Below are 72,089 nucleotides of genomic sequence, written 5' to 3' on the forward strand. Positions count from 1 at the left end.
AATAGTCAAGACATAATGTTGGTTTTTCAATGTTGGAGAAATCAAGTCCCTTCCTTGAGTAGGGGCTTCCCTAAAGCATACCCACCTTTTCAAGCATGCTTTCAATTCTCCTAGAAATAATGTAGTTGGATATCTTTGAAAAAAGTCACAATAGGTATTTTTTTTTCTTAATGCAACTTAGAATTTGAGGTGGAACTCTCTATGCCATAATTGTTCCACAAGTTTTTTGGGCTACCTTACGTTGCTTAGTCTAGTTGTCATTTCTAGACAAAAACATTTCTTAGAGGAATGTTTGAATTACTCGTCAAATGAAAGCAAGCTTATGAGCATTGGGGTTGGCAGTGTCAAGTTTTATCATAAATTTATTGAATCTAACAAGCACCAATCTACCCCTTACAAGTTTTGATATGGGCTAGAGATGGATTCTAATAAGTTCAATAAGTAGAAATGTCAAAAAACAAAAAAATGTTGCACATAGTTTGTGAGTGAAAAAACAAACATGGAATCTTAAGAGATGATCAAACATAATATGTGTAAACCTTTTGAAGCTCTATTCTTTTCCCCTTGACGTGCTTCAAATCATTCAGCTTCTTCAATCTCTTTTCTAGGTTCACAAACTCTCATAGCTTGATCTCCTTGGCCCCATAAAACCATCCTTTTCAATGTACAATTGTTACAAAACAACCCTCCACATTTACGAAAATGATGCTAAACCAAGACAAATAATCATCTAAATAAATAATAATTCTAGTATGATAACTATCACATCAACACGAAACATTTTCCCCAAAAGGCCTAATTTTGTAGCAACAACACAAATGGCGATTAAAAATTTGATGTCATATGTTAGTGTTTGAAAGGCCTAGTTTTGCAGCAATTGTGCAAATGGCCATTAAAAAATTAATGTCATATGTTAGTGTTTGAAATAGATGGTTTCCATGTTAAGCCTAGAAATTTCACACAAACTTGGCAACTGAATGTGCCTACCATAACAAATGTGTCCCTGATAAGATGAAAACTCTTGCAGGAAACTACAAATCTTTGTAGTTGTCCCTTACTAATAGGTAAATAGAGTTGGTTAAATTACCAACTAATTCATAAAATCATCATTTTTGAAGACTAACCTATTGATATTGTATTGAAAAAAGTTTGTCTAAATTATCAGTTGATTCATAAAATTATCCCTTTTGAAGAACAACCTATTGTGATTGTATTAACAAGATTTACTAAATTGGGTTGAAATTTTCCTAACTGGGTATATCTATTCTACTCAAATATGTTAATAAATTTTTTATGAAAGGATCACCTTGCTCTCACTGTTAAAGAGAGAAAAATACTCTTTTTCGAGATAAATCAGATTAAGTTCCCTGAAATGGGTGATGACGTACTTTAGAAACTTTTGTTAGGGTTTAATAATATCATATTCTTTGTATTCCAATGAAAAAAATCAGCTCACATTTTAGGGCTACTAAGTAGAACATTCAACAAGTTTTATCTACAATCCCAACCCATCTCATAAAACTATCCCTACAGAGAAGAAGATGACTTTGTTGGTGCTCTTTTTGGTGCTAGCCTAACCTTTCCAAAGAATGTGAGTATATGAGAAAGGGCGATAATAGTCCTAGTTACTAGAGACAACAGATCAAAAGTGCATTTCTAGGTGAAACCCATTAAAAATCTCGTTCCTAGTTGTGTTTCTTATTTTTTTTACTGGTGACATTTTTTTATTGACCTTGCTTGTGCCATCGTCACCAAAAAAAAATGTTATTGAAAAAATTCTTGGTTTCTTGTAAGATAAAAAGAAATTATGCATTTCCTTTACATTTCATAAAATATGGTATCCATAACTTGAAGAGTCATCATATTCTCATATTTGAGCACTATTAGTATACTAAAATAGAATAAATGGTGAGATTCAAGTGAGTTGACAGTCCATATATGAGCTTTTATTAATACTAACATAAAGGAAAAGGCTCAAGTTCTCAAACAACCTAGATATATCTACTTAGGCCACTTCTTCAAGAATACAAAACATCACTACATTTAACCCGGTGAACTGGAACATAATCAAATAATTTGTCTTTGTTGGTTTGAACTTGTCACTTACATATAAATTAGAAATCATATAGATTTGTTCTATTTGTAAAAGCAACAACATATGTCCAAATACTTAAAATCAATTTTGTTGTATCACCTAATGCACCTAATCTTCAGTCTGCATACTCTATTGCGAACTAGATCTTAGAAAATAATCAACAAAAATATCCAGAGAAGTATTCATATATTTACTAGTTAGCATTATACTATTTTTTCTCCTTCTACAGACATTTGAATGCTATATACAAATGGGTGATATTCAGGAAGCGAACAAGGCCAACACAATTAAATTGTCAAAGAATCAATGTATTATTATTGATATCACACTAAGCAAGGACAAAACTTACCACACTCCAGAAAATAACTACATCTCCGTTTTTTGGTTTCACACAAATTCCCATCACCCTCTTTCCTCCACAACTACAGTCTGCATCTACAACTTGAAGATTTATATGAATATAGTTACATTACATAGAAAAATAATTTAATGCAGATATTATAATAACACCAGAGTATGTAGGAAAACAAAGCAGTAATCACCAATGTATTCCACCTACATATGTTGCCTCACTACTATATCTTCAAATAGAATATAGTGTACCATATGAGACATAGTGAGAACTAAACATGATGGACCATAATTATGATTCCTTGAAAAACAAAAATGACTAAGAGAATTCTATTTTTCCAATAAAATGTACAAATGTGATTAGTTTGAATACAAGAGAAACCTAGAAAATAATTGAAATGGAACTTACCTAGGAAGAACCTATATACATATATACGTACCTCATTAAAATTTGTTTTCCAATTATTTCCATAGGTCCATTGTTTCAAAGCAGAATCTATAGAAATACAAAATCGTAAATAAGAAATTTTCCTTAAAATGCAATAATTGGAACTAATTCTTCTAACTAGATTAATTATGCAGTTGTTGTTGCTTTGATCAACACCCTAAAAAATTCTTCCTACATGTGAATTTTGGAGCCTACTGAGGATCTAATGATCTGTCATTCAATATCTTCTTCATGATCAATTAATGTTATTCTAAGTGTTTAAGTCTTCTTCTCAGTTTCTAACTATCAAAGTCACTTCCTCACGCATGTTCAGTCCATAACAAGTTCATGAGCACATTATTTTATGCAAGCTTAAAAATACATAGCACATTCCATCAAGATGGTGCCTATGAAATTTTCAACCAATGTTGATAGTCAATGTGCACTTTCATTAACAGTATCTAACTTTTGGTTGTGATTGTAATTCTATTTCAGTGAGTTTTCCCAATTGTCGCGTTTGCGCACCTTCACTTTCACAAGTGCTTCTTTCATGTTTATGACTATCACTTTTACTCATTTTCACTTTAATGAGTTTCTTTTTCATTCTATCTTCACTCCAGCATGTGTTTCTTTCAATGTCATTCACATTTGCAAGTGTCATTTACGCCTTTCTCTTACTGTTGCAAGTGTCATCTTTTGGCATGGGAAGTGTCACAGATGGTAAAAGCTGAGTTGTGGTTCAATGTGAGAGGAAAATTTGGTACTAGTTGGCCCTATTTATCATGTATACATGTACTAGACCTATTCCGAAAGTTGTTTTCATTATCGTACTAGTTTCGTCACTATCGTCATAAAGTGTATCTTATGTGTCACACCTAGTTAAAGGTAGTCAATTGTACATTCTTAAAGGGAAGTTTTAATGCATTCTCTTGCACTATTGTGTCCTATTCATCATAAAGAAATACACAAGATATATTCCCCAAGTATTGAGCATTGTCACACAAGTGTCATCACTGTCATCGCAAAGTGTACCCTAAGTGTCGCACTTAGAGGAGGTTGTTGTATTGTTGTCACATTAAGGGGATCATGACTTTTCTTGTGTACTCAGTGCTCAATGTTATGTTTTCAATTGTTCTGAGTGTGTGTGATCATTCATAAATTCTAAAACTGGTTTCACTTCTATCTCATTGATCCAACACTTAGTCAAATTCTGGAAAATCTTTGCCCAGCCAACCTCAACCTCACTCAACCTCCTTGAATTGTACATTTCATAGTAGCAAGCCACAAGTTGATCCCATGCCTCATCAAATTGTGTAATGTGTTGATCCTGCCTCTATAGACTACACTTTGCACAATCATAGTTCTCAAGGATTTCCTCCCTACCCTCATAAAATTCACAAGCCTACCCCCAAGCCAGTTTCTTGTTATGCATTGCGAAATATCAGTCATCTAGCTACCTCCTTGAGTCCTTAAACTGTGCAACTACATAATCCACTAGCTAGTCTCCCTTCAAAAATATGCATTATGTAGTCTTAGTGCTCAACCTTAGCCCCTTGACCTCCAAAATTTCACATTTCATCCTCCTAGTCAACATCCTTCCATGCATTGCGTAGTGGCATGCCCCAAGGTGTAATCTTGCATCCTTGAGTTATGAAATTGTGCAATTCCTAGGCCTCTCTCTCTCTTGTATTGGGCATTGGGCAACTTCAAGGCTCAATACTACCTCATTGAGCTCCCCATTTGCGTAGTCATATTTCCTAGGCCTCCAGAACTATGCATTGCACAGTCTCAATCATCAATCCATCACTCCTGGCCCCCAGAACTGTGCATTGGAAAATCCCTGAGTCTTCCTCCTTGTCCAGTTCCCACTCCCAACTAAGTCAGTCATTTTCATGAAGCAAACTAGACTAGGATATTTACGAACTGATATCATCTTATCATGAGTTTGTTCCATTTGTAGGTATTACATATTGACATGACAAGATGATGCTCAAAGAGGAAGAGAAGGAGATCATATGAGAAGACACTTGATAATATGGAACCATGAAGAATTAATCGAGCAAGAAGATGAAGGGACACTAGATTACTATAGAAGATCAAATACATAGATCAAAAGAAGACTCCAAATCAGTGATCCCCTTGGAGGATTAATATCAAACACGTGTAAGATCCATCATGAAAATGCAAAGCATGCAGTAAAAGGAGCATCTTGGAAATGCCACATCATCATGAAGTTCCATGTCATCACTTCCAATAGTCATCTTAAGGAGTTACATGTGTCAAAGTGTCTTTCCACATCATTTGTGGAATTTAATTATGTAATTCTCTAAAATTAGAAAATTTAAATATGTTAAAGACCAAGGGTCCTACATGGAATATGAAGAGTTACTACTAAGTTCTAAAGTCATATAGAAAGTCAAAGGTCATGTAAGAACTCAAAAAGTTATGATAGAAGCTCTAGAGTCATGAGGGAGGTTCAGAGTCACATGGGAGGTGGAGATTACCTCATTTGTTATAAGTACACCCTCATAAATCAAGAAAACGGAATTCTGGGGACTTGAACTTTCACTTTGTCTTCTTTAGCTTGGCATAGGAGAGAATATATTTATTTGGAGGAGAAAGCAGTAACTTAATGTTCCATTATTGGGGCTAGTGTGGCAGCATTGTACTTGTATACTTTGGCACTTCCACTTAATATATGAATCTCAATGAGCCAGCACATTTTCATGCATGTATCATGAATATCGTAGGAATATTCTTTAGATGTTTTCGGTATATGTTTCATTCATATGTACTAAGGGAATTGAACCATTTTGGTGGCTTTGGTACTTATCTTGTTCAAGGTGTGTTGTATTTGGCTTTATGATTGTGGTTGTCTTATGAACCATTTTGTAGGTTAACTAATGATCCTTTTGTGCTCTTGTGTGTCTCTTTTAGAATCGTACTATTACTTTTCTTCTAGAGGCTAACTGCCTTTCTCCTTGTTGTGAAAGTACCTTATATACATTGCAATTTTATGCCTCATAGTGTTAGCTTACTTGCTTGTTTCAAAGAATGTTGTATAATATCTTATGTTAATAATGAAAGCCAAGGAAAATCCCTAAGGATATTAGAAACTGACCTTATTTATGGTTGGGGCTCCTACTCCAAATGGTGTGAGATCTAATTGGGACTTCACATTAGAGAGACCCCCTTGGTTGATGGATTTCTAGCACCGTCAACAGTTGGCACTAGAAGTAGCGCCAAATGACATGCTATGCTCATTGAGTTAGTTTTAAATCTCTTATCTCAAATGGCTCTTTCCCATATCATAATCCCATAGTGATTTTCTAACCTTTCCCCTAGTAAATTTTCCATCTTTGAGGAATGGTTTAAGGGCTTGTCTCAATTCAGGTTTGATAGCGATGGTGGTACATTCATAAACAAACATATCTATTTGATTTTCTTGGTTTTTGTAAATATAATGAAATTGATGATGAATATGTTGTTTTTGTATTATTCACCATCACTCTTGAAGGTCAAGTTAAGAAGTGGTGTCAGACCTTACCATCCACTTCCATTCATTCATTTGATCAATTCCTTAAGGAGCTTCATCAAGCCTTTGACAGGTGTGATTATTAAGTGTATGTAATAGGATTGATCTGCTCATATTGAAATAGGATAAATCCATAGAGGATTTTCTTAATCAGTTTCTTCACCTTTTCTATGAATTTCTCAATGGAGTGATTGATTCATATTTTATCATGGACAAATATTAGAGTTTCATTCTACTTAACTTGAAATATTTTGAATCTAAACCCCCATGTGATTCTTCTCTCCCAACTTATGTTGATTATGAGACATCCCAAATTTGTGAGGAGGAACCTATTATTCCATTTGTTCCTTGTCCTCCTCTTATTGCAGTACTAATTTTGGTGCCTCCTGGTGATGTTGTGGAATTTTGGAAATATGAAAATTGAATTGTTGATCTGTCCATTCAACCTTCATCCCATTCTCATTCTTTAGATCCTATTGGGGAGAACTTGGAACGGTTCAGTAATTGCATAGAGCCTGAAATCAAAGTTGATCCCTTAGCTCTTCAAGATCATATTAGTGCACATAAGTCCAAACTTGAATCTGATCCAAATGAAAAATTGACTGCCTCAATGGATACTTTTCAACCTCTACCATCTACATCACATGATTCCTTGTTTCATGATATGTTTGATAAAGCTACTTCAACATTTAATTATGTTCATCTTGTTGTTTTAAGAAAGTAATCAAGAACAAGGTAGTTTCATTGCACATGTAGAGGATAAAGGTGGTGAAGATATGTTTCATCTTTTTTCCCTCTTTCGAGATGACAATCTTGCATTCTAGTTGATAATCGATCTTTCAATATTAATAATATGTTGAATGATTCCATATCCATCATTCAAGGTGAGACTTTGGAAAACCATCACCACGACATCCATGTTTCCATTAATAGTTGTGGTGATGGATATCCAATTACATTGAATGATATATTTCCTTCTTCTGAGGGCTTGGATTTGTACGGTATTGGTTTGCAAGCTAGTTCTCATAGTTTACAATTTCTATTCCTGCAATAGGAGTCTCTTTCAATTCAAATGATTGAAATTTTTGTGATTCATGCATCTTCATATGTCAAATTTGAATAAACAAATTTCTAGGATTTTGAATCTTTGGTATACCCTGTTGAGGAAAAAAAGATCAATCTGAATGTTACATTGGTATGTCAATCTTCGATCATTATGATGATGAAAATAATCTCATGCAACATATCATGCATGTTGATGCATTTTTCTTACAAGATTAATATGACTTAGTTACAACTGGTGTTTCTCCTCCTAAGTCTTTTCATCTTTCCTCACCTCTAGCACATTATTCATTGTACCCGAATGTTTTCGATGGTTTTCTTAGACCAACAACTCATCTAAATTATTTGGATCCTTTTCCTACTGGTTTTTTTTATAATCAAACGGGATGGTGTGGTCTTATGATTAGAAGATGAAAAACTCTAATCTATTATCCATAATCTGTTCAATTGTAAATATTTCATATGTCAGGAGGAAGATGTTACAACTTGAAATGATCAAGGGAGTTTTCCAATTGATGTATCTCAATTCTCTATCCATCAAGAATCTGATATGTTTAATCTTAAGTCTGATCAAACTAGTGGCATTAATAGTGTTTTCATTGATACATCTGATGATAGTGGTACATATTTGCCTACTGATTTTTTTAAGCCACCATAATTCGATGATCCTCCATCAAAAAGTTCAAAGAATGATCCCGAAGTGGAAGCACTTCAGCCCCTACAACCATGTTAATATCTCTGAACTAGGTTGGATCCATGTTTTCATGCATAACTCTTTCCTCAACAGTTTTCCACTGGTTGTGAGTTCACTCTTAAAGGACTTTCAATATTTTAAATTTGATTTTTATGTTCTTCAAGATAATATTTCTAATAATATGAAAGGTTCATGTTCAATTAATTGTTCATCATGCAAACCCCTTGCACCACACCCAGGCTTAGAGAGCACATATTTTGTGAATCTACATAGTTTCAAAGCCTGTCATTTTGATTATCAAGACGAAGGTCATTTCAGGTCAAAGGATTTCTCTTTGTCAAACACTTCTAAGATCAATCACCTTCTTTTCCCTCTTGTGTATGTCATGAGGTTAATCATGATTTTGGCACAATCTCTCTTCTTGAATGATAGAAATTGATTTATTCATTCATTGAATCAAAACCTTTATGTTGATATGAATACTTGGTTTGATTTAACCTTTGTTTCCAATCTTTCACCAGTCGGGTATCTTGATTGGTTTCCTAAGTTTTCAATGTCAATGATTGTTTTAAAATCCATAATCTTTCATATTGTTGGCATAGTGTCTAATAAAATACAAAGTGAGCCAATGGAGAATCGAGGATCTTATAGTCACCAATATGGTCATAGTCATTTTACATTGATTGATTTTGTTGAATCCAGTAATCTTCATGGTTTATCATTTCATGATTCATATGTTTGTTAGATAGCTGAGGCACTTCAGCATGAGCTAATGATTATGTCATGTTCTCACCATCTTGATAAGGTTTCTAAACAATATCATAATAAATTCCCCTCATGAGATTTTATCTGTGATTTGAATGCGTTAATTAAAATATCATTTTCTCAAGAGTATCCAGGTTTTCAAATATGTTATCTTGAATATTGAGATCCAATCCCTTAATGGTTAGAGTAGTCTTATTTGGAAAGATACATCACAAATAATAAGTTTTGATCTTTCTTGATGTTTTAAAAAACTGAAAACACGAATGAATGCACTTCCACAAGTAGCCTTCAAGGTTTGTATGCATTTCAAGCAACAAGGTGAAGCTCAAAACTAGTTAAATCTAGTTAGTATGGCACATCTTTCTGTTGATAAGAAATACCTTTGATTCATTATGCAAGTTTGTCAGGTTGTTTTCATTACTCTTGCATAATGCTTTATATTGATTTTAATTGCTTGTATCTTTGTGATTGCATGTCGAGAGCAATTACAGTGGCTACACTGGAAATTCCATTACACTTAGCCCTGACCTTCTAGCTCGTTAGGTTAGGAGTAGGTTTAGCTACATTTAAGATCTCTAGTCCCATTATATGACCCTACATTTCACCCTGCACTAATCCTTGCATTTGGTGTGCTTTTTTTTTTGTCTCCCATGCTTCTTTTCAATTAAGGTCTACTTCTTCTCTATTTTTTCTTTTGTCTTCTCGTTATGTCTTGTCTTATATTTCTTGTTTTTTCTTAATAAGAATTTGCATGAAAGATGTTTCTTGTTGGTTATTAGGTCCCTATAATACTAGTGTATTCCATCATTGTTATTGTTAGTGTAGCCCCCTTATTTTTATTGTTTTTCCCATGTAATCCCCATATTATTATTATTGTGCCCCATAGAAGCCCACTATTGTTATTGTTGTGCCCTTACATTATTATTGTTATGTCGGATCTGATTTAATTGTGACCCCTCAAACTCCTATATATAGAAAGGAGGTTTTGTCATTTGAATCATCCAATAATTGTTCATTTGTGTAATGTAAAGGAGGTTTCTCCCTCAAAAAAGGCTAATTTTGAAGTCGTTGATCTATCTCTTCTTGTATTTTGTGAGTTGGTTGCATAACATTTGGTATCAGAACTTTGGATTCTAAAGTTTCACTTCTTCAAACCGGTCATCTTAGCCTTTTCACTATAATTTGTTTTCTACGAGACTTCAAAAGATCAAATGTTTACCATGTGGAGCTGAAATCTTAGAAAACTTCGTGTAAAAATTTTAGATCTTGGGTCACCATATTTTCATATGTATGCTCTAAGTTAGGGTTTTTTGTGAGCTCCAGAATTCTGTCTCAAATAGGTGACCTAGGAAAAATCATCATAACATTTTTTTCTACGAGTCTTCAAAAGCTAAATTTTTTACCACATGGAGCTAAAACCACATATAACTTCGTGTAAAAAATAGATCTTGGTTCTCTATATTTTCGGAGATATGCTATGAGGAAGTTAGGATTTTTGGGGGCACCAGAATTCTGTCTCAAACAGGTGACCTAGGAAAACTCATCATAACCTTCTTTTCATGCATCGAATTTGAATTCCATGGAAATTGGCTCAAATTTAACAGACTATAGTTTTCTGTGTAGAAATTTCAAGGCTGAAGGTTGAAGCAATGAAACATGGCATCCCATACAACTTCACTCTACTAAACTAGTCCATAATCCTATCATCATTGGATATTTGGCATAACCCTTCTTGAAGTATCCAATCTCAACCAGACTTGTGGGGTTGGAAAGAGGAATCAGAGAGCTACCATAAGAAGAAATTTTGGAACTTGAAGATCCGAAATTACATATTCACAATTGTTTCAAGATCGAATTCCTAAAAGAAATAAAAAGGTGTGTATTTTTTTGTAAAAATTGCATAACTTTTGTTTGAAAATCAGTTTGAAGTTATTCAAAGGGCATAGTGAAGTATAGATATCATTTTTTGATTTCAAAATTCCTCGAAACAAGAAAATGGAAACACCTAGTAAGCAACTAGAAAGGTCTACTATGACGCATGAAGAAGAGGAAGAAATGCAACAAGATATATCAAAATTACAAGACCAAGTACAACAAATTTATCTCTCGCAAAAAGTAACCAAAAATGAAATGGAAGCTAAGATGGATGGTTTTAAGAATGGTTTAAAATCATACATGGAAGTTTTGAAGGATGGAATAAAAGTATACATGGAAGGTGTGAAGGATGGTTTAAAATCAAACATGGAAGGTTTGAAGGAAGGTTTGACAAAGTTGCTACAAGAAATGCTTCCTAATGGTGAAAGGATATTAGATGAAACTCATGATGAGAACAAAATAAATGTTAATCATGATTCATAGAATCTAAAATTGGATTGAAGACCCACCATATTCCAAAGATTGATATGAGGAAGTTTGATGGAAAGGATCTGGTAACATGGATACTACAGATGGAGCAATATTTTGATCTCCATAATGTGCAATGCACACAAAAGGTATGCATTGCAATTTTATATTTAGAACCCAATTAGTTTGTATGGTATTGATGGCTTTGTTCCCATAAACAACTTGTCACTTGGTCAATTTTTATGGATAAAATGATAGCACATTATGAGGATACAAAGAGCAACACCTTCTTTAGCCAATTGATAAATATCAAACAAAAGGGTTCAATGGTAGAGCAAAATGAGGACTTTCAAAAATTGAATATAAGGGTAAATGATATTCTAGAGGAACATAGGATTTATGTCTTCTTAGGGACTTTAAAGGATAAAATCCAACATGAATTTTGCCTTTGGGAAATGGAGAAGGCATTCAGGTTGCCAATAAAAATTGAAAGCAAAATTATGGAAAAAAAGGAAGCCTAGCACTCACAACTATAAATATGGAAGTGTTTTTGCCCCTAGCCTTCCACAACCTACAAGGTTGACACCACAAAAATTGGAAGAAAAAAGAGGAAAAGGGCTTTGTTACAGTTGTGATAGAAAATACACTGAAGGTCATAAGTGTGCTTAGAGGAAATTAATTTACATAGATTGTGAAGAGGAGGAAGAAAAGGAACAAGAAACATCAAAGGAAGAGGATATACACCAAGAACCAACCCCAAAGAAAGAAGAAATGAATCTAACCATACCTTGTAATGCATTGGCATGAATTACCACTCCTCAAACTCTCAAGATAGAAGGACATATCAAGAAGAAAAGGGTAATAGTGTTGATTGATTCAGGTAGTACCCATGATTTGATTCAATGTAAGATAGCCAATGATCCAAAATGGATCTTGGATAAACCTCCAAGTCTAAGAGACTTCATAAAAGAGGTAAACGGTGCTAAATGGCACAAATCCTTTGTAAATCCGAGTCGAACAAAGAAAAGGGTCAAAGGCAGAGTTCTATGTAAATGTCGCATCGGAAAGGGTTCAAAGGGAGGACTTAGACCAAAGGCTTTAAGGACCCCTGATTACGATCTCTGACATATCGCATCAGAGGTAGGATACCATGCGATATTGGAACTCGAGCGAGCCGATAGAGCAATTGCAATTGGCGAATTGGCGATCGGCACAGTCAAAGGGAAGACCCCCGGGCTGTTGTGATAGCGATATGCGATGCGTCGATATCGGCGATCGGCGATAGGTGGATCGCAAAAATATAAAGGGTCGTCACATATGCGATAGACTAACTTGTGATAGCGCTGATAAAGCGATTGCAATATGCCAATAAAGCGATCGATGATAGTTGATCACATTGCAAAAAGGCATGGGGGATGGACCATGACTCTTGGGCAGCGTGATTGTGATTAGCGATCAAGGCATGAACCCGATAAATATTATAAATGCGATTGAATAATATTTGAAATCCGGATTTACGGGATTTCTTTGTATTTCCATGTATTTGTCAAATTCTTGGGTTTTAAGCATCTGCCTGCACGATTGCGATTTACGATGACAGGACGGACCTGAGAGGGATATAGATGCGATTTAAGGCCATTTGAAGTCTGGGCTTAAGGCCCATGACGGGTTTTTCTATGTATTCCTTTGTATTTCCGTTCCAAATGAAGAATGTGTTATTTCGTGGATTTCGTTCTGGAAAGAGGCCACCGGTTCATTTCCATTTGGAAACAGCCATCACACTTGTGCCACACTATGAGCGGGTGTTTCTGTAACAAGGATGCATTATGAAGCATGCAAAGCTGAAGAGCCGCAAGGGAATGATTCCTCATTATTGGGGATAGAGGAACGGATGGAAGCCATAGAGTTGAAGGGTTCCTCAAAGGCTAGAGAGCTAAGTGAAGAAGCTAGTTTTTCCCTTCAGAGAGCTGATAGAGGCAAAGCCACCAGAGGTTGGAGGTAGAGTCGCAGTTCCCGAGAAAGACATGGAAGCCACCAGAGGTTGGGGGCGATGGAAAAGGGGTGATTCCTCAGAGAGTTGAGCGTAGCAGAGTTGTAGAGCCAGAGAGCTGAACGCAATAGAGTTGTAAAGCCTGAGCGCCTGAGAGATAGAGGGCAGACAAATCCAAAGAACAACAAAGAGATCAAATGATCAAGCTATTGTTGATGTCTGATGTGTGCTGAAGACAGAAGAAGGAATTCCAAAGACAGTTAAAAAAACTCTGAGGGAGTTGGTGTAAGCTAGAGCTCAAGATAGCTCAGAGCGTTGATTGAAGGAGTCTAGTCCAGAGAAGCCTAGATCTGTCTGCAGAGTATGGATAGCCAAGGATAAGATGGTATTCTAAACCCATAGGTTCTATTGTAAACCAACAGACTTGAGTGTGGAACTTGTAAAAGAAAGATTACCATAATCCCAGAGAGCCTAGTCGAGTTGATTAGAGCTCAAGGAGACGTAGCCCAAGATATCAAGGTGAACTCCATATTATATTGTTGTCTCATGTGTTTGCTTATTTGTTGTTTCTTAGTTACTATTATGTGTGTTTAAATCAGCAAAAGCAAATGTACATAAGCACTTAATAGTTAAAGGCAAACAAAGACATACACCTACTTCAAGTTCTTTTAATTCTAAAAATTATCAATCATAAGCTAGATCTTGGGAATACAAAAGCTTTGGAGTGGGAGAGGTTCTTGTAACCACGATAAGAAGCCTTTAGTGCCCTATTTTATATCAAGTGGTATCAGAGTTGGTTATATCAAATCCCAAGTTATACCAGAGCAGGTGGTATCATCATGCTTGATTGACAAAGCAATCTATTTGCTTGCTTAACTTGAAAGGTGTTCAAACAGTAGAAAGAATTTAGTTGTTTGATTGGTTGTAAACTGACGGTTGTTTGAGTTTGCAGAGCTGAAAGCTATTGATAGCTAAGTCGAGGAGAGGACAAGAAGGAAGAAGGGTTTAAGGCATTCTTCTTATCCCAAAGGACCTCAAAGCAATCCTTGAATCACAAGAGGTTTGTTGCAAAAGGTTTGCTTGAATAAGCTCTTTTTCAATCTTGTTTGAAGTTCTTTTTTTCATTTGATAATGACTACCTCTACAAGTGAGTCCTCAAATTCTCCTTTCTTCACAAGATTCTTTGATGAAGACATGAAGCAAGACTTGTTCACCATGATGGATATGGTGAGAGAAATGTATGAGGATGGAAGGAAGAGCATCATACTTATAGAGCAGTTGAATTCCATGAAGGAAGAGAAGCAGTTTCTTTCTGACCAATTACAGGAAATGGAGAGGCAACTTCATATTGCAAATATGAACCTGGAAAGGATGCATGAGTTGGAGACACAGCTCTTTGTTGCAAAGGAAGCCTTAGTCAAGTATCAGCTTGAAGAAGAGGTAAATAATTCCAATTTGTCTTCAATTTCCTCTAAGAATGTTTATATTGGTTCTTTTGAAAAACATACCAGAGGCATAGGTTCCAAGTTAATGTCCAAGATGGGCTATGAAGGAAAAGGCTTGTGCAAACATGCACAGAGTATTGTTGAGCCAATAATAGTTGAGGAAAGGTCTAAGTATTTGGGTCTTTGCTATGGACAAGCTTATGGAGAGAGTTCCAAAGGTGCCATGAAGGCCATTGAAACAGTTCCAAGAAGGAGTTTCATTTTAGGTCTTTTACCTCAAGAGTGTAAAGATTGTATTCTTGGGGAATGCAATAGCTTGAAACATCATTTTCAGGAAGAAGGTGTTCATAAGCATACACTTGAACCAGAGAGTTGTGGAAACTCTGAAACCATTGAAGAGGTTGATGGTGTTCCAAAGGGAGCTACTTCTTCATTTGATTCACCTCCTCATGAAGGTAATAAAGGTGAAAAAGAAAGGTATAAATCTAGTTCTAATCATATTCCTTTTGACTATGTTAAGCATGATAAATTTCCATATAAGCATTGGAAAAGCATTGCATATTCCTTTTGTGGTTTGGCTAACCATAATGTTTCTAGATGTTGGAAGAGAATGACCACATATAGGAAACTTTTGAAGGAAAGGTAGCAAGAAGCCAAAGGTCCATTGGACAAGGAAAATCATGCTGTCAAGAGGATGGACATGTGTTGCACTTACTGCCATAAGCAAGGACATATTGATGCAAAACGTTGGACTCTGAATCCAACAATGCTTCCACGAAACTTGAAGAAGGTGGAAAGAGAAAATGGCAAGAATGGAAAGAAAGATTCCATGATTGATGTGTTTCAGGATGATTCATATGTTGATGCTGATGTGCAGACAAAGGAAGGACCTTTGAAATGGATTGGTAAGAAATCGTTAGAGTTCTTATCCAATTAAGATTGCATGTCTATTGATATAATGCATCTATTTGCATTTCTTTGTTAATGGAATGCAAGTTGTAGGGTTTTACCAAGAAGGTGAATGGAAAAGTTGAGTAGGAGACTCACTTTATTGCTACAACATTATATTTCATTTCAGCTTCGAAAGTACAGTATGCTTAAGTGAAAGCTGAAGGATGAAATGCATGCATAAGCTTGATATGCATGAAAACATGGATGTTGATGATTTCCTTGTATTTAAACATGTATGTGTGATTAACTTGAAGGGTTGATTACTTTGTTGTAATCATGCAAGTAATGTTAATGTTGACTTGGAAAAAGTTGATTTGGTCTCCATGATGGAGATGATGGTGAAGTGTTTCATTTTTGTAAAAGAACTTTAGAATTCTTTTTCTACATGCTTGACTTGAAAGGTCAAATGTTTTAAAGGCATGTTTTATTGGCTTGTTATCTAGTCAATCATTTGTATGCAAATGTAAAGACATGGAGGTGTTCACAAGATGTGAAATCTATTTCTTTTGATAAAGCAACAGTTTAGGCCATCCAGTTGTTGTCTGTAATCCTGTTGTTGTTAACAGTTGTTGTTAACAGTATGTCAAACAGGTACAAATGAAAATTTTGTGAAGCAGATGTAACTTCACATTGGTTTGAGCCACCTTGGATCAATGATCAAGGCAGAGAAGTTCAAACTACCTTCTATGACCTTCTCAGCAAGAGTTCTGCAGGAAGTCAAGGAGGAAGACAGTTCTTCCTAGGAGGACAAGCACATCCAGGAAGGGAGTGTTCAAAGGCTTTGGTTCAGAGGCACTATGCAAGGAAATTGTATGGAGGTTGAAAGAAGAGGGTGAGGTACTCTCATTTACTGTTCAAATTAGTATATCAATCTTTTGGAGTCCAAAAGCTTTTTAGTGGGAAGGCGTGACCCAAAATGGATCTTAGATAAACCTCTAAGTCTAAGAGACTTCATAAAAGAGGTAAAAGGTGCTAAATCGCACAAGTCCTTTGTAAATCCAAGTCGGATAAAGAAAAGGGTCAAAGGTGGAGTTCTATGTAAATTTCGCATCAGAAAGGGTTCAAAGGGAGGACTTAGACCAAAGGCCTTAAGGACCTCTGATTGCGATCTCTGACATATCGCACTGGAGGTAGGCTACCATGCAATATCAGAACCTGGGCGAGCCGATAAAGCGATTGCGTTCGGTAGATCGATGGATCAGCAATTGGCACAGTCAAAGGGAAGACCCCCGGGGCTGTTGCAATAGCGATATGCAATGTGCTGATACCGGCGATCGACAATCGGCGATCAGTGGATCGTAACAATATCAAGGGCCATCACATATGTGATAGAATGACTTGCGATAGCGCCGATAAAGTGATTTTGATATGCCGATAAAGTAATCAGCGATAGTTGATCGCATTGCAAAAAGGCATGGGGGATGGACCATGACTCTTAGGCAACACAATTGTGATTAGCAATCAAGGCATGGACCCAATAAACATTATAAACGTGATTGAATAATATTTGAAATCCAGATTTAAGGGATTTCTTTGTATTTCCGTGTATTTGTCAAATTCTTGGGTTTTAAGCATTCCACTTGTGCCACACTAAGAGCGGGCATTTTTTAAGCATTCACACCTGTGCCACATTATGAATGGGAATTTCTGTAACAGGGATGCGTTATGAAGCACGCAGAGCTGAAGAGTCACAAGGCAATGATTCCTCATGATTGGGGACGGAGGAATGGATGGAAGCCGCAAAGTCAGAGGGTTCCTCAAAGGCCAAAGAGCCAAGCAAAGAAGCTAGTTTTTCCCTTTAGAGAGCTGATAGAGGTAGAGCCACTAGAGGTTGGAGGCAAAGCCTTAGTTCCAGAGAAAGCCATGGAAGCCACCAAAGTTTGGGGGCAATGGCAAGGGGTGAATCCTCAGAGTCCTAAGCGCAGCAGAGTTGCAGAGCCAAAGAGCTGAACGCAACAGAGTTGCAAAGCCTGAGAGCCTGAGAGCCAGAGACCCAGAGGGTAGATAGAGCCAGATAACAGCAAAGAGATCAAATGATCAAGCTATTTCTGATGTCTGATGTGTGCTGAAGATAGAAGAAGGAGTTCTAGAGACAGTTAAAAGAACTCTGAGGGAGTTGGTGCAAGCTAGAGCTCAAGATAGCTCAGAGCATTGATTGAAAGAGTCTTGTCCAGAGAAGCCTAGATCTATCTGTAGAGTATAGACAGCCAAGGATAAGATGGTATTCTAAACCCATAGGTTCAGTTGTAAACCAATGGAGTTGAGTGTGGAACTTTTAAAAGAAAGATTACCATAATCCCAGAGAGCCTAGTCAAGTTGATTAGAGCTCAAGGATACGTAGCCCAAGATATCAAGGTGAACTCCATATTATATTATTGTCTCATGTTTTTTCTTATTTGTTGTTTTTTAGTTACTGTTATGTGTGTTTTACATCAGCATAAGCAAATGTACATAAGCACTTAACAGTTAAAGGCAAGCAAAGACATACACTTACTTCAAGTTCTTTTAATTTCGCAAATTATCAATCATAAGCTAGATCTTGGGAATATATAAGCTTTGGAGTGGGAGAGGTTCTTGTAAGCATGACAAGAAGCCTTTAGTGCCCCATTTTAGATCATCCAAGGAATTGAATTGCTTCCTATATCCAACACCAGAGTGTAAAGTGATGGTTTCAAATGAAGGAACCATAAATTTCTCTGGAAAGTGAAATAATATCAAGCTATCCATGGCATAATATGTATTGAATAGTCCAATGCTTTCCATTCCAATGGGTGGTGTTGATGTTGTACTAGGAGTCCAATGGTTACGATCTTTGGGTATGATAGCTTTTAATTTTCAAAAACATTTCTTGAATTTTTTTTTGGGAAGGAAAGGAAGTTGAATTAAGGAGTATCATAGGGAAACTAGGAAAGATAATCAACTCTAATGGCATCACAAAGCTTCTAAAGAAAGAACTATGGGGCGTAATTACAAAATTATGTTCACTAGAGGTTCAAAGATCGAAATAATCTATTTCTCTAGATCTCTAAAAAGTCTTGGACAGTCAACATTGCAGTGAAAGAAGTTTTGATGTAGTTGACTGGGTATTTTTACAGCTACAACCATACAAAAAAATGTCCCTCAAGCAAACTAAGAAGGATAATAAATTGTCACCAAAGTATTATGGTTTTTACAAGGTGTTGCAAAAGATTGGTACTATCACATACAATTGGAGCTTCTTGCATCTTCCCGAGTGCACCCATATTTCCATGTTTCATGCTTAAAGAAGGTTATAGGTGACAAGATATCAGTTCAAACAATATTTCTAGAACTTGACCAGGAAGGAAAAATCATATTGGAACCTGAAGAATTCGCAAAAACAAGAACTCAACAACTACGAAATAGATCAATTTTAGAGTATCTCATCAAGTGGAAGAACTTACCCGCTGAAGATTCCACATGGGAGGATGACAATTTTATACAGAAGCATCCAGAACTAATCAAGAATTGAGGAAAACACTTTTTTGAATGGGAGGGGAATGTTAGGTCCCTATAATACTAGTGTATTCCCTCATTTTAATTGTCAATGTAGGCCCCTTATTGTTATTGTTGTGCCCATGTAATCCCCATATTGTTATTATTGTGCCCCATAGAAGCACACTATTGTTATTTTTGTTCCCTTACATTATTATTATGTCACCTCTGATTATATTGTGACCCCTTAGACTCCTATATGTATAAAGAATGTATTTTCATTTGAATCATTAAAAGAAATTTTCATTTGTGTAATGTAAAGGAGGTTTCCCCCTCGAAGAGGCTGATTTTGAAGTCGTTAATCTATATCTTCTTCTATTTTGTGAGCTGGTTGCATAACATTGGCTCAAAATACAATGTGTCAAAGTTTGAAAAGGGAAATTGTGATGTTGAAAAATGTTTGGCTTATCTATGATCCTCTTCTCTATATTTAGTTTACAAATATTTAAAGTCAATGATGTTTGAATGGAAAATACGATCCATTCAAACGGAAATCCTTTGGTCGAGCCATAAAGACCATATCTATTTTAGGATCTTCATTCCTTGACTCGATGTTGTAATTAACTGGTGTTGTTCTTTCCAATCTAATAAAGCAAAAGAAGGGAAAGGGGAAATTCAATAGCGAGCAAACCAATATCAAAGGTATATATAACCTTCTCTAAGGGGAAAATATATTCTTCTCTCAATAAGTTGGGATACCTTTTCTTCCCCATGAAATAATAAGAAGAGAAAGGATTCAAGTGCAGGGAGGTGAAGCAAGAAACTCCGCTGAGGTACTATTTAGGATTGCTAGCAGCGAAGCAATGCATGTGTTAACATAGTGACTCTGCAAGGGTACTATCCAGACTTGCTGGGAGAAAAGAAACACCAGAGATGAAAACTAAGACCCTGATTATCTTAAACTCACATTTTTATGTTACACTTATCCTGAATCAAAATAATTGCAATTTTGGCAAGATTTGTGAATATGTTTGGCTGAGAAAAGGAATAGAGGGGACTATATCCATAACTGATTCAAATGGGGAAGATAAGGTAATCCATGCAATGAATCAATACTTCCTCAAAGACTGAGACCCTACACTTAAGGATAAAACTTGAACAGAGAAGTTGGAGTTCTACTAGCATGTCACCAAGTGTTGATGCTAAAATCAACACCCTCAAAAATTTTGCCTACACATGAATTTTGGAGCCTACTGAGGATCTAATGATATTCCATTCCTTATTTTCTTCATGATCGATTAATGTTATGCTAATGGTTTAAGTCTTCTTCTTCGTTTCTAAGTGTCGAAGCCACTTTCTCACGCATGTTCAGTCCATAATAAGTTCACGAGTGAATTATTTTAAATAAGCTTGAATATGCATAGCACAGTCCATCAATACAGTGCATGTGCAATTTTCAACCTATTTTGACAGTTAGTGTGCACTTTCATTGATAGCGTCTCACTTTTGGTTGCAATTGTACTTCTATTTTGGTGAGCTTTTCCAGCTGTCGCTTTTGTTCACTTTCAAAAGTGTTTCCTTCATGTTTATGGATATTTATTTCACATATTTTCACTTTAATAAGTTTTTTATTCATGTTATCCATGCTTTTTCACGTATCTCTTTCAATGTCGTTCGCATTTGCAAGTGTCATTTTCACTTTTCTCTTACTATCGCAAGTGTCATATTTTGGCATGGGAAGTGTTGTACATTATAAACGCAGAGTTGTGGTTCATTGCGAGAGGAAAATTTGGTACCAATGGGTCCTATTTACCATGTAGACATGTACTATACCCATTACGAAATTTTTATGCATTATCATACTAGTGTCATCATTGTCGTCGCAAAGTGTATCTTAAGTGTCACACCAAGTCGAAGGAAGTAAATTGTACATTCTTGAAGGGCAGTTTTGAGGCATTCTCCTGCACTATTGTGTGCTATTCATCATAAGGAAATGCATCAGACATATTCCCCAAGTATTTCTCACTTTCGCACAAGTGTCATCATTGTCGTCACAAAGTGTACCCTAAGTGTCACACTTAGAGGAGGTTGTTGTATTGCCATCACATTAAGGGGATCATGATTGTTCTTGTATACTGAGTGTTCAATGTTGTGTCATCAATTATTTTGAGTTTGTGTGATCACTCATAAATTCTAAACCTAGTTTCACTTCTATCTCATTGATCCCGTACTTAGTCAAATTCTAGAAAATCCTTGCCCAACCAACCTTCACCTCATTCAGCCTCCTTGAAGTGTGCATGACACAGTAGAAATACACAAGTTGATCCCTTATATCTTTGAACTGCATAATGCATAGTTCCTTCCACCAAGGACTATGTATTGCACAACCACAATGCTAAAGGATTGCCTCCCTACCCTCAGAAACTATGAAATCTTTCCCCCAAGCTAGTCTCTTGCTACACATTGCATAGTCTCAACCATCAAGCTGCACAACTTCATAATCCACTGACCAGTCTTCCTCTAAAAATATTCATTACATAGTTTCAATTCTAAAACCTAGCCCCTTGACCTCCACAACTACACAATTCATCCTCCCAGTCAGCCTCCTTCTGCACATTGCACATTGGTAAGCCTCAAGCTCTCATCCTGCCTCCTTGAGTTGCATAATTGAACAATCCCTAGGCCTCTCTCTCTCCTCTATTACACATTAGTCAACTTCAAGGCTCAAGACTGCCTCATTAAGCTCCTCAATTGCACAATCATCTTTCCCAAGCCTCTAGAACTATGCATTGCACATTCTCAAGCCTCTGTCAATGAATCATGGCCCCTGAAACTGCACATTGCGCAATACCTGAGTCTTCCTCCCTATCTAGTGCCTAGTCCCAGTTAAATCAATGATTTCCATGAAGCAAACTAGATTAGGATATTTCTAGATTGATATCATCTTGTCATGACTGGATTCTACTTTCAGGAATTACATCTTGACAAGACATGATGATGCTGAGAGAGGAAGAGAAGGAGATCGTACAAGAAGAAACTTGTGAAAGTGGAATGATGGAGAAGTAATTAAGAAAGAAGATGAAGGGACACTAACTTACTACAGAAGATAAAAGATCTAGATCACATGAAGACTCTAGATCAATCAGTGCCTTGGACGATGAAGATGAAACACATGCAAGATATACCATGAAAATGAAAAGCAAGAAACAAAAGGAGTATCTTAGCAAAGTCACATCATCATGAAGTTCCATGTCATCACTGTTAATAATCATCTCAAGGAGTCACATGTGTCAAAGTGTCTTGCCACATCATTTGTTGAATGTAATTATGTAATTCTCCAAAATGTGAAAATGTAAATATGTCGAAGACCAATGGTCCCACATGGAATATCTAGAATCTCTATTGAGTTCTAAAGTGATATAGAAACTCAAGGGTCATGTAATAATTGGAAAATTCATTATATAAGCTCTAGAGTCATGAGCGAGGTCAAGAGTCACATGGGAGGTGGAGAGTCACCTCATTTGATATAAATACACCCTCATAACTCAAGCAAAGGGGCTTTTTCGGGACTTGAAATTGCACCTTGGATTCTCTAGCTTGGCATAGGAGAGAAGATCTTCCTTTGGAGGAGCAAGTGGTGACTTAATGTTCCACTAATGGGGCTAGTGTGGAAACGTTGTACTTGTATACTTTGGAACTTCAATATACGAATCTCGATGAGCCAGCACATCTTCATGCATGTATTGTGAATATTGTAGGACTATTCTTTACATGTTTGTGGTATATGTTTCATTCATATGTACTAAGTAAATTGAACTATTTTGGTGGCTTTAGTACTTATGTTGTTGAAGGTGTGTTGTATTTGGTTTTATGATCTTGGTTGTCTTGTGAACCACTTTGTAGGTTAACTAACAATCCTTTTATTCTCTTATGTGTCTCTTTTATAATAGTACTATTTATTTTCTTCTAGAGGCTCACTTTCTTTCTCCTTGCCATAAAATTACCTTATACACATCACAATTGTATGCCTCACAGTGTCATCTTATTTTCTTGTTTCAAAGAATGTTTTATAATATCTTATGTTAATAATGAAAGCCAAGGAAAATCCCTAAGAAAAATGGAAACCAGTTGTATTTCTAGTTGGGGCTCCTACTCCAAATGGTGTGAGGTCTAATTGGGACTTCACATCGGGGAGACCCCTTGGTTAACGTATTTCCAAAACCGTCAAAAATAATTTATTTGTTACGGAAAAATAACAAATTAATCACACTACAATTTCTTCACAAAAAAATGTTGTAGAAAATAAAATGTTGGAAACCAAGAAATATAGAACACACACACGATAAAAATGACACAGTTATTTTTGGACAATTTTCACTGGAAAAACCCAATGCAAGAAAACTAGTGCAGCAAATGAGAGTTTTATTATTATGCAACAACATAAACTCTTAGTACAATTTGGATGCTTAATCTAGAAATCCAATCTGAGAGAAATATTGAAATATATCCATGAGCCCAATACCTCAGCACCACAACGAATTCTGCTCTGCAATCTGGCTGATCTGGGCTACACAAAATGCCTCTGCATGAGCCTCTCTACAACCTCTGTGTAGGTTAATTCGCACTACCTCCAGAAAATGTCGAATCATATAGCTCTGCCTATCTCTACCCCTGTAAGTGACTTTCTTGGCCTCCTGGAATTGATCCCAGCCTCCAGTAATTGAATTGACTCCTCCTCTATCTGAATCGAACTCTCCTTTGAACCCCTTTGCATAGGCCTTGCACAACTTCCTGAAGAAAACTTGTCCTTCTCTCAGCTGACTCTTTCGAATCTGGAATCCTCCTTCAGAAATTTTCTATTGATCTCCCTCTTCCTCCTACATTTTCTTAGCTTGAATTATTTCAGTTTAATGTTTCTCTCTAGAAAATCAATCTACCAAGGAAACTCACTCTTCCTAGGTGTCTAGCTCCAACCCCATTGACGTCCTCTTATAATCTCACGTTTACTCACCAACGACCATGATTAGGCCCTCATAAATTACTAATATCATTTCTAACTTGATCCATGTGAGTTTCTAGAGAAATCTCACTTTTCTCAATTAATTCCTATTAATTAATCATTTTCACTAAGTTAGACTTAGGAAAAATTTAATTACTGATTAATTAACTTAATTGAGCCATCTCTAGGTGTTTTCTCCTAAAAATTTTGTTTGGGTTCTAGATTTCTTGTGTTTCTAAGCCTTTTTAACCAAGGTCAAGACTAGAACACTTGTTTGATGCTACCCAGCAATCAAAAACTAACATTCCATCTTAACAAGGAAGCTGTTCTAGATGGTCTCATAACATCCTCCCATACACGTTGCTGATGTCTGACAACTATGACATCTTGCCACTACCCACCAAGTCACTGCACAGCTATGATTCATCTGCTACTGTGAGCTAAACCAACCTGCATCTATGCTACTACTGACACTGTACTATACACCTTGTACTGTTACAACCTTTGCACTACATTGTAATTGATCTCATGTTGTTGTTGTTGCTGCAGCTACTGCAATTGAGAACAAAATATCTGAATCAACTATGCCACTAGAGTGGCTCTGCAGCTAGCCTATGCATTATCCAATGAGTAATTGTCTACATTACAGCTGCTCTAAGCCCCTTAGCATCTAACTACCACTAATACTACAACTATCTCTCAAGAACTAACTATACCATCCTAAACATGGATCCAAATGCTACTGAATATTGTGGGCCCCTGTAGCAAGGGTATCAATCGAAGAGGAAACACTGTATTGATTCTCTCCTTGAAGGATCATGCTGAGCTCTATGTAACTCTAGAGCCTAGAGCTCAATGTCTATGCACCTATCTCCTAGAGGTATAGCTACATACAAAACGAAGTCTTCCTCCAACCTGGAGGACAAATGATCAATATTTTCCAGAGATACTCCCTTCTCCTACTTCTCCTTCTTATCCTTCTTCCTCTGAGGACATTGGGTACTGTAGTGACCAAACTCACCACACTTGAAGCACTTGATCTTCAACAAATCCTTTTTCTTCCTTTCTCCTCCCTATGATACTTGTCCCTAACTAGGAACTTTATTTTCCTTACCCTTTGATGTAAGGGTTGCATTCTCCTCCTCCTTTGTACTCTTTGATCCTATGTTGCTGCCACAAATACTACTCTTGACTAGAGCAAGTTTCATCTCCTGCTGCATGAAATTTTCCACAATTTATCCCAACATAGTATTTGATCTCTTCTAGTTATATCTTATACAAAAGTGGCCCACTCCTCGATGAAACCATTGATGTTTAGCTTCTTGTGGAATCTCTCCAATTGTAGCAAGCTCATTCTGGATATCCTAAATCCTGGTGAGGTAGGGGGTAATTCCTTATGTCGTATGCATATTAGTGGTTCTCAGCTTCTCTTTTAGGAACATCTTCCAGTTCTCAGAAGGATTCTAGTATAGTGCTATGAGAGCATCCTGCATCTCTTTGGCCATATTGTTAGCTGCTATGTGTGAGACTACATGTTCCTAAACTCCATCAAGGATCAACTTCTTCACCTTGGCCATCTCGTTATTGTAGTTCTCTATCTCCTACATGTCTATAAATAATGAAAAAAATATCTCTGCATATGTCCTCAAACCACGCTCATTTAGTAGGAAAGACACCAAATTATTCTAGATAAAATAATTTGAGGCTCCATCTAGCCTATCCTAATCTTGAAGTCCCGCTAAGGCCATTTTCTACAAAACTCAAAACTGTGAAATAAGCAGGAATCTCCTCCTCTCCTACTTGGCTACCTTCTTTGAAATTCACACTCCTTTCTAGAATGCATAGTATTTCCTATTGATTCTACCTTTGCACTAGAAATTTCAGATTTCCTTCAAGATTGAAACTATAAATCCTTTGAGAAAAATTCCTCGGTGTGTGAAATTTCCCTTCCACCTAGCGTTGATTCCGGTACTGCAAAAATTATACTAATAAACTGTGCCCATATATTCACTATGAATTTAGTGATGTTTTTCACTAGAAATGCTTCCTAGCTTCACCACTTCTTGTTGAATCTGCTACCAGGTTCTACGAATTTTCTTGCTGCCTACACTGGAAAATTGACCTCTTTGCCCAATAGTTCAAACTACCTTGCTAGCTCTGCGCAAATCTAGAGAAAGTGTTCTATTGCTCCCTCTGAACTATGAATTTATCCCTCTTCTTCTTTAAGCCACTAATCTATCAAACTTGCTCTAATTCCATGTGAAATTTTCATTGAAATGCAGCAATTGGAATTAAATCTTCTAACTGGATTAATTATGTAGTTTATTTTGTTACGAAAAAATAATGAATTAATGATACTGCAATGCCTTCACAATTAAAATGTTGTGAAAAATAAAATGTATGAAACTGAGAAATATAGAGCACACACACAATAGAAATAACACAGTTATTTTTGGACAATTGTCCCCGGAAAAAGCCAAATATGGGAAAAATGGTGCAGCATATGAGGGTTTTATTATTATGTAGGAGTAGAATTTATTAGTATAATTTTAATGCTTAATCTAGCAATCCAATATGAGATAAATCATGGCAAATATTTGTGAGGCCAATACCTCAACACCATAACTAATTCTTCTATGAAATTTGGTCGATCTGGGCTACACGAAATGCCCCTACATGAGCCCCTGCATAGGCTAATTCGCACTGCCTCTGGAACACATTGAATATTGAAGCTCTGCTTGTCTCTTCCCCTAGAAGTGACTTGATTTGCCTCCTATGATTTATCTTATCCAAGTGGATATTGGCTTCCACCCACCTATTCCACCTAGACCTCCAGTAAATTTCATTTGTTTCCTTGTTTATTTCAGCATTTACTATTTTTAGCAGCATTTCAAGTCCTGAACTTCCGGAGTAGTTTTGATCCCCTAAATAATGTTTTTTGAGGTCTACAACAGGCACATAGCCATAGCCAAGGGCCTATCAAAAATCATATAGTACTTGGAGAGACATTTACAACAAGATATCGTACACGCTAAACGGAGATAATATGACCAAGTTACGACCTGGGGAAGTTTACTGCCCAACTAACCCCAACGACACCCAAAAAATCTTGGTGTTCCATCTCCTCGGTTAGGGTTTTCCTTGTTTAGGATTTTTCCTTGTTGTTTAATAATAATTAGGCCCTTGAGCCTCATTATAACACAGTTCAGAGGCATGTAGCCTCCACATCTCTTCTCATAGATAAGCTACCATTGCCCGAGCTAGTTTATTTCCATTCTATTTGTAAGCATATTTTAGTATTCTAATATTAATGAAATGAAGTTGTATTTCTGTTGCATCTCTGTATTTATGGTTATATCTGTAATTTGTTGTGTTCCTGTTTAAGTTTGGATCAGTGGTATCAAAGCAGTCAGCGCTTTCTCTGTTTGTTTTTGCATGTCCCCGACGAGGTCAGGGTATAATGAGTTAGGGCTTGATTTGGTTGAACCTTTGCAAGACCAGCCTCGTGAACTCAAACGACCTCCTATGGTGAAAGAAAAGAAAGAAGAGGGGGTAAGAGATCCTATCAAAATATTGCTCAAGGAAGCCCTCGAGAAACATAGGAACGCAATGATGGATAACTAGATAACTTTTCCCAGATCCTTCGACAACTACCCACAGGTGATGCATCTTCATCCAGCAGCCACTCTAGGGGTGCCACTCCTTTTACAGTACAAGTTAACTTTGACATTCCCATATTTGAGGGCCAAATAGATGTAGACACCATAAATAAATGGTTGAATTTGTTGGAAGGATATTTTTTTATTTCATGACTTTTCCAATCGAGAAAAAAATACTTTTTCACTTCTCAAAGTCACCCCACACATCAAAGAGTGGTGGGAAACCTACTGTGAACAAAATGACGAGAGGGAATCCTCATTGTTTTCAGTTGCACCCACTTGGGATTATTTTCGAGATGCCATCAACAAACAATATTACCCATTCAGGAGCTATGAAGATAAATACATAAAGTGGACCACACTACGACAGGGAAGGGACCAAGATGTGCTGGAGTTGACAAATGCTTTCCATATCCTCTATAAAAAATTGGGTATCAAGGATTATGAGCAGGATTTGGTACTCAAGTACCATGGCTACATGCACAAATACATCCAGGAGGAGATGGAGTTCCTATACATCTCCTCGCTTAGCACGATATACTAATACACTGTCAAAATTGAACAGAATTTTAAATAGAAGAAGCGAGACTTTGGATCTGTGAATTTGAGGTAAGGAAAAGACACCCCCAAACCACAAAGAAAAGACCAAATCCAAGGCGAGGCGACCCAGGACAACCCACCAAAGCTATAAGTAAAGAACAACACCACGAAGACAAAGAAGGGCTCAAAAAAATCGTGTGAGTTCCATAAGAGCTCCACTCACAACAAAAGTGAGTGTTGAGCCAAGCAGTCACTAGTGGCTAAGCTGAAGGCTTCTGAATTAAACACATGTTCCAACTCTGAGTCGAAAGCCAACAAGGGGAATGAAAAAGGGAAGTAGATCATTGACGTGGAGCCCAGTGCCACCATGTCCACCACCAAGATCCAGAAGAGTGAGCCTAGAGATCTAGAGGAGGGGCAACACCTCTTCCACTCAAAGATGTGGGTGAGGGGTTATCCACTACAGCTCATTTTCAACAGCGGGAGCCAAAAGAACCTCATTTCAGAAAATTTCATGAAGTGGTCGGGCCTACCGATGATAGTTCATATAGAGTCATACACCATTCAGTGGCTTCATCAAGGACGAGATCTTCACGTCAGCCAATAGTGTTGCCTTCCCTACAACATCAAGCCCTTCATAGATGAGGTACTATGTGATGTTTCTCCTCTTGAAGTTTGTTATGTATTATTAGGACAACCATACTTGTGGAAGCAACATGACGTATATGATTCTAGAACTTGCTATGTGATTATTACTTTGGGAAATAAGTTGTACAGGATACCAGAGGTAGCTCCGCCTACCGTTATCTCTTTGATCACTGCAAAGAAATGCACTAAGATCATTTCCAACACTAGGAATTTTTTTTCACTATGATTCACCCTCAGGAAAAGAAGAAGGTTATGGCCACAACTTCCAGACAGGGCTCTTACTCACAACATAAGCAAATGAACAAGGTCGTGGAGGAGTACAGGAACATTTTCGCCTCACCTACAAGGGTACCTATGGATTATCAGGTCAAGCACTCCATCAATCTGACCCTGAGCACTTCGCTACCCAACAGACCAAGCTATTGATGCTTTGTTCTAGAGAACGATGAGATCAAGAGGAAAATTCAGGAGCTGTTGTAGAAAGGGAACATCGGGCCAAACTCATCACCTTGTGGAGCTTGATTGTATTGGTACAGAAGAAAAATGTGACGTGGAGACTCTGTATTGACTATCGGGTGCTGAACAAGATCATTGTCCAAAATAGGTACCTAATCCCATATATTGATGACCTTCTAGACCATCTCAAGGGGGCCAAATATTTTAGCAAGATTGAATTGAAGTCCGATTATCACCAGGTACCTATTGAAGCCTCTGATGTGTGGAAGACTACCTTCAAATCCAAGGAGGGCCTTTTCAAATGATTGGTCATGCCTTTCGGGTTGACAAATGCCCCTGCAACCTTCATGATATTGATGGAAAACATCTTGCGACCCTTCACCAATGCATTTGCGGTGGTGTATTTAGATGACATCTTGATCTTCAACCAGAGTTGGGAATAACACCTCCACCATATTCAACAAGCCCTTCAAACCCTGCGACAAGACAAGTTGTGTGGCAATTTGGAGAAATGCACTTTTGGCATGACCCAGGTTCAATATCTGGATTATATTGTTGATGAGAAGAGTGTACATGTGGACCCAACCAAGATACATGTCCTTCAGGATTAGCCAGCCCCAACCACTCTAAAAGAGCTTCGCAACATTCTAGGTCTTGCCAATTTCTACCGCAGGTTCGTGTTGGGTTCTCTCATATCACTTGGCCTTTAACTCAGGTCACCAAGGGGAGAGTGAAAGAAAATTTTTTTGGTCTAAAACCCAACAGAAGGCATTTACCGAGTTGAAGCATCACCTCTTCTCTACACTAGTTCCCACATTACCAGACCTGCAGCAACCATTTGAGATTAAGATAGACGCCTTCGACTATGCTATTGGTGCAATTCTTACCCACCAGGGGCATCCAATGGGTTACCATAGTGAGACACTTTTAGACACAGTCTAAAAGTATCCCACTTATGACAAATAAACGTATTCCATAATGTAGGCATGCTGTCAATGGAAGCATTACATTTTGGGGAAGGAAACAGTCATCCACACAAACCACCAACCCTTGCAGATCATACAGACAAAAGGGAAGTTGCAGAATGATGACCATTAGAAGTGGTCCACATACCTGAAACAATTCCATTTGAACATCAAGTACAAGAAGGGCAGCACCAAGAATGTTGCAGATTGCCTCAGCCGACCACTAGTCATGTTTTTAAACAATGTGCTTGACTCCTATGGGAATGAGACTTTGGGGTGGCCACATCTTTACAAGAGTAATCTAAAATTCAGCAGCACATACCAAACACTCCTGGAAGGTAAGCAAGTTCCAAATTTTCACCTCTAGAATGCACAGTTATGCCACCTGGGACACATATGTGTTCCTTTAAATGAGCGTGCTAAGATGATTTTGGAGGCGCACTACAATCAGGTCTCTGGACATTTCGGAGTAGAGAAAATAGTGGCAGTACTACAAAATTATTTTTATTGGCTAAACTTTCATCAGGATGTTGGGAGGTAAATTGAACCCTGCATTACCTGTGCCATTGCCAAACCAGCCATCAAGAAGTAAGGCCTATATACTCCTCATCATACTCCTAGTCGACCTTGGGAATCCATCTCCATGGATTACATGTTAGACCTTCCTTCCTCTAAGCATGGAAACAACTGTGTTTTCGTGGTCCTCGACAAATTCTCTAAGATGGCCATTATGGTGCCCTACAAAAAAAGTATCATAGTAGAGGCCACTGCTAAACCCTTCTTTGAGCGAGTGTGGGTACACTTAGGGATCCCACAGTCCATTGTCTCAGATTGGGATAGAATATTCCTAAGTGCATTTTGGTCAAACCTCTGGTCGATGCCATATACCAAACTTACTAATTCCATGGATTTCCATCCCCAAACTGATGGCCAAATAGAGGTCATTAGTAGGAGTATTGTACACATTTTGTGCATGTACAACTCGAAGCATCCACACACATGGGATGAAAGCCTCCCCTATGTCCATCACAAGTACAACAGAGCTATTCACATCTCAACAGGCCATAGCCCCTTTCAAGTAGGGCTGTGGTTTTAGCCATTATCTCCCATTGATGTGGCCATACCATTTGCAGCTACTCAGGTAGATTCAGCTCACCTCCAGTCTAAAGTCGATGGGGCTAATAACTTCATTGAGTGCATTCAACACATATGCCAGTAGGTCCATGATATATTGGATAGAGTCAATTCTAAGTACAAGTAACGCCATGATCAACATTAGGTTTCGCATGAGTTCCAGGTGGGCAACAAAGTTTGGCTACATTTGCAGAAGGAGCACCTTGTTGAACCCCACTGCAAGCTTTTCCCGCTCTGATATGGGCCATATACCATCACCAAGGCTGTGGGGGAAATTAATTCGACCTCATCATTCCATTATTCCTTGGTCTACACCTAGTGTTCAATGCAGACTATCTTCAGCCATACTTTCCACCATTGTTGGGCACATCCGACATTGTAGAACAACTCACATCAATAGAGTTCAACCCAAACTGCACGGAACAGACCACAACTGATTAGATCACGAATAAATAGATCAATAACAGTTGCCAACATATGATCCAGCTATATTGAGTTGTCAAAGCAGGCCAACTCCTTCTCCAAGGCAAGTAGTTCACCAGGGACCAGGTTCAACAAAAATTTCCTCACTTCATGGAGGCTCTGCATGCAATGGTGACCATTGCTTCCTAAGGGGGGAGGACTGATCCAAGTGGATGTTGGTTGCCACCCGCCTATTCCACCTAGACCTCCAGTTAGTTTCATTTGTTTCCTTGTTTATTTTAGCATTTACTATTTTTAGTAGTTTTTGTGGGACTTGAACTTCTGGAGAAGTTTTGACCTCATAAAAAGTGTTGTTTTTAGGTCCACAGCAGGCCCATATCCATAGGCAAGGGCATGCTACAAATATTGTAGTACTCAGAGAGACTTTTCCAACAAGGTATCGTACGAGCCAAACAGAGATAATATGACCAAGTTATGACCCTGAGAAGTTGGCTACCCAACTAACCCCAACGAGGCTAACAAACTCTTAGTATTCCATCTCTTGGGGTTAGGGTTCTGGTTGTTTAGGATTTTCCCTTATTGTTCAATAATAAATAAGCCATTAAGCCTCATTGTAACAAAGTTCAGAGGCATGTAGTCGTCACACGTCTTCTCAGAGATAAGCTACCATCGTCCGAGCTAGTTTATTTCCATTCTATTTGTAAGCATAATTCAGTATTCTGATATGAATGAAATGAAGTGTTATTTCTACTACATCTCTGTACTTATGGTTGTATATATAATTTGTTGCGTTCCTGTTTAATTTTGAATCATTATCCCAGCCTCTAGTAACTGAATCAACTCTTGCTCTAGTTGAATTGAACACTCCTCTAAATCCCTCTACGTAGGCCTTACACATCTTCTTGAAGAAAACTCGTCCCTCTCTCAATTGAATCTTTTGAATTTGGAATCCTCCTCTGTAAATATGCTATTAATCTCCCCCTTTCTCCTACTTCCTTCTGGCTCAAATTATTTTGGTTAAATGATGCTCTCTAGAAAATCGACCTACCAAGGAAACTCGCTCTTCTTGTGTGTCTAGCTCCAACACCATCGAGCTCCTCTTATAATCTCTCAGTTGCTCACCAATGACCATGATTAACTATTCATCAATGGCTAACATAATTTTTGAGTTGATCCATGTGAGTTTTTAAGAAATATCACCTTTCTCAATTAATTCCTATTAATTAATCATTTTCCCTAAGTTAGACTTAGGCAATAATTAATTACTGATTAATTAACTTAATTGAGCCATCTCTTGGTGTTTTCTCCGAAAACACTTTTCTTGGATTTGGAGTTCTTGTGTTTCTAAGCCTCTCTGACCGAAGTTGAGACTATAACTCTTGTCCAATGCTACCCAACCATCAAAAACTAACAATAACTGCACTAATTTGTATAACTTATTCAACTACAATGGTATATCCCTATAATCATATTTTGTTCCAGTAAGTACTCTACTGAATGGATAAGTGTCACAAGAATCAAAATATGACATTTTTCTTAGCATACTCAATACCTCCAAATGCAATTGCTATCAATCATTTCAACTACACCATCGCATACTACCAAACTCATGCATTGCCATGAATTTACCTTTGCTCAAATAAAATAAAATAAAAAAATAAGTGAAAGTTTGGGTGGGCCTATGGTCTTGCATGCAATCCACCTGTCCCCATGTCGAGACCATTGCTTTACATTTTTATAAATATTGGCATCTAATAGAGCCCACGTCAAGATAATTTCTATACATTTTCTAAACCTTGTAATATGTTGACGCTCTTGTCCTATCTGACATATTTTGTTACAAAATGCCATTTTTTATGACGAAGAGCTTGAAGAGACTTAGAATCATAGATAATCAAGGGTAACACATTGTTGCATATAGACAGTCAAGGGTATGGAACTTCCATCGCTACTCTCTGCACTTCTCTCTTCAACAATGGGGCATCCCACAACATGTTAAAATGTGTGGTTGATCCCATGTGGTGTTCCAGAAAGCTCTTCTATTGTAGTCACTACTATTGATTTATGCCTTCCCAATTACACCCTCCCCAGCAACAATGGTGGATTGTGCAACCCTCCATGAAAGAACTTTGACATGGAAATGCTTGCATTCCAACATATCACCACATATAGGGATCGAATCGTACCCATCCAATACAAAAGGTATTCAGTTTCTCTCCTTTAAAATCTCAAAAGGAATATACTTGTTGGTTTTAAAACGTTAAATAACTATAGTGTAACATTCTGATGATTATTGTTTGCAGAGTGGCGTGTGTGAAGGAATAAGGAATGAGGTTCACCACTGATGGGAACTAATACTTCTACCTCATCCTCCTTACAAACGTCAGTGGAGACGACGTGGTGGAAAACGTGAAGGTGAAGGGGTCGAATACTGGGTCGGTGTCTTTGAGGAGGAATTGGAACTTGCATTGCAATACAATTCTTAAGGGATAGGCTATGTCCTTCCAAGGGACTGGAATCAAGAATCCCCCCTAGTGTGTGACTTAGGGTATTACGTGAATAATTTTATGGATATACCCTAAGGGGATTACGTGAAGAATTTGACGGATTTATTTAACCTAGTGAGGTAATTTTTGGTTATTTCTTCTATGTGTCTTTTACCGCTGGAAAAAATAATTTCATGACATTAATACAATACTTTAAACGACCTTAATGAATATATGATATTTCATATGCTAATTCAAAACATTTAAATGATCTCCCTATTAAAATGAATACATACCTAAAAACAATTATTTTGATATCTTGTGCACTCCAAGTGATTCAACAAGTTCAAGGTAAGTTGCTATAGTGACATTTTTTGTTGGCTCTTTCAAAGTTATACATTTGTTGTTGGATCTTGAGCAGGTACCCACCAAGCGTTGTTGTTTTCTCATTTTGGATTTGATTACAATTTTGCAGTTGTTATTACCCCTCTTCTTCAGTGCCCTTGGCATCCACAGTCCCCTTTGTTGCTGACCCAAGTCTGAAGCCGTCAGTTAATTTTTCGAAGAAGAACAAAAAGAAGTGTCTTGTTTCGACAGCACACCACTACATGCACATAGTTGTGTCATGTATATATTAGCAAGTGTATACATTAGCAAATACTAGGAAGTAAATATTACCCCAAGCATTTAATGCTTACTAAAACTAATGTTAGCATTAGTTTCCATTTCAGACCATTTTAGAAATATGAATGAAGTAAATCGAAGTTATATGAAGAAAGAATTTATATGAAGTATGTAACCTCTCTGCCTCAGGAAGATGCCAAATAAGATGATCAAATATCTGATTGGTCCTAGAAATCACTATGTCAATTTCATAGGTTGAGAAATCATCCTTTCATGAAACATGGTTAAAAATTTTAGGTTAACGACAAGGACTAATAATGCTAGCGCCTAAATTTAATTACTATAATCCCATGTTGAGACTAATAATATCCTTGCTTACTCAAGTGAAATAATAAGGACATCCACCATCTATAATAAATATGAATATAATAAACAAAATTAATAAACAAAATTCACAAAGATAGGGTGGAGTAAAAGAAAAATATTATTAACATAAACATAAAACACTAAAATTATTACATCCACACAATATATTTTTTCCCAACTCTTGTAGTGGCTACAACCACCCTCCAAAATTTTGCCTTAGCTTCATTTTGGAGCCTCCCTACCAACCTTTCATAGCAGCATGTCTTACTTCGTCAAGTACACAAGCTTTAGTGTTTTTCTTGCAGAAAGGTAGCATGTCTATCAGATCTTGATGCATCCCCCTCACAGGCTATTTTTCTGGACTTGGTCTAACTGCAAGCTAAGTAGCTCCTTCAAGAAATTGTGCAGTTCTAGAGGGCAACCAACCTTCCCTCCAGAAATTGCGCAATTCAGTCTAGCAACCTGCTGGGCTCCAGAATTGTGCAATTCTTCCAGTCAAGCTTCATCCAGAAAATTGCGTAATTCTTCCCAGTAGGGCTGCTCAGCCCAAGAATTGCGCAATCCTGGGCAGCAGTCAGCTGCTCTGCCCAGAAATTTCACAAATCTCATGGGCAATCAGCCCAGCTCCCATCCAGAAATGCGCATTTTGTCCTAGCAGTTGAGCAGCCTCTTGCATGTGTAATTGACTTGACTGGTTCCCTCCAGGACCGAGAAAAACCAATTTGCATGCATGGGCTACTTCTCCCAAGGGAGCATGCAAAGGCATCCCTTAATTCAGGGATATACTTTTAGCAGTTGGAGGTTGCATGCAAGGATCATTTCGGAAACCTCCCACCAAGTGTCGCTCTTCCTAGACTTGTGGCATGCACATCACATCATCGATTTTATCAAAACTCATGAACCATACATTGCAGAGCTCATTCCTCACATCAAACTTGCAGCTTTGACATCCCACAGTGCATCTAGGAGTCGTCAACACATTCATCTCAGTTGTTTTGGGGTAAGTCCGCCTTCCATGTCTTGTGTTGCATTTCTAGCGCCTTTTTTGTTTCGCTTCGTATGAATGTTTTCTTCTTTATTTCAGTGAGTGCTTGCTGTCATTCTGATACATACTAGATTGTACTAGCATCGTTTTAGTTTTCGTTAACATCTCACTATTGTCGCATGCATGAAACTGTTTTTCAAGAGCGGTCATCGATTCGACAACTCGCCTCACCCACATGCATGTTGTTCCGTTTTCTGAATCTATCATTCACCATTTTCATGCACAGTCATTCACTTATTCTGACACTCAGTATCACCATGCATTCACATTCACATTCGCTTTTAGTTGCCCGTCGGCGAGTTTGGGTAGCCTTGGCCCAGACTCTGCCTCACCAAGACAGCATTGCACAATCCTGAAAGGGAAGGCATTGTCTTCCTCTTAGGAAATGCACATTTTTTACCAGTGACTATCCTCTAGTCTTGCATTGGGCAATTCTAAGGGACAATGACTACTGGCCTAGAAAACTACGCAATGCAGTCACTGAGCTTGCAACCATTACTAGAAAAGAGGGGTTTTGTGCTTTGTAGTAGCCCATGGACCATATGTTTTAAGAAACTCCATAGAGAGTGCCTTCTCCTTTGTACTTGCATCATTTCCATTCCAAATAAAAGAAAGCAGAGTAGCTTCACCTTCCAGGTAGGTTTTCTCCCATAATGGTTTCATAAAGCCCATCTTGGTGTTCATTATCATTGGTGTGTACTTGTATTTCTTTGTTCTCTACTTTCCTCATATTATCTCTTGTATTCATAAAAAACAAAATAGTAATAACAAATCAAGAATCTAAAGAGATTCACACTTATTGTATATTTTTGGTTTATTCCAATAGGTTTGTTGTGATGAATTATCCAATGGAATATCCATGGTATTTTACAAATCTAGTATGACTATTAACACTAACAAAAAAAAGTTATGACAAATCAAACCAAACAATGGTCACTTATTCTAATTTCATGGATGATAACAACTTGGAAAAAAATATTTCATATAGATTTCTTGGAGTTGATCTTCATCAGAAACTTATTTAGAATTGTACCATTGAAAAATGATAAATAGAGTGTGGAAAACTTATTGTGGAATTGAAACAATTGTAAATCAATGAACTTGTAGCTTTGGGATGAGAATAAATTCTTGTCTGCGAATCTTGTCACTCTTATTATCTTATATGGTCGTGATGTTTGAGGCTCCAACATCTTTAAATAATCTTGTAAAAAGGTTGAGCAAGTCCAAAACTATTTTATAATTTAAAATTTTAAAATTAAAAGCAATAAACCCTATCCTATGATCCTCATAGAAGTAAGTCTTTCCCCAAAGGAGAGCAATGGCTATGATTAGGTATTTGATGTGAAGAAGAAGATAAACAACATGGAAGATGAAAGGCTCCTAAGATTGCTTCAACTCTAGTCAAAACCACGTATGGTTCAAGTAGGGTTATGAAAATCATTGGGGTATCCAAAACTAGGTTACTTTGCATAATAACAATGAATATCATTAATCTTAAATTTAAAAAGAAATTGTGACGCGTAAAAGAACTAAAAGAGGGAGGAAATTAACATAATGCAATGAGGTAACTCTAGTCATGAGGATGAAAAGTATTTCTTTGATGTAATTAGGGTAAAAATAAATAAAAAACAATGTTAATAAAATAAGAACAAACTCTCACAAGCTTGAAAATGAAATATGATGTTAGACAATTCATAAATACAACGAGTCAGAAAATTTGTCATCATTGTTACAATAAAATGGTTAAAAATTAAAAATATTTTCTCTAAAAATACCCTTTTTACACCTACATTAAATCTCAATTTCATAATATTATTTCAATATTGACTTTACTAACCTTTTAATTTACTAAAACTCTAATAAAAAAAAAAAAAAAATTATTATTTTCCAACTTTAAAATAAAAATGTAATAACTAATACCATTATCATCATCTAAATTAATTTATATATAATAATGAAATAATGAAGGATGATTATAATTTATTTATTTCTTAAAAAATCATCATTAAATTAGATGTACTTCAATTTTAACATGGCTATATTTTATAACATAAATAACTCTGTTCTTATCCAGATGAAATCTACACTAACATAGACTTTAATATACGGTCCACAGTGTGCTCAATTTCCATGTGCCCATAAATCAAATATAATAGAAGCTCACTGAAAAAGTATTAATTAAGAGCTATTTCATCGCTTTTAAGGTGGGCAATTACTTTGGATCTAATCTGTGCTTTTAATCCACTACTGGAAAAAGTTAAGCAGAAGTTCCCACTCTGCATCCAATCGCTACAAAAAGGTTAAATGGAAGTTCCGGAGCCCGTTCCAACCGGTTTTCAATTGGGCAATTAGTTTCAAAGGGACCATGCCCCTTTGGAGTCGCTTTTTAGTTGAACGGCTAGTTTGGAGTCGCCTTTTAGTTGGACTGTTAGTTTGGAGCCGCTTTTTAGTTTGGGTCTATTTTGTGCTTTAAACCCACTATCTGAAAAAGTTCAAACGGAAGATTGATGGCCCATCCAGTCAGATAACAGGAAGACCTCCAGATGTGTGTGGAGCGGAGTTGTTTTTAGATTAATTTTTTGGCTTTCTGGGTATGGGTGGAAAAATTAAGGTGAAGTTTTGATTTGTGTTATTTAAACTGGTTTTTTGACTGTATATATAGATTCAGCGCGCTGAAAAACTCATAAAGCACTTGGATTGTGCAGGGTTTACCCATCAAAAGTGTGATTTTAATCAAATCCTACCAAATTTTACAGAAATTAGACCAGAAAAACCTATCCTAAAAATTTCCAAAGAAATCACACTAAAAACAACTCCTTTTGAAAAAAATTTGGAATCACAATACATTGGGTGTTACCCTGTTTAAGGGTCACTTCCACATGGAGCTGATTGGTAGTTGAGTACTTATCAGTTATGAATCTCTTTGTGCTTTCTGCCGTCACCATATTCTGTCGCCGTGCATCGCTTCCGTAGATCCCTGTTTTATTGACAGGGATTGCCCGTGCTTTCTCGCTTTTCAACTAATGACAGTTTCAGTTACATATCAATTTGAAAAAATAAATTAAACGGTGTAATTTACTTTGGGGTAATTTTTTTTTAGGTAATTTAGCAATATTAGTATAAATTTATTTTAAATATAAATTTAGCATGAGCTGAGGTAATTTAGACAAGTATAGATCTATTTTAAATATAGATTTAGTATGAGTTAATAGTGATTAAATTTCTTGAAGTGTAATTCTCTTTTAAAATGTAAAATTTGAAAAAAAATTACATTTTTCTATGATTTTTTATTATTTAAATTGTATTTTTTAATATTGTATCAGATACAACATTACAATAATTTATTTTTAACACAGAAATTGTTGGAAAATGTAATTCTTACTTCTATAGGAGTGGTTATATCTACATGTCCCTAGTTTGGTGTGTGGTTGAGATAGTCTCTTAACCGATTGATTGTGTGTCCAAGCTAGTTTCCCTATTTTGAGACAACACTTTTTGTATATATGTAATATCACAATTGATCAATATATATAGATTTCCTTATGGAAATTTAAAATATAAAAAGTTGATATCCACATAAATTAAGAACATAGTTTTTCACATAGTTTATTTAAATTGAATATATATATATAGAAACAGAGTACATCATAAAACTATAAACTTAAATCTGGTTTTAAAAATACTAAATTGATTCATAAGTTTTTCTTTTCTCCCTTTTTTTATGAAAATCAACCCATCCTACATTGTTATCCGACACAACTAAAGATAAGCCCATTTCCTCAATTTTTTTTTAAAGAAAAATCCATAGCAACCAATTAAAACGAATTGACAGATTCTTTCACACTATTAAAATGATCATACTCATTTTTTCCCTCTTTCATTGTCCTTTGCTACTCATTTTTTCCCTCTTTCATTGTCCTTTGCGGGATTTCCTCTACTAACGGTTGAGAGTGTGGCAATGGAGACGTCTTATGTTGCTAGGAGATGTTTTTTTTAACCTAAAAAATTCTTGGTACCTATTTCTGCCTTTGCATCTCTCCATCCACGGGTGCTTCTCTTTTACTGCGAGTTACAAAACTCCTTTTTTTTTAAGAGTGATATATATTTTCAAGGTGTCTAAGTTGCTAGGATATTTTCCATTTAAAATTTGTATTTCCCTAATCTGCGGTAGGGTATATTCCTTACTCTCACACTTGAAGATATTTTTATCTAGTAATCATGTGGTTGGGTATATTCCTTATTCTCACACTTGAGGATGATTTTATCTAACAATCCTCCGCTAAGGTCAATCCTGTGTTGAAATACTATAAAATAGATAACATAGATTGTCAAATAGTTTATTCAAATCCTATGTTGAAATAATTTTTAAAAATATAAGTTTTAAATTTTTTATTCACATTTTTTTTTAACTCCTAATTATTTTATCATTTTTAAAGTTGATATGAAATTATAATAAGTTGGGTGAATATCTAAATATTTTATTTATAACAAAGAGTTGAATATTTTTTGAGTTGATGTTTTATAATATTTTTAACTAAAAGTAACTATATATGCATATTCATTTTTACTTTTATTGAATATTTTTTGAGTTTGCGTTTTCTAATGCTTTTAATTAGAAGATGCATATTCATTTTTGTTTTTATTATAGATGACATTAATTTTTTATTTAAATTTTGTTTTTATTATAGATGACATTAACTTTTTTATTTAGAAAATATTTTTTTAAAAGAGAAACGTGTCCATGTTGAACACAAATGAAATTACACATATCTCTCATGCTGGAGTGAGGCTTGAGTCAACGATGGAACAATTGGGTCTGAATTATATCTTAATTATGTTGTTGTTAAGAGTTTCTTTTCCTTGAAAAAAGAAAACCGGTTAAGTTTGTCCTCTTTGAAATAGAAGAAATAGATTAACCACCCAAAATCAAAGAGAAACAAGCTAACAATCTAATACCCATAAACATTTACTAAAAATAAACGTTTACTAAAAATAAAAACATGTTCCATTATCTTCATATAACATTATCTTCACATTATATGAGATGCGAGATGCTGTGAAGAATTTCAAGTGACATTATTTTCCTTCTTTTCCTTCTCAATAAAATCTACACAAGTGACATTATTTTCCTGGAATCAAAATGAATAAAATAAGTTAACCTCAACCAGCAAATAACAACCAATATAATTATTGCCCCTCCATCCCAATTAGTAATTACTAATGCTCCGGTTATAGATTTTCCCATTGTATTAAAAGGAAACACATTACAATGAAAAAAGTAATTATGAAGAAAGGCGCTTTCAACGGGAGCGGACTTGGGGAAGTTTCAGTTTGGCGTGTTCGGATTGAGATTTCATCTGAATTTTCAACAAACAATAAAATTAAAATCAAAGACGATCTTTTACAGATTTCAGCTTCCATCTTTATTAAGAGGTTGATTTTGTTAACTGAATCAATGAGAAATAACAGTTATCGGGCACCGGGCAGCAGGATCTCATTCTTCCTAGTATTAATCCATGCCACCATTTGCCGCCACAAGTTCGGTTGTCAATGGAGCCATACATCATCAATGAATTCAACAAATTGCGTACAGAAGATTAATACAGTGAATATCCCTTCGTCATGATTTGAGTTTTCTTCCAGAGATTTTATGGGACTGTACATGGCGGCCATAGTACCGTTTAGACTCACAGCAGACTTGAAATGGGAGGCGGGCTGAACACGGCGGTTTCTTTGGCAGCTGCACTGCTTTTTCTCCTGGGCTTCGCTTCAGCCAACATGGTCACGACATCTCTCATGGAGGGCCTATCTCTGGGCAATTTACTGGTGCAGAGCACCGCTATCCGCAGCACCAATATCAATTCTTCCTGAACGTGACTGCACCTAGCTCCAATGTTGGAATCCAGGGCCTGAACCATGCCCTCCTTCGTTCTGATTTTTTCTCTAACCCATTCCACAATAGTCACGGCTTCTCCAAACTCTGGGTCGACAGGCTTTCTTCCTGTCAAGAGCTCCATGAGCACGACACCAAAGCTGTATATGTCGCTCTTCTCGTCCACATTCAACGTGTACGCGTACTCTGAAACAAAATTAACATTTGTCACAAATTTATCAAATAGCAAACCGAAATGAATCAGATACAAAACCAGACTAATTAACCAGATTATAATTGAAATCCTGAAAATCAAATCGGTTGCAAACATTGGCCAAGTAGTAATATGAAATACAGTGCGGACATTATTGATTTGGAATAATGCGAAATATACTCCGATACATTCCAAATATGTTAGGGTTAATCAATTTAAGAACTCCTCACATGAGCTTTTAAAGATTTTATTTCAATTAATTGAAATTAATATATATATATATATATATAACAATTTTGCATTGTTATAGTAATATTAGCACAATCTCATTGGTAATTCGTTAATTGTTAATGAGGTTGATATATGTTGATATTAGTGTTTTATATATAACATTTTTGCATGGTTATACTAATATTAGTTCAATCTCAGTTCAATCTCATTAGTAAGTTGTTAATTTCTAATTAGGTTGATGTTTATTGTTAATTAGGTTGATATATGTTGATTAGGTGATTTTTATATCATTAATCATAATTAAAGTATAAGAAGTAGAAAATGTTGTAATTGCTAAATCATAATGGTAGTCATTTATTTGGCCCTGGTTTATTTATTACAAGTTTTGGAAGGTTTACGGGCATATTTTTTAATCTAATTTATCTAGAATCAAGTAGAATAAGGAATAGAATCAGGAATAAGAAGTAGAAAATGTTGTTGTAATTGAACATAATGGTCGTCATTTATTTGGCCTTGGTTTATTTATTATAAATTTTGGAAGGTTTTTGGGCATATTTCCTAATTTGTCTAGAATCAGGAATTTGTTGGAATCACAAGTTTTAGTTGTAACCTCTCCATAATGGTAGTCATATATGTATTCTATTGTACTTTTTTATCTAATCATTTGGTCATAGTCTATCTGTTATTAGTTTGGCCATAGTCTATCTATTATAAGTTTTGAAAAGTTTCTGGTATATTTTATGATCTAATCTGTCTAGAATATCACAAGAAATGATATATTTTCTGATCTAATCTATCTAGAATAGAATATCACAGGAAATGATATATTTTCTGATCTAATATATCTAGAATATATAACAAAAAAATTTGTTAAAATCACAAACTTGAATTATAAATTTTTCATAAAAGTGCAATAATATACTGAATCCGTATATAAAATCAAAAACCCATTTTACATAAAATATCAAGATTTTGGGAAAAATAAAAATCAGTTTTGGACAATGCCTAATATTGGTTTGCAATGGAATCCATATTCGTATCGAAATCTTGCTGCTATTATTGTTTTGACTAAATGAAAAACTAGATGGATACCTGGAGCAATATAGCCATATGAACCTGCTACCATCGACATTGATGCCTGCGTCTCTATAATCTTGGCCAGCCCAAAGTCTGCAACACGGGCATCCAGGTTGGAGTCGAGCAGAATGTTATTGGATTTAACATCCCTGTGAACCACAAGAGGAAAACAGTCATGGTGAAGGTAACACAGTCCCTGAGCAATACCCACTGCAATGTTATACCTCGAAACCCAATCAACCAACAGATTGCTGCCGCAAGATCCCTTCCCGTGCAAGGCCTCTGCCAGGCTCCCGTTGGGCATGTATTCATAGATTAACAATGCGTGGACATCGTTGTAGCAGTAGCCGAGCAACCTGAGTATGTTCCTATGCCTTAGATTCCCCAACAAATCGACCTCTGCAATAAAAGAGGTATTGGAGGGGTCAACGCCGAGCTCCTTCTGCGATCTCCAGAGCTTCTTGACAGCCACGACGCCCTCGCCTCGGGGTATCTCGGCCCTGTAAACTGTACCGGTGCTTCCCATTCCTATGATGTTGGAGTCCTTTATGCAAGCCAAGATTTCGCTGCTTGTGAAGTTGAGTCTCTGGAAGGCCGTCAGCCTCCATGGCCAGGCGTCGCTGTCCTCGTTCTCGAGGGCCTGGCTACAGCTATAGTAACGTTTGTACAGAAACCGCCCTCCAGCTACAAGAACCAAGCCTCCACCGATAGTAACCAACATTATAATTAGCCACGCCATTGGCAAACTCATGCCTGACACATTGTATGTATCAATGGGGTTGCAAGGGGGCAGGATTCCTCCACAGAGTCCGTGATTCCCCGCAAAGCTATCAGCCGTGGCTGTTCTGAACATCCCATCGGTCGGAACAGAGCCGGAGAGATCGTTATAAGAGACATTGAAAATTTCCAGTGAAGCTGAGCTGCCAAATCTGGTTGGAATGGTGCCCGTGAGATTGTTGATGGAGAGATCCACAATTGCTAGAGCGCGCATTACTGCAAGTTCAGAAGGAATACTTCCGCTCAGATTATTGTTCTTCAAGTCCAGCGCCACCAGCTTCTCACACTTGCTAATAGCCACAGGAATGCTTCCGAAAAAAAAGTTATTAGAAAGATCTAGAACAGAGAGATACAGACAGGAATCGAACTGACCAGGGATCGATCCCGATAGATTGTTGTTAGAAACATAAAACCGCTGCAAGTTATAAATTTTCCAGATTTCTGAATCAAGAACTCCATGGAGCAGATTGTAAGAAAGATCGATGAAAGAAAGCCTGGGCGACAGACTGAGATCTCCTGGAATAGTTCCCGTGAGCCGATTGTGAGCCAATTCGAGCCTCGTCAGATTTGGGAGCCTGCCGAAACCGGCTGGAATTGAACCTGAGACCTCATTGTTCTGCATCCTCACCCTCCACAGCGAGGGGCACTTGGCCAAACTGTCGGGAATGGGACCAGAGAATCCATTGTTGAACAGAATAAGTTTAGTAAGATTGCCTCTGTTGCACAAATTTGCAGGCACTGGACCGCTGAAGAAATTGGACGAGACATCCAGCCATTCCAGGGGCGAGTTCTGTCCAAGTTGCTGTGGCAAATGACCACTCAAGGAATTGTTCCATATTTCCAGCGTCTGAAGCTTTGGGAGATCCCCAATGCTAGCAGGCACAATCCCGGTGAAATTATTGTACATAATGCTCAGCAGCTGCAAATTTCTGAGCTTCCCGATTTCAGGAGGAATGGTCCCCGAGAGAAAGTTATCAGATAAATCTAAGGACATCATGGAACTCATGTTGCCGAAGTCGGGCGGGATAGTTCCTGTGAACTTATTTTTGTAAAGAAACAAAGTATGGAGATTCTTGAGACCTCCCAATTCTTTTGGTATGCTGCCATCGAGATTAGCATAGGCCAGATCTAAGTATTCAAGCTTTGTCAGATTCCCTATCTCTGCAGGAAGGCCGCCATCGAATTTATTGTATCCGAGAATCAATCGCTCCAGCAATGGCAGCTGGCCGATTTCAGGCGGAATCTGGCCAGTCAGATTATTGCCTGACAGGCCTAGAAATCTCAGGCCTAAAAGCCCCTTGAACGACTTGGGAATACTGCCCTCAAAGTAGCTTCCTCTCAAATCCAAATACTCCAGCTTCGAAAGCTCGCCGAGATCCTCCGGCAGCTTTCCCGTGAAATTGTTGCTGTATGCAGAAATATTGACCAGTCCCTGCGCTCGACCCAAACCGCTCGGGAAACCGCCGACAAAGAAATTGTGACTTATATCAAAAACCAGTAAGTGGGTCAGATTCGCTATCGAATCCGGCAAAGCTGTGGAAAATTCATTGCAACAGATCTTCAAGCTTTGAAGGTCTGTAAGCAGCTGAATATCATCGGAAATATTACCAGTCAAATTCATATCAGAAATATCGAGTTCAGTAACTCTTCCATAGGCGTTACAGGTGACCCCAGTCCAGCTGCAATGCTTGCCATTATTTTCATGCCAATCGTTCAGATGGCCTGCGGGATCTATCAAACAAGATTTGATTTTTAGCAGTGCCTTTCCATCGGCAGACATTAAAGCAGTATCAGACGTTGCAACGCATGAGACTGATATCAGTAGGCCAAACACTAGTGGTATTACTGCAAAAAATCCCATGCCTTCCTGAGCTGTTTAATCATGAAGCAAAATGGTCTGAAACTTCAACCTCAATAATATCCCTCATAGAGCCTAGGGCTATGGCGGTGCTTCCCCATTAACATCACAAGCTTTTGCAGTCTGCCCGGTTCAGATGACGATATATCACAACTGTCGTCTATCGCATACTTGAGTTGTTGGGATTGGGAGATGCGGAGGCCACTTCTACCACCTTTTAAAGAATTTATCAATTTATTATAACATGCATATTGATATTCTACAATGGGCTTTTATAATATTCAAATTCTGTGGTGTATTCAGTTAGGTTTTTAAATATTCGAAAGTCTAATGCTCGTGCAGTCTGGGGGCTTGCACCAGACCTGTTTACAATCCGCTGTTATGCAGCCTAAGTCAGGCTTAATGATATTATAAATTTCTCTGAGTAGAGCAGCAATAATGGTACGTTCGGTGGGTGTATTATTGAATGTGGATTTAACTCGTAATCATGGAATTTTGTTTTAATTGTTATTTACGGGAAGTAAATTTTATTGGCAAATTGTTAATTTTTAATGGTAAGTGTCATAAGTGTATTATTGAATGTTTGGTTTAGAGTATTTTTAAAAATTGTTTTTGTTCGATTAAAAGGGGTAATTCCAGGTGCGGTTTTTTTTAAATAAAAGTGATGAATAAGCCTATATTGGTGAATATAATGAGTGATAATTGTCTGTGGTTTGATCACTAAATTATGATAAATTTCTCACTATAAAAAAACATATTATTAAATGTAGATAATAATAATTATAGAATCATTTTATAATAATAAGTTCCATAAATATATTATTAAATATGATCAAAAATTATAAAATCATTTTTACTTTATTTATGGAATATGATTTAGATTTTTTTAATTAAAATTAAAACAAATATATATTTTTTATTTTTTAAACTAAACTTATTAAATTATTGATCAAATTATAAAAAAACGCGGTGTGATAATTTGATTTTGAAATTCCTACCTTCCCATACACGTTAAGTTCAAACATGGAAAGCGGTAATGAGAAGTTACTTTCGATACATTTCAACTTCAAACATGGAAAGCTTGGAAAGCACTAATGATAAGTTAGATGATGTGTGCGAGAGTTCATATCCGGAGGTGTGTTCCCTAATTCTAACAAAATAATATTATAAACTGCTTTGGTCACTGGCAACAATAATGGTCAGTTGGGTGGGTATGTTAGTAGGTATGGATTTAACTTATTATAATTGAAGTGTTTTAAGATTAATATTTTTTTACAAATGGTTACTTACAGTCCCTTCCGAGTTCAAATTTTGAAAGTAATGTGAGGTTGGATGATTATATGTTATTAAATTATTTTAAAGTGATTTTCTCACCAAACTCGTTAAGGTTACTTTCATTCTGTTTTCAAGTTTAAATAGTTTTTTTAAACCAAATTGATTAAACTATTTTTATGTTTTATTCGAATTTTAGGATAAGAGTAGATATGTGTTGTTTGGCAGGGAAGAGACAAAACTACTATGGGGAGCCTCAAACTTATTCGGCTATATAAAATGCTTTTCATTGGGCTTCTAATAATTGCACGGGTATTTTGGCTCATAATTTGCTTCAATAATTGCAAGAGTATTTTGGCTCATAATTTATTTTTTAATTTGATATTGCTGTACACAACTGAATGAACTTGGTTACTCGGGTTTGCCAACGAAGATATATGAAAGAAGTATTTAATAAAATAGAGGAAAGTAATTACATTAATATTTGGATTAATGGTTTGCAAGGATAACAAGGGAAGACCTACAAAGAATAAGGTCTTCTTGGCCTTTGAGCTCCTCTAACATAATTTGCACTATAGGTTGTATAAGAAATCTGAGAAAGAATATACTATTGGGAAAGTTGATTAAGATTATAAAAGGTCAGACAATGGATTTATATTTATTAAAAAATTGATCTACTAGATTACATTTATTTTTATTTAAAAAAAATTGTATCTCAGGAGATTTGATTCTCTCAACTTTTAATAAATCTGAAATTAAAATAAACTTGAGTTAATTTAATTATTAGTTAATATATTCATATTAAATAAAGATCTAATCTGAGCCCAGAGAGATCAAATTTCTTGTGTGCAAACTTCTTTAAAGTGCAAAATAAAATATATAAATTTTAATTGTTTAAATTGTATTTTTGAATGCTATATATAGGACCAAATGAACGGTTTAACCATAAAAGCTTAATTTTTTTCATGATATATACATCTTTTTTTAAATGACATATAATATATACCTAATTGATAGTCAAATGTTTTACATCACATGTACAAGGAGACGTTTTATCAGCACAAATTAAAATATTTTTTATTATTAATATATTTTTAATTATATGCTAATATGGTTTTTTTACTATTCATATATTTTTAAATATATGTCAATATTATTTCATATTGAAATATTTTATTGATAACCCATATTGAATATTTTTTTATCTACCACATCAAAATATTTTATTTTAACAATTTTTTTTATATATATAGATATATATGAAGTTGATATCTACATAAATCCTCAAATAGTTTATTTAAATCTCCCTTTGAAATATTTTTGAAAAGCAAAAGGTTTAAACATCATAATCACTTTTTTTTTACACTATTTTTCTATTTAGAACATAATTTATTTTTATTTTAAAGGGGCACCTGCCAACTAAATGGATAGATTAATTAATAATAATTATAATTATAATGATAACTATAATTATAACTATAGCTATAATTATAATTATTATTCCAGATCTGCGGCTTATTTCCGTGAAACTCTGCGGCATCACCAGGTCATCTGTTTCTTCGGGAGATTGCAGAGTTGGTTTAAGTACAATACGGTTCATATGTTGTATTGGTTGATAGCAGAGATGGACAGGTAACTTCGCCGGATCTGTCTGTCTATGAATCTCCGTCTAGATCTAGAACTGCACCCGTGAGCGTTGGATCTCAGCTCCGCCCTGCTTACTAGTTCTGCAGATCTGCGGCTTATTTCTCCAGATCTGCAGCTTATTTCTGTGAAGCTTTGCGACATTATTTCTCCAGATTTGCGGCTTATTTCCGTGAAATCTCTATAGCCGTGATTGTATTATTGGCCGAGTGGGTCGAAATCTCAGGGCTGCTCCTTGGATTGGATTTCGATTAATTTGTTGCTTACCCTCCCGGACCACTGTAGTTTTATTTGGAGGAAGCCACGACCACAACGTCAAGATCAGGATCGAAGGTAACTATGGAATTAAGCTTTGAGAGGGCTGCGTTGTGGAAATGATGCTCTAGAACCCTCGTCCTGCACGATTTTATATTTCTCCAGAACTACGGCTCTATTGAGATATAGAGCGACTATCTAGATCTGCAGCTCTCCAAGTTGTAGATCTGCCGATTCTGTGGCTTCCATCTCTTGGCGTGGCTTATTTCTCCATATCTGCTCTATTGAGATATAGAGTAGCTATCAAGATCTGCGGCTCTCCAAGTTGTAGATCTGTCGATTCTATGGCTTCCATCTCTTGGCGTCGCTTATTTCTCCAAATCTACGGCTCTCTTGAGATATAGAGCGGTTATCCAGACTTGCAGCTCTCCAATTTGTAGATCTGTCGATTCTGTGGCTTCTCTTTGGCAATCTTCTATACTCAGCACAAGAGCATTCTCGAGATGGCTCCTAGCTTCGCGAAAATAACTGTTGGCTCAGATCAGTCTGCCTCTGGGGGGTAAGCTCCTGCCCATATAGTCAGTGAAGCCCTAGCCCCCACTATCCAGGTGGTCTAGGCCTCACTCGATGAGGCTTTGAAGTTCTCTGAAAGTGCCTTAATCTGTCGATTCAATGGTTTTTGGCCGCGGCTAATAGCTCTCCACAGTTGGATCTTGGAGGTATGGAAGCCTCTAATTCCTGATGCAATTAATATCTACCCCTGTGCTAGGGGTTTCTTTATAGTGGATTTTGAAAAATTTGAAAGCAAATAATGTATTCTAGATTCCGGCCCTTGGTTTTGGGAAAAATCAGGCCTATTCTTGAGGCCATGGAACCCATCATTTGATCCCTCAACAACAGTGATAACCTCAGCACCAGTTTGGGTGAGATTGCCAAACCTACCTTTGCATCTCTGGAATTTCTCTTCGCTAAAAGCCATTGGAAACGCAATTGGGAAATTTTATTGCAGGTGCGTAGAAATAGACGAATATGCCAGAACCACCTATGCACGCATCTGTGTGGAAATGGACTTCAGTGTCGGATTCCCAATTGAGATACACCTAACAAGTAAAAACTATGTGTGGAACTAGAAACTCGATTATGAAAGTTTCCTCTTCAGATGTCGATCCTGCTTTGAGACAGGCCACCTAGCCAGAAATTGCCCAAAATCTTCCTAGAAAAATTCTGCTAAAAAAAATCACCATAGATTTACATGGTGGCAAGGAGCACAAAAGGAACACTACACTGTCATCAAAGAAGAATACTCTCGAGAAAACTCTGAATCACAAGAAATCGGTAAAGAAATAAACAACTCTCAAGACAAGCAGGGGGAAAGCCCCGCCCAACAACAAAAGAGTGAACTCGACAACCCATCAAGTTATGAGGGTTTGAATACCGCACAAAATAAATCTCCATTTAACAACGAAGTAGATCTCCTAGACAAAACTTCTTCTCCGACTATCATCAAAAGGACGAACACAATAGATCGCAAAGCTAAGACACCAATATCCTAAGAATTAGAAGAGATGAAGGAGATGCAGGATAAAGAAAATTGGAAGACCGTAGAGAAAAAAAAGAAAGCTACAGCACCAATATCGCCAAGAAAGATGAGGAGCCAGACAATTAGAAACTAAGAAAGAAAATTATAGGTCCGATAGACCAATTTGGTCTCAGTGGACGGTAACCACCACCACCACCACCATCATCATATTATTGATTTTATTATTTTAATTTATTATTTTGGTGTAATTTGACTGAGTCAAAATGTTGTCTTTTGCTTCAACAAGAAGATATAGATAGAGTAACAGTTTTTTACACAACAAATATAATTATAGAGTAATGTATTTTTAATTTTCATAATAAATTTAAAGTTCATATAGTTATAGAGTACTATATTTTTAATTTAACTATATTTTTAAATTTTCAGAGTGAAGTATTTTTTGATAAAAAATAATATATAATACCACATATATCACCAAGGGTAAAATATAAGAAAATTGAACTTGGTATGATTTAAGGTTTTGTTATATCCCATACATTCATGCCATTCACAAGGTATGTGAGGGCCAATGTACACCCTTCGTTTGTGATATAAGATATTGAATTTCCAAAGAAGAGAAGAAGGTTATGAGGGTTGACCCTAACATAAATCCTAGTAAAGATAGAATTGTGAAAATTGAACTTGGTATGATTTAAGGTTTTGTTATATCCCATACATTCATGCCATTCACAAGGTATGTGATGGCCAATGTACACCTTTCGTTTGTGATATAAGATATTGAATTTCCAAAGAAGAGAAGAAGGTTATGAGGGTTGACCCTAACATAAATCTTAGTAAAGATAGAATTGTTTTCAATTTTGAGATAAATATAAATACTTAGAGTACAAATTTTCTTTATAATTACTATGTCAATATATCTTTAAAATATAAAATATAATTTTTGGATGTTGGAAAATGGTGACTCAATTGCCAAACCAAATGACTATAGAAGAATCACAACCTCCCCATATAAAGAGTATTAGTGCCCATGCCCACTGAGACGAATGGAATACTACCTTAAAAAAAATACTACCCTACAAACAAATAATACTTCTTCCCGATTCAACATTGAGATAGAGATGAATTAAGTGATGGGGTTTGCATAAAAATATTGTTCAACCTTAATGACCTTCATAAGTATTGAAGTGGACAAAATGTGGCAATCAAACAAATAATACCTCTTCTTCCCGATTCAATATTGAGATAGAGATGAATTAAGTGATGGGGTTTGCATAGAAATATTGCCTTAATGACCTTCATAAGTATTGAAGTGAACAAGATGCGGCAATCATTCAATGCTCAAAAGTAGTGAGTAGTTATGTTGGGATACATAGAGATTTTTTCTAAGAAAATATTTGCACGAGTACCAAAGCTATGTAGGCATAGGAACTAACATAGGTGTCTTCCGAATTTGATGCACAGGAGGACAATGATGTAAAAAAAAGACCAACCACCACAAGAATTATTTGCCTTCGTGTCTTATCTCCTCAATACTTGTAAATTAGTTAGATATGAATCGTGTAAAAAAAAGACCAACCACCATAAGAATTATTTGCTTTCGTTTGTTAACTCCTCAATACTTGTAAATTAGTTAGATATGAATCGTTTTGTCTCCTCAACAAATATGCCTTCCCATATGGGAAAGGAGCTCTTTTGATCAAGTTGGTTTATTAGGTTTTGGTGGTGAATTCTTCAAGTTGTTTATATTTCCATTGTACATTTACATTTGTTAATGCAATCCTAGAGTTCATGATTTTTCCCCAGGAATGTGTCGTCGGTCATGTCAGATTTGGTTCAATAGAACAATTTTTTTTTTTTGTAAATTTGAATTATTTTATTGTCTTATCATAATTGAATTAAATTATAATCATAATTGTATTATTTTAATTTATTGATTATGTAAGAATTAAATTATAATTTTAATGGTTGTTGTTTTTGTTTTTATTAGTCTCTTTAGGGAATATAAAATCGATTTTCAGTCAAACTATTTTGACTTTTGTTTCTGATAATAAATATTATCTAATGTTTTCAAATTCTTTTGGAATAGTGCGTTGTGGTTGCTATTTTTTTGTCTTCCCCCTTTCCACTTCTTATTCCCCTCCATAAAAGCTTTCAAGTGCTCCTTCTACTTTGACGCACTAGATTGTACTTTCTTCTTATCAGGCAAAGCATTGGTAACTTCATGAATAGAGGCATTCTATTAGGAAAATCATTAATATATATAAGGAAAGGGATACTATTGGAATTCATATTCCAATGTCTCTTCATCTTCGGATTTTTGTATTTACAACATTTACAATATTTCCAAATCCCTAAATATTAGGATTCAAAATTCCTCTCTTTATCTGAAGGGATGTTGGTGAGTCCAAGCATCATTTTTAATCTTTAAAAATTTTCTCTTCTAAGCGCTTTAGTGAAGATCTCTACAATATGCTCATTTGTGGAATAATGGCGTAGGTGAATAGTCTTGGCCTCAACATGATATCGAATCAAATGATACTTTATATTGATATGCTTGGTTTGATCGTGGAAATTTAGGTTCTTGGCCAATTTTATTGTAGAAGTATTTTCAATCAAAAGAGGAGTAGAATGCACTTATTCTCTTGTAAATCTTCAAGAATTTTCCTGAGCCACACAATTTCCTTCATTGCTTCTGCAGGTATCACATATTCTTCCTCTGTTGTGGAATCTATTGGAATTGACTTTTTACATGACCTCTAGGAGACAACTCCTGATCCAAGACTCATATCATAACTTGAAGTTGATAATCCATTTTCTTTATCTCCATCAAAGTATGAATCAGAGTATCCAATCAAGTTGAAGTCATCCACTGATCTAGGTGGATGTTGGTGGCCACCCACCTATCCCATTTGGACCCCCACAACTGTCTCTTTCAGTTTTTCAGTTTCCTTAATTATAGCATAGTTTACTATTTTTAGCAGTTTTTCGGGTCCTAAACTTCCAGAGCCGTTTTGAGGCCCTAAACGACGTTTTTGGGAAATCCACCACCAGCGATTTTTCTGATAAAAATCATCTTTTCCGTCGTAGTCCTCAGAGAGATCTTTCCAACGGGCTATCATGCGCGTCAAACAGAGATAGTACGACCAATTCGCGACCCTGGGAAGTTGATGTACCAACTTACCCAAAAACGGGGCCCACAATTTGGCGTTTCATCTTCTAGGGTTAGGTTTTGGAATGTGAAGGGTTTTCCATTGTTTCTCAACAATAAATAGGCCCTCGAGCCTCATTGTAACACAGTTCGAAACAGTTCAGAGGCATGTAGCCGACACATCTCTTCTCAGAGATAAGCTACCATCGCCCTAGCTGGTTTATTTCTATTTGTAAGCATATTTCAATATTCTCCATTAATGAAATGAAGTATTATTTCCGCTGCATCTCTATTTTTATGGTTATCGCATCTCTATATTTATGGTTATCTCTGTAATCTATTGCGTTCCTGCTTAAATCCGGATCAGTGGTATCAGAGCGGTCAGCTTTTTCTCTGTTTTTATTTGCATGTCCCCAACGAGGTCGAGATATAAGGAGTTAGGGCTTGAATTGGTCGAACCTTTGCAAGACCAGCCTCGCAAATCTCGACGACCTCCCATGGCGGATGAGAAGAAAGATGAGGGGGCAGGAGATCCTATCAGAATATTGTTTGAAGAAGCCCTCGAGCGACAAAGGAACGCGATGATGGACAGCTTTGCCCAAATCCTTCAGCGGCTACCTAGAGGCGACGCATCGGCTTCCAACAGTTACTCTGGAAATGCCACACCATTTAAGGTACAAGTAAACTTTGAAATCCCCATCTTCGAGGGTCAAATAGATGCAGATGTCGTAGATAAATGGTTAAATCTGCTCGATGGGTATTTTTCTGTTCATGAATTTTCAAGTCGGGAAAAGATTACTTTCGCTCTTCTCAAAGCAGCCCCCCACGTCAAGGACTGGTGGGAAACCTACTGCGAACAGAAGGATGAAAGCACAGGCTCACTGTTTTCAGCCGCACCCACTTGGAATGACTTCCGGGATGCCATCAAGTAGCAGTACTACCCTATCAAAAGCTATGAGGACAAATACATCAAATGGACCACCCTACGGCAGGGACGAGACCAAGATGTGCCGGAGTTCACAAACATTTTTCATACCCTTCGCACACAATTGGGTATCAAAGATTCTGAGCTGCATCTAGTACTCAAATACCGCAGCTGCCTACATAGATACATCCAGGGAGATATGGAGTTCTTGAACATCTCCTCACTCGGCACAGCATACCAATACGCTGTCAAAATCAAGCAAAAGTTCAAACAGAAGAAGTGAGACTTTGGATCTGCAAATCCAAAGCCCAAAGGACAAAGCCAAGGCGGGGTGACCCAAGACAACCCGTCAGAAAAGAACAACACCACGAAGCCAAAGAAGGACACAGGAAAGTGGTGTGAGTTCCACAAGAGTCCCACTCATAACACAAGTGAGTGTCGGACCAAGCAGTCGTTGGTGGCCGAGCTGAAGGCTTCCGAATCAGATGCATGTTCCGACTCTGAGTCAAAACTCGACAAGGGGAATGACAAAGGGAAGCAGATCATTGATGCGGATCCCAGCGCCACTGTTGCTACTGCCAAGATCCAGGAAAATGAGCCCGAAGATCCAGAGGAGGGGGAACGTCTTTTCCACTCACAGATGTGGGTGAAGGGTTCGTCGCTGCAATTCATTGTTGACAGTGGTAGCCAAAAGAACCTCATTTCAGCAGAGGTCGTGAAGCGGTTGGGCCTACCAACTACACCACACCCACAGCCGTACAGTATCGGTTGGCTTCACGAAGGACGAGATCTCAAAGTTCGTCAGCAGTGCCGCTTTCCCTATAGCATCAAGCCCTTCACAAACGAGGTATTGTGTGATGTTACACCTCTGGATGTTTGTGATGTACTATTAGGCCAGCCATACTTGTGGAGACGACATGCTGTGTATGAGTCAAGGCCTCGCGCTGTCATCATTTCTTTGGATAATTCATTATACAGGATACCAGAGGTAGCCCCACCTACCGCCACCTCTTTGATTACTGCTAAGAAAGGCAGCAAGCTCATCTCACAGACTAGGAAATTTATTTTCTGTCTGGTTCGCTCCCAAAGTAAGGGGAAGATCGTTGCTACATCCATGACCCCCGCAAAGGGTTCCTCCACACAGCAGCAGCAATAAAGGGATACAGTCGTGACAGAACACAGGAACAACTTCTCCTTACCTGGAGGGGTACCACACAAGTGTCAGGTGGATGACAAAGTTTGGTTACATTTGCAGAGGGAGCGCCTTACCAGAACCCATCAGAAACTCATACCACTTCGACATGGTCCTTACACCAGTAACAAGGCTACGGGAAACAATGCTTTGAAGCACAGCGTTCCTCCATTCCTTCGCTTGCACCGAGTGTTCAATGTGGACCGTCGCCGACCATGCTCCCCACCATTTCTGGACACATCAGAGATTGCAGAACAGCTCACCAGAGACCCAGCTCAGCACAAGCTTCCTCATCTCAGGGAGGAACTCAACGCAATGGGGACCATTGCTTCCTAAGGGGGGAGGAATGATCCGGGTGGATGTTGGTGGCCACCCACCTATCCAATTTGGACCCCCACAACTGTCTCTTTCAGTTTCCTTAATTATAGCATAGTTTACTATTTTTAGCAGTTTTTCGGGTCCTAAACTTCCAGAGCCGTTTTGAGGCCCTAAACGACGTTTTTTGGGAAATCCACCGCCAGTGATTTTTCTGATAAAAATCATCTTTTCCGTCGTATTCCTTGGAGAGATCTTTCCAACGGGCTATCATGCGCATCAAACGGAGATAGTACGACCAATTCGCGACCCCGGGAAGTTGATGTACCAACTTACCCAAAAACGGGGCCCACAATTTGGCGTTTCATCTTCTAGGGTTAGGTTTTGGAATGTGAAGGGTTTTCCATTGTTTCTCAACAATAAATAGGCCCTCGAGCCTCATTGTAACACAGTTTGAAACAGTTCAGAGGCATGTAGCCGACACATCTCTTCTCAGAGATAAGCTACCATCGCCCTAGCTGGTTTATTTCTATTTGTAAGCATATTTCAATATTCTCCATTAATGAAATGAAGTATTATTTCCGCTGCAGCTCTATTTTTATGGTTATCGCATCTCTATATTTATGGTTATCTCTGTAATCTATTGCGTTCCTGCTTAAATCCGGATCATCCACCTATGTATACTTCAGTCCAAAGTCATGAGTTCCCTTCAAGTACCTTAAAACTCTTTTTGCAGCAGACCAATGACCCTCACAAGATTTTTGCATAAACTTGGAAAGGATTCCAACAACAAATGTTTGGTCTGGCAGTAGTGAGGTAGTTAAGACTTCCTATGAGTCGTTGGTACTTTTTTGCATCCTAAAATTCATTTCCTTCTTTAGACATGAGCTTTAAATTTTGTTCCATTGGAGTGGTCAAAGGATTGCACTCAACAATGCCAAATTTGTTTAGCAAATCTCCAATGTACTTATATTGAGAAAGGAATATAAAATTTTGATGTTGGGTTACTTCAATACCTAGATAATAGTGAAAATATCCAAAATATGTCATCTCAAAACCTTTATTTAATTATCTCTTTATGGATGCAATATAATTTTCATTATTCCCTGTCATCAGTAGATCATCTACATACACCACAAGATATACAACAAGTTTTCCAATTTTCTTGACAAACAAAGTTGCATCATCAATATCATAGTGTTTGAAATTTAGTTTTAGAGGATGCTCAGTCAATTTCTCGTACCAGGATCATGATGCTTTGGTGCAGTGGAAAAAATGGTTTAATAAAACCCACAAATGGATTTATAAAACCCAACAATCACCCCTTTTTTCACAATATAACCCCTTTTCTCTATCGGAACCGAAAAGCCTAGAAAAAGGCTTAAAACTATGCCTTTTCCTTTTCGGGACCCAAAAACCTTTGAAAAGGCTTAAACAATGCTTTTCTACCTTTATAAACAATTATATGAGTTATTACTATAGATCCAAACCTGGCCAATCGAACGGCTCAAAATGAATCACAATAACGGCGATCGGCAGGCGCAAGGTTCTTATATCGGTGCTATTCCTCGGCCCGATGCGATATCGTCGATTGCTATCGGCGATTACAATCGGCGCTTAACACTTCACCACTCCCGCTCCGAAGTGCCAATGTGACATATATGCTAGATCCGATAAGTTCCAAAACTCCCATGCATACAATTTCAAGTCCGCTTCTTCGAATCCACTAAGTGTTTAGCATGATTTCTTTATATAAACAGTTTTCGCTGATACAACAAGTAAATACACAGGGGCGATGTGATTTGGGTTCTATGAACCCGATAGCATTCAAAACCTCTGTCTAAAGGATTTGAGATCTGGATTCTCGATCCAACCGTGTTTTACGCTCGATACTTAGCGTATTTGGGTTTTCTGTTTGTGAAACCAGAACAATGGAATACACTCGCCAATTGATCCTATAACACAAGATTTCTATTATAAAGTATGGAAAACATAGGGACAACATTAATATCATTCGAATACTAAGAAAAGCAAGTATTTGAAGGCCTCCACGGGCTGTTTAATACACTATGCATGCAACACTGTTTTATTTCCAATAAACAATACAGAGTCTCGGCCTTAGGCCAGATTCACAGAAAAAGACCTCTGTCTTCCACAAAAATGCATTCCACACACTCTCTCTATGCTCTCACTCCACTCTCTCTCGCTCATTACATTTTCCTTCCTTTTATCAATCGATAAACACTCTAACCATATCTAACAACAAATCTCTATTTTTAAGAGATCTAACAACAATATTCTAATTACTAGCTCTTCTTCACACCTATGCTAACAAATCTATCTTTGAATTTAAAATAAGATAGTCTCTAACTTATTACAATAATGAATTATAACTAATTTCTTGAGAGATCCAACCCTCTCAGTAAAAACCGATTTTGACCAATCAGTCAATGAATTTCAACCTGTTTAGCCACAACATGTGAACAAGTTTTCACATTTATGACTAAGTCCCGATGCTTCTGCATCAGACTTTCGGGGAAGAAAAGATTTTCCCTTCAAGCTTTCAGGACTTACTCCATACTTCTGTAGTTCTGCTGCTGTCAACCAACTGGAATCTTCCACTGGTTGTTCTTTCCACTTGACTAGATATTGGAAATAAGTCTGCCCTCTGGTTTTCTTGGATACTCTTTGATCCAAAATAGCTTCAACTTCTTTCTTTACTACTTTTGGTACCTTTTTCTCCCAATTCACGGTTTGAACTTCATCTCTTGGAGCTTCCTTCTACAATTCTGTTTTTGCCTCCTTGAATGGATATAAATCTGCAACATTAAAAATGGGGGATATTCCAATCCCTTCTGGCAACTCAATCTCATATGCATTGGCTAAAAATTTCCTTATAATTTTACAAGGTCCTATCTTTTTCATTTTCAGTTTGTTGTAAGTTTTAGTAGGAAATCTCTCTTTCCTCAAATGCACCGTCACTAAGTCTCCCACTTGGAATTATTTCTCTCTTCTTTTCATATCTGCCCTCTGGTTGTATTTGTTGCCGCTTTCCTACAATTTGCTCTTGACTTCTTCCTGTAATCTCTGCATCTGTTCTGCAAATTCTTCAGCGCTTGCACTTTTGGCTTTCTGTTTTCCCAAATCCCTAAGTTCATACACACCTCTCAGATGCATTCCAAAGACAATTTGAAATGGACTCATTCTAGTGCTTTGGTTTGGTGCATCATTGTAAGAAAACTTAGCTTGTGCTAGTGCCAGATCCCACTGTTTGGGATTCTAATATACTAAAAGCCTTAATATATTTCCCAAGCTCCTATTCACTACTTCAGTTTTTCCATCTGTTTGAGGATGGTATGCTGAACTAAAACTGAGGTTAGCTCCCAGTTTCTTCCAAAGTGTCCTCTAGAAATGCCCTACAAACTTGGTATCTTGATCGGATATAATACTTACAGGTAAACCATGCAATCATACAATCTCTGAAGAGAATAAATTAGCTTTGCATGTTGCATCACTAGTTTTCTTACAAGCAATAAAATGTGCCATTTTATAAAATCTATCTACTACAACGTAAATAGAATAATTTCCTCTCTGAGTTTTTGGTAATTCCAGAACAAAATCCATGCTGACTGCATCCCACGGTCAATCTGGTATGGGCAATGGCTGCTACAGTCTTGTATTCTGACTCCTTCCTTTGGCATGCTGACATATCTTTCACTTCTCAATAAACTTCTTAACATTAGTTTGCATTTTGGGCCAATAATAAAAAGCATTCACCTGAGCGAAGGTTTTATCTTGTCCAAAATGACCAGACAACCCTCCACTATGTTTCTTCTTTATTATGTTCTCCCTCATGGAACATTTGGGAATACATAACTTGATGCTTTTAAATAATAGACCTCCTTGAATGAGGTAGTCCATCCACTGACTTCTGTTATGGCTCATTGGATTCTGAACTGTTGTGTAGATATGTCTAAAATATTCATCATCCTTGTACATTTCAATCATTTCCTCAAATCCTTACAACACCCACTTTGAATTCTTGCATAATAAAACTTACCTTGCTCAATGCATCTGCTACTTTATTTGACTTACCACTTTTATGCTTTATTACAAAAGTAAAACTTTGCAGAAATTCTACCCACTTAGCATGTTTCTGATTCAGCTTTGGCTCATTATTGATAAACTGTAAGGCATGATTGTCTGAATATAAAATGAATTCATTTGACAACAAGTAATGTCTCCACTTTTTCAAAGCCTGCACAATAGCATAAAACTCCTTGTCATAAGAAGAATATTTCTTCTTTGCATCATTCAGTTTCTCGCTGAAATATGCTATTGGCCTTTGCTCTTGACTCAGAACTGTGCCAACTGCTACCCCACTGGCATCTGTTTCTACTTGAAAGACTTTCTCAAAATTAGGCAATGCTAAAATTGGCTCTTCTGTTATCTTCTTCTTCAACAAATTAAAGTTTCTGTCTGCTGCTTCTGTCCATCGAAATGGCTGATTGATCTCCTTGATTTTCTCAAGGATTGGTGCACAAATTTGACTAAACCCTCTTATAAATTTTCTGTAAAAACTTTCAAGTCCATGGAAGCTTCTTACCTCAAATATACTTCTGGGAGTAGGCCAGTTCCAGATTGCTTGGACCTTCTCTGGATCCATCTTCAAGCCTGCTTCAGAAACTACAAACCCCAAGTACACTAGCTCTTCCTTCATGAAACTACACTTCTTCAAATTTATTAGTAGTTTCTCTTTCTGCAGAGTTCTTAAGACCAACTTAATATGTTCTAAATGCTCCTCTTTACTTTTGCTAAAAACCAAAATATCATCAAGGTAAACAATGAAAAATTTACCTACATACTCCTTCAAGACTTCGTTCATTAGTCTCATGAACGTGTTGGGTGCATTAGTGAGCCCAAAAGGCATCACTAACCACTCATACAGTCCACTATTTGTTTTGAATGCAGTTTTCCATTCATCACCTTCTCCGGTTCTTATTTGATGATACTCGCTCTTCAAATCTATCTTAGTAAAGTATTTTGATCCACTTAAACAGTCCATTAAATTGTCCATGTGTGGGAAAGGAAATCTGTACCTTATTGTGATTTTGTTGATAGCTCTGGAATCTGTGCACATATGCCATTCTCCTCCTTTCTTCGGACTGAGTACTGTTGGTACAACACATGGGCTAAAACTTTCTCTAATTAGCCCATTATCCATCAGCTCCTGTACTTGCCTTCCAACTTCTGCATTCTCCTAAGGTGTTAGTCTATATGCTGCTTTATTTGGCAAGCTTGCTCCTAGTATTAAGTCAATGTGATCACTAATACTCCTAATTGGTGGTAGTGCATTCGACAACTCATCCACGATAATATGAACAAAATCATCTAACAACATTTTAACTTCTTCAGGAAAATCATCTAAATTTGTGGAGGTTAAGATTACCTTTGGCCTTCTTACGATAGCAAAAGGCAACTGCTCGCTTTTCACTACCTCCTGTAGCAATTCTTGCCCACTTATCAACATAATACTATTTCCAAGTGTTCCTTTATCAACATCATTCTTCAATGGCAACAACATGTGCTTAGTTCCATCCTTCTCTATGGTATAGGTGTTTCTCCTCCTGTCATGAATCACTTTCCGATCAAACTGCCACAGTCTCCCCAATAATATATGACATACATCCATGGGCATTACATCGCATAAAATCCCATCTTTATACATACCAATTTGTATCTCAACATTGCATTGTTCAGTCACAATGATATGATGTCCCTTCTGCAACCATGACACTTTATAAGGTGTAGGGTGCAGGGTCTTTGCTAGCCCGAGCTTGTCCACCACCTCTGTAGAAACAAGATTGTTAGTGCTTCGACTGTTAATTATTACTTTGCGGCACTTACCTTTTGATTTGCAAGTAGTTCTAAACAAATTCTTCCTCTGTGGAGGTTCTCCAACCTCTGGCTCTGCCCTAAGCAAAGTCCTTCTCAATAAAAATGATTCACCTTCTTTAGGGGGTTCTTCCTTTTCCACAAGCCGAGGTGGTTCTAGCTTTGCCTCAGCCACATTTTCACTCCTCTGACTTGCTGATTTGTTATGAGGACAATCCCATGACATATGTCCCCATTCTCCACATGTATAACACCGAACATCTCTTCCTCGCCCTCTTCCTCTGGGCACAAATCTTCCTCTATTAGATTCTCCCCTCTGTGGTGGTCTGCTACTTGAGCTTCCTGCTTCATGCTAATGTTGTTGTCCTCTTGATCTGGTAGCTCCTCTACCTCTTGCTGAGCTTTTCCCTTTATTTCTTTGACTCTGTTTCCTCAATATTTTCTCTTCTGCCTTCAAACTTGCTTGATAGGCATCCTCAATATTTTCTCTTCTGCCTTCAAACTTGCTTGATAGGCATCCTCAATAGTTTTCAAACTTAATAAGCTAATCTCATCTTGTATATCATACCTTAAACCATTTATATATCTAGCTACCTTTTCCACATCATCCTCTACATGCCCTGCTCTAATACTCAATCTATAGAACTCTTCTATATATTCCTTAACAGACATTCCTTTCTGCTTTAAATTTTGCAATTGCTTAAAAATATTTAAATGATAGTCTTTAGGCAAAAAATTGGCTTTCATTTTACTTACCATTTTGTCCCATTGCTTGATCTTGGACTTCCCTTTCCTTGTTCTTGATGTTTGTACCTCATCCCACCAGAACGCTGCATGACCCTTCAATCTGGTGACTGCAAACTTCACCATCTTCTTCTCCTCAACCTCTTCATAGTCAAAGTATTGTTCTATGGATCTGATCCAATCCATAAGCTCCTCTGCATTCAGACTCCCTTCATACATAGGGATTTCCACTTTGGGTTTTCCTCCTACTTTTGCTAGCATCTTGATGACCTTCGTAGTCTCATTGTCTTGTTCTGCTTCATCCACTTCCTCAGCAGATTCTTCTGAAGAGCTCTCAGCTCCTTCATCAGGTGCTCTTCTCTGAGCAGTCTCAATCGTTTCCATTCGTGCATGTAGACTCCGTACCTCTTCCAATAGAACTGCATTTAGATCTGGTCTTCCTCACACAATTCCTCTCCTTAGTGGCATCTTCACTGCAAACAACTCTTTCTTCTGCTCTGATACCAAAAATGGTGCAGCGGAAACAATGGTTTAATAAAACCCACAAATGGATTTATAAAACCCAACAATCACCCCTTTTTTCACAATATAACCCCTTTTCTCTATCAGAACTAAAAAGCTTAGAAAAAGGCTTAAAATTATTCTTTTTCCTTTTCGGGACTCAAAAACCTTTGAAAAGGATTAAACAACACTTTTCCACCTTTATAAACAATTATATGAGTTATTACCGCAAATCCAGATCTGGCGGATCGAACGGCTCAGAAATAATCGCAATATCGGCGATCGACAGGCGCAAGGTTCTTATATCAGTGCTATTCCTCGGCCCGATGTGATATCACTGATCGCTATCAGCGATTACAATGGGCGCTTAACACTTCACCACTCCCACTTCGAAGTGCCGATGCACATATATGCCGGATCCGATAAGTTCCAAAACTCTCGTGCATACAATTTCAAGTCCGCTTCTCCGAATCCGCTAAGTGTTTAGCGTGATTTCTTTATATAAATGGTTTTCATTGATACAACAAGTAAATACACAAGGGCGATGCGATTTGGGTTCTACGGACCTAGTAGAATTCAAAACCTCTGTCTAAAGGATTTTAGATCCGGATTCTCGATCCAATTGCATTTTACGATTGATACTTAGTGTATTTGGATTTTCTGTTTGCAAAACCAGAACAATGGAATACACTCGCCAATTGATCCTCTAACACAATATTTCTACTATAAAGTATGGAAAACATAGAGACAGCATTAATATCATTCGAATACTGAGAAAACAAGTATTTGAAGGCCTCCACAAGTTGTTTAATACACTATGCACGCAACACTGTTTTATTTCCAATAAACAATACAGAGTCTCGACCTTAGGCTAGATTCACAGAAAAAGACCTTTGTCTTCCACAAAAATTCATTCCACACACTCTCTCTATGCTCTCACTCCACTCTCTCTCGCTCATTACATTTTCCTTCCTTTTATCAATCGATAAACACTCTAACCATATCTAATAGCAAATCTCTATTTTTAATAGATCTAACAACAATCTTCTAATTACTAGCTCTTCTTCACACCTATGCTAACAACTCTATCTCTAAATCTAAAATAAGATAGTCTCTAAATTATTACAATAATGAATTATAACTAATTTCTTGGGAGATCCAACCCTCTCAGTAAAAACCGGTTTTGACCAATCAGTCAATTAATTTCAACCTGTTTAGCCACAACATTTGAACAAGTTTTCACATTGCTAGCTAAGTCCTGATGCTCCTACATCATGCTTGCTTGAGGCCATACAAGGATTTGATAAGCTTGCATACTTTTTTCTTTTTTTCTTCACAACAAATCCTTCTGGTTGAGTCATAAAAACATTCTCTTTTAGATCTCCATTCAAGAAGGATGTTTTTACATCCATTTGATGGAATTTCCATCCATTCCGAGTTACCAAGGCAAAGAGAGTCTGGATGGTAGCCCATTTTGTTGTGAGGGTAAAAGTCTCCTTATAATTGACCCCTTCCTTCTATGCAAAAACATTTTTTCACAAGCCTAGATTTATGCTTTTCAAGTGAGCCGTCTTCTTTATAGTTGTTCTTGAAGACCCACTTGCAGCCAATTGGTTTAGTTTCGAATGGAGCGTCCACCAACTTCCAGGTTCCATTATTTATCAGAGCATCATACTCTCTCTATATTGCTTCTTTCTATGCATCATGAGAGATTGATTCTTTAAAGAAATTTGGCTCAAAATATGTATACAAATTTGATTCACAATCATAAAAAACATCCATATGAATCGTTGAATGGAAATCATCTACATCACCTCCATTCTGTCTAGTAAAACTTGTTCCTATCTTTCCAACCTCATCATGATGAACACTTTTAAGTGTCATGGAGAGCCATTTTTGAGAATCTTTCTTAGATGGCTCAAGTTCTTCATTTAGATAACATAGGGCTGAAACAAAATTTAGCCTTCTAATTCTCTCAATCACATCACTCAAAGTGTATTCTTGATTAGTGGTTGGAGCTTCATGAGGGTGAGAAAGTTCTTGAGAAGGAGATTCCACATATTGATCTAGGATAGGGATCCCTCCTTCAAGATGTGGAATCTCATTATCAAATTCTTGAAAAGATTTTTCTTGCCCGAATTTGTCCAAGCGATCAAGCCACTACTCAACAACATTGTTAGCATTAGAAGATTCAAGAAAAATTACATCTCTAGATAGTATAAAATTCTTATTTACTACAAAAAATCTCTGTGATTAGCTCCCTTTTTTTTCTTCCAAGGATTATTTTAGTGTATTTTTCTCCATTTTTTTAAAATGTTTGTGTTATTTATTGAGATGGCACAACTTTTAGCGTTGCTTTCATTGTCCAAAACATTTAGATGCTAATTCAAGAAATAATAGTGCTATAAATTTCAACATTAATAGTGCCTAAAATTAGCGCCAGAAGTAACGTCATAAATTAGGTTAGAAAGAGCGTTGTCAATTGCCCTAGGAATATTGCCAGGTTTAGCTCCTTTTTTTGCATGAGCATTATCTCCTTGGTTAACTCCCTTTTTAGCCTCAGAATTAGAGTCAGATGTGCCTAAATAGTTAATTAATTGAGATGTTGGGGGTTAAGTAGTTAGGGGATTTGAGGATTTAGGGATTTAGGGTATAGTATTAAGGGTTAAGGGATTAGGTTTTAAGGTTTAAGGGATTAAGCATCAAGAGCTAAAGGATTTGGTGCTTAAAGGTTAGGTAGTTTAATGGTTAATGGTTGGGATGTTTCAAGTTTGGATGGTCTATCGAAGCTTGAAGTTACAAGATTACATTTCAGTTTCTTTAGTGATTTGGATTAATAAAGGTTTTGGGAGCTCTTGTTGTTACATAGACAAATGCTTAAGCATGTGTTGCCTTTCCTAATCAGACAAAATCTAGGAAATCCAATTATTCATCCAATTAATACATACCTTACCATGTCATAATACTGAATGATTATACTATTCTGACACCATTACATTATACAATAAAATCGATGTAACGACCACCCCTTAAGCTGGGGGGGGGGATATTGGGTCACGAAATTGCCATCTTTTTCCTACTTATTTTCCTATTTCTTTTATCCATTTTTGACCAATAGGACCATATCTTATTATTGTAACAACCCTGATTAACCTAAGTATGTCCTTTTTCACTTGTCGCTTTCTTAGTCCAATTCTACTTATAATTTGCCATTAGAACTACTTTATTAGGTTGCTTTTTATCATAAAACTAATGTATGGGTTGTTCCAGGTTTGGTTGGTTTGTTGAAGCTTGTTGTTACATGTTTACATTTCAGTTCCTTGACTATTTGGATTAATTAAGGTTCAAGCAGTTATTGTTGTTACACAAACAATTTCTTAAGAATGTGTTTCCTTTTCTAATCAGACTAGATCTAGGAGCACATCAAAGTCAAAAGAAACAACTCATCACTTGGAGATATTTGTGGAGCATCCAAATCATTTGGTTGAGATCTATTGTAACTCTATTTGTATTTAAAGAAAATTGTTATAGTTTTACCCCTTATATGGAAATAGTTGTGTAATTGTAAAGATATCATTATATTTTAAGATCATGTGAACATCAAAAGATTATCATGGTTATATTCTCATTTTAAGTAAGATCTCTAAAAGAGAAGATTTTTTCCCATGAGGGCTAGAGTGAAGAATTGGAGAATATGATTGTAAAGGGGAAAAACCAAAGCTCTGTAATCCTGATACTTTTATTAATGAAAATCTCAACTTTGTAGTTCAATAATTTCCTCTGAGTAGTTTGTGTGCTTTTTAGTACATCAACCCCTGCTGAGGAGGAAGGGCCCTCCTTCTTAGTAGGGATCATTGGTTAGTTAGAGTGGAATACGTAATTATTTAAATATTTCTCAGTTATTTGATTGTTGTTACTATTGCTGTTACAGTTAATTTTGTGTGTAATTTAATTAATTGTAGTAAGATTTGAACGCTGTGACAACTTAAGTCCTGGATCGGTCTCTCAATTTAGTGTGACAATGAATTATTTTCTTTTTTGTTACAATTTGGAATGAACTTCCTCTTATGTGTGTGGATTGAATGAGTGATTGTTTTTATGGAACCAGCTCACAAAAAGATAGAAAAGAGAGATCCACGCCTTAGAATTCAGCCTCTTCGAGGGGGCAACCTCCTTTACATTACATAAATGAACAATTCTTGGATGATACAAATGAAAATACCTCCTTTCTATATATAGGAGTCTAAGTGGTCCCAATACAATCAAAGCCTACATAACAATAATATTGTAGGGCACAACAGTAACAATGGTGGGCTTCTATGTGGCATAATAGTAACAATATGGGCACTACATGGGTATATCAATATAATAAGTCGGTTATACTAATAACAATAAGGGGTTACACTAGTAGTATAGGGGCCTAACATGCCCCTCTCCTTCAAAAAGCGTTGTCCTCAACGCTTGAGTAGTTCTTGATGCTTCTATATAAAATTCTTGTCCTCCCATGTGGAATATTCAGCGGGTAAGTTCTTCCACTTGATGAGATACTCTGAAATTGATCGATTTCGTAGCTGTCGGGTTCTTGTTTCTGTGACTGCTCTAGGTTCCAATATGATTTTTCCTTCCTCTTCAATTTCTGGCAATATTGCTTGAATTGGGATCTTTTGCAACTTTTGAATAAGTGGCCATACTTCTTCGTTCTTCTTCCATTCATCCATTGCTTCGTTTATCCAATTGTGTTGGATAATATAAATAGCACAAAACAATGCTTCCACATCCTCATCCTTGAAGCGTCTTCCCAATCGGTAAGGTCGCCATTTTTTAAGTGCATGTAGTATTGCCAACATTTCCTTCTCATAAATAGCTTGCTTGAGATGTAGCAGTAAAAATACCCAATCACTCACATCAAAACATTTTTCACTACGATGTTGATCTACCTGTTGTTTCATTTGATTTTGCACCGAAGTGGCGTTATCCTTTAAAAGTTGGAGAACTTGCTGTTGATGCTCGATATGGTCTTTCTCTACTTGAACCTTTTTCTTCTTGATATGTCCTTCTATCTTTTGAGGAGTGGTAATTTCTTCCAGTCTTTTACAAGATATGGTCGGATTCATTTCTTGATGCTCGATGTGATCTTTCACTTCTTGAACATTTTTCTTCTTGATGTGTCCTTCTATCTTGATAGTTTGAGGAGTGGTAATTTCATCCATTGAATTACAAGATATGGTTGGATTCATTTCTTCTTTCTCGATGTGATCTTTCACTTCTTGCACCTTTTTCTTCTTGATATGTCCTTCTATCTTGAGAGTTTGAGGAGTGGTAATTCTTGCCAATGCTTTACAAGATATGGTTTGATTCATTTCTTCTTTCTCTGGGGTGGTGTCCTGACGTATATCCTCTTCTTTTGATGTTTCTTGATCCTTTTCTTCCTCCTCTTCATATTCTATGTAAAATAATTTCTTCTCAACACACTTATGACCTTTAGTGCATTTTCTATCACAATTGTAACAAAGCCCTTTTTCTCTTTTTTCTTCCAATTGTTGTGGTGTAACCCTTGTAGGTTGTGGAAGGCTGGGAGAAACAACACTTCCATCTTTATAGTTGTGAGGGGTATGCTTCCTGGTTTCCATAATTTTGCTTTCCATTATGTCACAAAGCCCTTTTACTCTTTCCAATTGTTGTGGTGTTGCTCTAAAGAAGGTGTTGCTCTTTATATCCTCATAATGTGCTATCATTTCCTCCGTGAAAATTGACCACTTAACAAGTTTTTTACGAGAACAAAGCCCTTTGTACCATAAAAATTGATATGGTTCTAAATATGAAGATGCAATACATACCTTTTGTAACAGTTGTACACCATGTATATCAAAATATTGCTCCATCTGAAGTATCCAATTTACCGGATCCTTGCCATCAAACTTCCTCATCTTGCTTTTTCTTGATTTTAGGAGCTCTACCTTGAAACAACTGTAACTCTGTACTTTCGGATCTTTAAGTTCTGAACTTGTGACCTGTAGTATTCCTCTGTGTCCTCTTTCCAATGCCACAAGTCTGATCCAAATTGGATTCTCCAAGAAAACGTTATGCACAATCTCCCACAGTGACCTGATTATAGACTAGTTCAGTAGAGTGAACTTGTATGAAGTGCCACGTGTCACTGTTTCAACCTTTGACTCTGAAAAATATATAAACAGAAACTACAGTCCTTCCTCTTTCTGTACCTTCTTACGAAATTTCAATCCGATGCTCAGAAAGAAAGTTATGACTATTTTCCCCAGGTCACCTGTTTTGAGTGTAATTCAGGAGTCTGCAAAAAGACCAACTTCCGCAGATCATATCTCCGAAAATATCGCGCGAAAAGATCTGAAATTCGGACCCAAGGTTTAGTGCCAATTCTTCTCAAATGGGTTTTTTTTGCAACTTCTGAAACGTCACAGAAAAAAAGTTATAGCGAAAATGCCATGATGACCTGTTTGGAGCAGCGAAACCCTAGAATCCAAAGCTCTGATACCAAATGTTATGAAACCAGCTCAAGAAAAGATAGAAAAGATAGATCAACGCCTTAGAATTCAGCCTCTTCGAGGGGGAAACCTCCTTTACATTACATAAATGAACAATTCTTGGATGATACAAATGAAAATACCTCCTTTCTATATATAGGAGTCTAAGTGGTCCCAACACAATCAAAGCCTACATAACAATAATATTGTAGGGCACAACAGTAACAATGGTGGGCTTCTATGTGGCATAATAGTAACAATATGGGCACTACATGGGTACATCAATATAATAAGTGGGTTATACTAATAACAATAAGGGGTTACACTAGTAGTATAGGGGCCTAACAGTGGGGGGGAGCTTCATTCATTGGTGTGGGAGCAAGGAGCACAGAGGGAGACAAAGGAGCTTTGCAAGAGGGGGGAGGGGATGAGCTAGTTGTAGGGGAGTGCACGAGAGACACAGCAACGGAAGGGACATTGGGAGGATAATTGATATACAGGCCTCTATACAATCACTTAAAGGAGAAGGAGGAGTGGCTGAAGAGCATAGAGAGCTCAAAAATTCGGTTGGTGACCTTTGTTTTAGCTTCTTCCTTACCCTTCAGATGCCTGGTGAGGAGGTTGCGAAGGGCCCAAAGAGATGAACCTTCATGGCGGGGCTCCTCTTCTTCCATGGCCACCACCTCTCTGCGAATGTGATCATATATTTTATGGTCAAACAAAGTGGCCATGGAGGTGTCATCCAGGGTGGTTGGGGGTTACCCACGCCCTCTTCCATGACCTAGGCGATGACCTCTCCCTCTGTCACCACTTATGAGTGTGATGCAAGGGAAGTGAGGTAAGAGGAAGTAATGAGGATCATGGGTGCACACAAGCAAATGAAGAATAACAGGGAGGCCAAGTCATTGCAGGATAAAGAGATCGATCGACAGGGTGGTCCATGCATTTTGAGGAGACAGGGCAGGTGGAGGAATGAGTCCATGTTTACCATGAGATGAAGGATTTCTTGCATGTCCATAAAGTTTCCAAGTCTTCCAAGGAGATCACTTAGATCCGCGAGACTGTTGTTGTTATATTTAATTGTGTGTAATTTAATTAATTGTAGTAAGATTTGGATGGTGACAACTTAAGACCTGGATTGGTACCTCAGTTTAGTGTCCTAGTGAATTATTTTCTTTGATGTTACAGTTTGGATTGCACTTCCTTTTGTGTGTGTAGATTGACTGAGTGATGGTTTTTAGGAGTGTTGTGAGAGTGGTTGAATGATAGAGTAGCTTATTCTATAGTGTTTCTTTGCATTGAATCTATGTGGAGTATGTAACTACTTTGTTGATTGCTAAGAGTGTGTGTGCAATGAATTTGGATTAAGACTATATTATACTAGTCATCATTTGCCTCATCATAGACTTTGTGCGACATTCTTGTAAAAATTAAAGCCTACCTGGATCGATTGTTAAATGTAAAAGTGGGTCGACCAAAATTAAAATGCAAACAATATAAAATTAATGAAGTTAACAAAGTTACGTATTCAAATCATTGTGTGATATAGACATTAATATTTCATTAACTTTTATGTCTTCATGAACATATGTTGATACAAAATGAATGGAAGAAGCATTCAAGTAATCCTAATTTTTTTCTGCCAAACAATTCGTACCATACCTTGAACACTT

At 37.0% G+C, this 72,089-nt stretch overlaps 1 protein-coding gene across 2 annotated transcripts; it reads right to left on the bottom strand.

The window, feature by feature from the left end:
- Positions 1–41,734: 41,734 nt before the first annotated feature.
- LOC149190338 (Leucine-rich repeat transmembrane protein kinase family protein) lies at positions 41,735–46,732 on the bottom strand. Of its 2 annotated transcripts, XM_089412122.1 has the most exons (3): positions 45,000–46,732; positions 43,866–44,843; positions 41,735–42,535 (listed from the first exon to the last, which is right to left on the bottom strand). In XM_089412122.1, exons 1-3 carry the CDS (start codon positions 46,486–46,488, stop codon positions 42,144–42,146), a joined length of 2,859 nt encoding a protein of 952 aa, XP_089268248.1. In that variant the 5' UTR covers positions 46,489–46,732; the 3' UTR covers positions 41,735–42,143. The 2 variants fall into 2 exon arrangements, with proteins under 2 accessions (XP_089268248.1, XP_089268247.1); XM_089412121.1 differs by having other exon boundaries at positions 43,866–46,731.
- Between the last annotated feature and the right edge of the window lie 25,357 nt (positions 46,733–72,089).

This window comes from Pinus tabuliformis, chromosome 3_1, assembly GCF_031772625.1.
Source record: "Pinus tabuliformis cultivar Carrire ecotype Pingquan chromosome 3_1, CPIR1, whole genome shotgun sequence".
Classification (NCBI taxonomy): Eukaryota; Viridiplantae; Streptophyta; class Pinopsida; order Pinales; family Pinaceae; genus Pinus; species Pinus tabuliformis.

Excerpts from the sequence above, each read along its gene's own strand:
- LOC149190338 (XM_089412121.1), bottom strand. The coding sequence starts at position 46,488 with ATGGGATTTTTTGCAGTAATACCACTAGTGTTTGGCCTACTGATATCA. Across the intron at positions 42,536-43,865 it reads ATATGGCTATATTGCTCCAG|AGTACGCGTACACGTTGAAT; the intron begins GTATCCATCTAG and ends ATTTTGTTTCAG.